At 38.1% G+C, this 72,089-nt stretch overlaps 2 protein-coding genes and 3 long non-coding RNA genes across 8 annotated transcripts; 2 read left to right on the top strand and 3 right to left on the bottom strand.

Annotated features, from left to right (window-relative positions):
• Positions 1 to 12,197: 12,197 nt before the first annotated feature.
• Positions 12,198 to 16,319, top strand: LOC133720138 (zinc finger CCCH domain-containing protein 30). 2 transcript variants are annotated; one of them, XM_062146312.1, is made up of 2 exons: positions 12,198 to 12,588; positions 13,505 to 16,319. In XM_062146312.1, exon 2 carries the CDS (start codon positions 13,528 to 13,530, stop codon positions 15,694 to 15,696), a length of 2,169 nt encoding a protein of 722 aa, XP_062002296.1. In that variant the 5' UTR covers positions 12,198 to 12,588; positions 13,505 to 13,527; the 3' UTR covers positions 15,697 to 16,319. The 2 variants fall into 2 exon arrangements, with proteins under 2 accessions (XP_062002296.1, XP_062002297.1); XM_062146313.1 differs by having other exon boundaries at positions 12,198 to 12,682.
• A 17,398-nt stretch (positions 16,320 to 33,717) lies between these two features.
• LOC133720323 (uncharacterized) lies at positions 33,718 to 37,347 on the bottom strand. Of its 3 annotated transcripts, none has more exons than XR_009851807.1 (4): positions 37,019 to 37,347; positions 36,832 to 36,907; positions 35,963 to 36,171; positions 33,718 to 35,789 (listed from the first exon to the last, which is right to left on the bottom strand). It is a non-coding gene; the product is annotated as an uncharacterized LOC133720323 (long non-coding RNA). The 3 variants fall into 3 exon arrangements; XR_009851809.1 differs by having other exon boundaries at positions 33,718 to 35,775; XR_009851808.1 differs by having other exon boundaries at positions 36,832 to 36,876.
• A 2,483-nt stretch (positions 37,348 to 39,830) lies between these two features.
• LOC133720500 (uncharacterized) lies at positions 39,831 to 40,705 on the top strand. The gene is made up of 4 exons (XR_009851897.1): positions 39,831 to 39,910; positions 40,030 to 40,071; positions 40,166 to 40,228; positions 40,413 to 40,705. It is a non-coding gene; the product is annotated as an uncharacterized LOC133720500 (long non-coding RNA).
• A 1,128-nt stretch (positions 40,706 to 41,833) lies between these two features.
• LOC133723828 (protein DETOXIFICATION 42-like) lies at positions 41,834 to 49,208 on the bottom strand. Its single transcript, XM_062150690.1, has 13 exons — positions 48,816 to 49,208; positions 48,492 to 48,613; positions 47,623 to 47,832; positions 47,310 to 47,488; positions 45,584 to 45,719; positions 44,865 to 44,961; positions 44,629 to 44,729; positions 44,283 to 44,446; positions 43,083 to 43,154; positions 42,889 to 43,005; positions 42,688 to 42,783; positions 42,417 to 42,538; positions 41,834 to 42,186 (listed from the first exon to the last, which is right to left on the bottom strand). The coding sequence occupies exons 1-13, from the start codon at positions 48,890 to 48,892 to the stop codon at positions 42,144 to 42,146; spliced, it is 1,536 nt and encodes a 511-aa protein (XP_062006674.1). The 5' UTR covers positions 48,893 to 49,208; the 3' UTR covers positions 41,834 to 42,143.
• Positions 49,209 to 66,848: 17,640 nt separating this feature from the next.
• On the bottom strand, positions 66,849 to 67,751 carry LOC133720429 (uncharacterized). Its single transcript, XR_009851847.1, has 3 exons — positions 67,553 to 67,751; positions 67,267 to 67,347; positions 66,849 to 67,175 (listed from the first exon to the last, which is right to left on the bottom strand). It is a non-coding gene; the product is annotated as an uncharacterized LOC133720429 (long non-coding RNA).
• Positions 67,752 to 72,089: the final 4,338 nt, after the last annotated feature.

Below are 72,089 nucleotides of genomic sequence, written 5' to 3'. Positions count from 1 at the left end.
TTGAATTAAAAATCGATTCGTTAAGGAATTAACTAAGCAAAATGTGAGGAATTAACTATTAAAATACCACATTAAAATGCTCCTATCAAGCTCCAAAGAAGTCTGTGTTCTAATTTCATAAATATATCTTGTCATAACTTGAGTTTGGTAAACATTCAAAAACCAAATAAATACTCCAGAAATAATATATCAACCAATATATACAACTCAAGGGAGAGTCTCTAGTGAGGACTTTAAAAATGAGAACTGCATGAGGATTTTGGTTAGATTAGTGGTCCAAGTTTTAGTTGAAATTTATTTATCAACACACAAGTCATAAAGCAATGGACTAAATACTGCTTACTGTACTTTCCAGAAAAAACAGTTCAATCCCTCACTTTCTAATTTCAATAGATTACTCATTGTTCTCTCAATTCTCACCCATGCCAATAGGTCCAATCAGTTAACTCTCTGTCCCAATGTGTTGTTAACTCGTGATGTGACAAATTCTTCCATGCCAAATTAGCTTGGTGCGATCCATTTTAAAAATAAAATTACTATATGGCCCCGATTTTCTCTCCTTTACATTTTGTAATTTTTTTTATTCTTCTCTTTTTTCTTTTGAGTGATTCTATTCATACATCCATTATTTGTATTTAGATCTCCAATGATATTTTTACCACTATTTTTCTAATTTTGCCCTTATTGGTTTCTCTCTACACCTCCTTGCTCCCTTTGTACCTCCACTACGATCTGCCGCATCAACTTCTTCAATCGAAGAGATTTTTCTCCCCACTCCAAATGATAGTTTCATTACTCAAGTTGAGAAACGACCTCAGGAGCATCAACAACATCATATGTTATTCAAACATGAAACAGAGCACTCTATGCTACATCTATTTGTTTATTTTATTTCAATTGTTTAGGACCATATCAGAGAACCCAGAAGCCTAATGTTTTTCAGTAGCTTCTGTGGCTCTTTTTCTTATCTCTTGCTGTTATTACCACCCCCAACTTGTTTAGAAGCAATTGTTGCCTACTGATCTCAAGTCCAATCCCTTTGTTGGCTTCAGGAACAACTGCAATCCTAATTATCAGAATTATATAAGGATACTATAGTAATGAGAATGAGAGAGAGAGAGAGAGAGAGAGAGAGAGAGAGAGAGAGAGAGAGAGAGAGAGAGAGAGAGAGAGAGAGAGAGAGAGAGAGAGAGAGAGAGAGAGAGAGAGAGAGAGAGGATTACCAACTAGAGTTTTATTTTTTTCAATTTTTTTTTCTAGCTTAATTGTATCAAGGGTGAAATAGGATTATGAAATGTTCAAAAATTGAATGAGGTCAAACTACCGATTTTGGAGGTATGAATAGAACCTCCCTTTTCTTTTGTAATTCCCTCTCTCAGACAAAAAAAAAAAAAAAAACGAAAAAAACTTTCTTCTCTTTTTTCTTTCTGTAACCCCTTTTTCATTAATTCCATGACCAGAACACACAAGAATGGAGCTCACTCTCTCACCCGTTCCCAAACCCTTTGCCATTCGAGAAGCGTCGAACTCTGGAATTAGGTTCCAGTTAAGAGGACGTCCGTTAGTGTTATTCCCGGGTTGTGACTGCTCTGTCACACCGCCGTTGGGCTGAGATATGTTCTCCGTTTCATGGTTTTGGACTCCTCCAGCATTTTGCTCCCTGCTTTTGTCGTCGTTTGGCCTCAGGATTGGATCATCCATCTCCATGACCAATTTGGATCGTTAAGTTCTAGATCTAAGAGGAAATTTTTAGTGGCGGTCCTTTAGATTCCTCTCTCAACGAGAGCACCAATTGTTGCAACACAATTTTGTCAAGGTTGTTGACAAGATCACATGCACAATAGAGAAACACTATCGAAACCCTTTGTGAGTGAGGACCGATGTGGTACTGACCAAAGGGGCTCCGATGGTCAAATCAGTGGATGTGTTTAGGGTTTGTATGAAGTATGAAGTAACTTGTGTAATCTAGAATTACTTACCAGAGTAGCTGAAAATGATGGACACACACACATACACACTGACCGTGTTTCGAAAAAAACCTAGGAGGCGTGTAACCCTTTAGAGTTTCGCCGTTAGTAGATGTTTAGGCGGGATCCTTACTTACGTGATTGAGCATATTTAATGGATAAGTCACCACATGCTCAAACTCGTTTATGGGCATTCAGTCCGGATTGAATGGACCCAATGGGAATGACGTGTTCTGCATGGGCTTTTGGGCCTTGGTCATTCCTTAGTTGATGAGGTGTTCGATTATTGGACTTGGTCCATATCCGTTGATGATTGTTTGCAGGCCTTGTTAGGTCCATAATTACTACCTAGTAATTATTTCCCTAATCTTGCAGTTTTGCTTAACCTTTATGTTTATTTATATATATTTATTATGTTTTCCTTATCATGCTAGGAAATAATGGAGAAACTTGGAAATGCACTAAAAAGTTGATCTTAGCCCATTTTCCTACTCCGTTTAGGAGAAACCGAGCTAGGCAAGGAAGGAGGAGCGGCAGACTAATCAAATGAACTCCAAATGAGTTGAAACTTTTCAGATCCATTCTAGACATCCTGAGGATCATTTCGTATGAAGAGTGTAAGAGCTAGTTCGTAGTGGAAGGCCTTCAAAAGTTCGGTCCAAGTTTCTGACTAAAAGATGAAAACTGTAAAACATGACCTGTACGGATTCCGACAGAATTTTCTGCCAAACCACGGCGAACTAAGCTCTGAAATTTTACCAGAATGATCTACACCCATGGAGGAACTTTAGTATGAAGAAACCAAAGGCCAATTCGGAAGTTTTGGTGGAGATCTAAGTGAAGGAAGAATGGAGAAGAAAGTGCTCAAATGGACGAAAAAGAAGTCAACAAAGGTTAACACCGGATTCCGGACATTTCCGGCCAAGTTGGTAGGCCAAGACCATGTGTGGGGGACAAGGAAAAGCTGACTTGGATTAGAGACTTTAGGTGGGAAGACTTTAGGTCTAGGTTATTTTGAAATTCAAAATTTGAAAGATGACAAGTGGTCTCATTCTTACACCTTACACCTGTCTCCCATTTATTACCTTGTTCCCTTACACAATAACCCTTTTACCCTTATTTTTCTCCTCCACCAAAATATCTATGGGCTTTCTAGGTCATTTCTATGTGGAGTTAATGACTAGATCCACATTTTGTGCTTACACATTTGTCAATCACATCTAGCCCTTCATTTCCTTTGATCTCCACCCTCCATTGATCACTTTTGGCCTATAAAAATACCCTCCCCTCATTTGGACGTTTTTCATGTCTTCCTTCATCCATTTCATCTCCTTTCTCTCTCCATTTCCTCTCCATTTTCCATAGTTCTTCATCATGTAGTTCATAGTTCTTAACTTTTGTGTAGAGAAAAGTGTATAGCTTCTTGGGTTTTGTTCTAAAACCGAAGAGTCTATACATCTTCGATCAATCACACTCTAGCTTCCATATATACAAGCCTTGTTCTTCATAGCTTCTAAGAGTTTTGTGGATTTGTATGACAATTTGGGTTTGAGAAAACTGAAATTTCCATACTTTGAAACATTTCTCACCATTTTTGCATCAAGGGGAGCTAGTTTGGTAACCAACCACTTTCTCCACTCTTCCTCTCTTTTGCTTGATGTTATTATGTTTATGGATTTGATGTATGTAACTATGGGTTGTGAGTAGAATAAGTTTGGAGCTAGGCCTTAGCCCTAACCAAACTCATGTATAAAACAATGTGATGCCATGTTTTTGATGAATATGCATGTTTTGAATTCTTTAGCTACTTTACTGTAATGCTTTATTACATGTGTTTTTGGATTTGTCACCTGGAAGCATGTTGTAGGGATTAATGAAATCGGAAACTTAAGCTTGATAATCTTTTGTAACCGAGAAGCATGTGTAGCTAATAGGATGGTGGTCTAGCTTATTCTTATGGGAAGAACTAGATTGCTTGGGTTTCTTACCTTAAAATTAATGCTTGGTTCCGTGAGTTTAAGAGTCAAGAGGCCTTAAGCTTGCGGCATCAAAGCCCTTTTATGTTTTAGCGAATGTAAATGGGACTAAGGTTGTGTGATCTAGCTTTACTCTAGTGACATGGTTAGGTTGCATGATTAGTTGGTATCTTGGTTTCTCTAGCGAAAACCGGGGGGAATTTATCAAAGCATGTTGTTATTTGAAAATAGGTTACATTATATGCATGAGAGAGGCTAGGTGCAAAACCTATGCTCCTATTTATCTCATTGATCAAAGTCTCTATTTTATTTTATTTTTATTAGCTTAATTTATTTTTGTGCAACTTAGTTTACTTTATAAAAATTAAAATCAACAAAGCCGTTCACTACCACAATTGTTAATACCATCCTCATGATCTTTAGCTTCCAAAGGGCTAAGGTTGTAAACTTGTAAAAATGTAGACTTGCATGTTTTTTCTAGGTTTCTTTTCACGGTGATCTAGTTAGGGTAGAGTTACTCAATCCCTTGGGTACGATACTCTCACTTTCCCTTTACTAAAACTTGACCTCCTATACTTGGGAGTAAGGCACATTATCCACCAAATTTGCATACATATTCACGCTCAAGGATGTCCCAACAGGCCTAAGCCCAAGTTTCTTGGGGACTTTCCAGAAGTGATTTCCATTTTTTCGTATTAGGTTTGGTTCCGGGTTTGATATGAATGTGATCAGTTCCCTTTTTAGGGTAGTTGGTCCTTTCGAAGCCTTGAGTCGTTTGACTCGGGCCATGTTATTTTATGGCTCCACAATTTCCATTGGCCAAGTCTTCCAGCAGGAGCACCACGTCGAAAAACGCTCCGACGCCATTGAACTCACTTCACGGTTTGCTTGCGAAGAAGCTTCAGAGGCTCCATTAGAGAGCAAGAAGTCGAAGAAAAGAAAGAAAGAAAAGCCCATTTTGGAAAAAGAGAAAAATAAATAATAATTGAAAAAAAAAATTAATAATTAAAAAAAGGAGGAAGTAAGGGGTATAGTAGAAATTTTCCCTTAAAATGGGTCTCACCAGCTGAGTTGGCATATAAGGATTTTCCATGTCAATGAGTTAACTAAACATTTGGACTGAGAGTTAATGGATTAGACCTATTGGGTGAGAATTAAGAGAACAATGAGTAATCTGTTAACATTTGTCCAGTCCCATCAATTTAATTAATTTTTCTTTATTCAAAGCAAAATAAAATAAAATCCCACTTTCACTTTTATTGTAAAGCTTGCATCATATTTGACACATTACAGAATTGTTTAGCTCAAATGATGTTTTACTCTTTATGCACATATGTTACCGTTGGAGATGTAAATTCTTAAGAAATTTCATACACTGAATATCCTTAATAAACTCTGAAACCTTTTCTTTTGGTTTTGCAAATTAAATCGTATAACATTGTTACAGCAACAAAAAAAAAATATTTTTATCTAGGTTGACGAACGAATGAACAATACACGAGGCAGTGAATGAAAAGGAAGCGGAAAGGCAGAGTGCGGCCCCAAGGGAAAGGGGGAATAACAAGGGAGTAGGGAAGCGTGAAAGAAATTGACAACCATGATTAGACGCAGTGGTAACTATGATGATATTGCTTCAGTTCTTGGTGATAATCATAATTTATGTTTATGAATTAATTTAGGATTATCGTTATTATAGGTCGTGTGGGATTGTTTATAAATTTAAATTTATTTTTGGTGATGTGAGATTAATAGTTATTATTGTCAATGTGCTAGGCCAGTTACCTATATGCAATTTACTATTTATCCCAATCGTTATTCGTCATCAATTTTACAATGCAGCAATCAAAAGCTATTTTAATGTCAATTACTATTCATGCCAATTGCAAATAAAATCTGAGCCGCCTCTGACACCAAATAAAAAGGAATAATCCCCACTTCATCGTTAGACCCACTGAAATTGGTTAGAAATTGAATTACTCAGGATTGGTCATCCAATTGCCAAACCTGGTGGTCTAATGAAATCGTCTGACCTATTTTACATTAGTGTATTCAATTTTTTTTTCTTCCTTAAGGTTGGATTAGACAAAGTTTATACAAACAAGCATGGTATTACGCGCTTCACGCGCTAGGTTTAGCTAAAAGTTTGTCGCCGTCTTCTCTGGCTCTCGTCCGGCTGCACTGCGGCGTTGGCGCAGGCCTCTGGCCTCGCCGGCGTGCGGCATGTGCGGTCGGACGGGATGAGGGGTCTGGGAATTGGTCTGATGATCGGAGTTTGGGGCGGCGAGGGTCCAAGTTATTTGGATTTCGGTTTATGGCGGTGACTGCATTGGGGGAAGGGGGTGCGAGGCAGAAGGCGGTGTCCGGCTGTGTGGCGTCGGTTGGGCTCTCGGATCTTGCAGCAGGGATGGGGGAGGACGACGGTCGGTTCGGGAAGGAAGACAGCGGGTGTCCGATTTCTGGTGCTTCTCGTCATCAGGGATCTGGGCACTCGAGTTTTGGGGGTATGGTGGTGGAGGATGTCAGTTGCTGGTTCTTTGTCGGCGGCGTTTGTTCGACGGCGGTCGGGGTCCGAGAGCAGCTGCGGAGCGACGGTCTGGGAGCTAGGAAGGCAGCGGTGGTGCTTCCTGTGCAGCAACGTGTTTGGGTTGGATCCACTATCTGGGCCCTCGTTGACCTACTTCGGTTGTGGGCCTGCCTTAGGCCGAGTGGTTGTTTTTGGGCAGAAGCAGTCGTGGGCTGGGAGTAAGAGTTGCTGCCTCTCTGGGCTTGTTCCGTGGTGGGCCTGGTCTGGGCCTGGGGTTCCACTCTGGATCCAAGATGGGATGTTTTTTATTTTATTGTTTAGGTTGTTTTGTTAGTTGGGTTTGGTTGGTTGATAGGTGGAGATCGTGGTGGACGGGGCGCCGCTGGTGGTGGTGCGATGGTGGATCGGGTTTGCCAGGGTGGCGGGTTTGGCTGTTACTATTGTTTTAGGGTTTGGTTTTATTTTTGTTGGTAATACGACACTACTAACGGTGTGGCAGAGACAATCTTCTCTGTCGCGGTCTCGGGGATCGTTCCTGTTCTGGAGTTGGGTCAGCAGCGGTGGCAAACAGTCTGGCTAGACCATCACCCTTGGCCTTCTAGTGGGTCCTTCCTATATGAGATCGGGTCGGAGGCGATGGCGTTTTGGAGCAGTGGAGGATGGATGGTGTCGACAATAGGGTGGTGATGGTGTTGGATTTCTTTAGTCCCAGGTTTGAAAGTCCGGCAATCCTTTTGGTCGAGTTTAGGTCACAACGAGTGTTGGCTTGGTCGATCAAAAGCTGGTCAGGAGGACTCTGGTTGGTGAGTTAGTGTCGACACAAGTGAGTTGTCTAGCTTTAGAGTTCTTACTGGCTGGACGAGAGGTGCGATGTCAAGGATTTACTGCTCCTGCGCTTTTTGTCTTTGTCATACAGTTGTAGTGCCAGTTTAGAGTCAGTATTTAGAGTTCCCAGTGGGAAGTCTAGTGGCCATTTCTGCGTAAGAGATGTCGCCCAAAACTCGTTGTAAGCAGTTCATTATTAATGAAGTTCTTATTTGATCAAAAAAAAAAAGGTTGGATTAGACAACCAATTACTCTACTGGTGCATTTGCTCTAATTTCCAACCATTGGATGTCTTGAAGCATAGAGTTATAGATAACTTAGCTAAGTAAAGCTTGAGTTTGAACTACGGTGCTGCTTATCTGGATTTTCCTCTTGAGTATTTGATTGAAATTATGCTCTGATTTTTTATTTTAGGATGATGCTAATTGAACCGAGCAAAAATCTAAATACACCAGTTCTCAAAATTTATTCCTCAATTTCCAGTTTTTTCTTGATTGTGGAAAACATACAAAAATAAAAAAAATGAAGAAGAACACACCCAAAAATTAAACTCAGCTCTTCTACCAGGCAAATTCCTCCCAGATTTCATCTTTGATTCTGGTACCTCTTCCACCACTCCCCATCTCTACTATTTTGTTTTCTCTATTGCTTTCAAATTACATCTTTGTTTTCTCTATTACCAACTAATTCATCCATACGGAAAACTCCATAGATGCACTTTCAGCTTACGCAATTTTGTTGATTGCATTAAATTTGGAGTCCTTGTCTTAAATCCGAACAAGTTTTGCATTATCAAAATAAACCTCAAAATCTAAAAAATATACATAACAGGTTCTTCAAGGCATCATTGAATTCAAATGAAATTCGATCTCCATCTTTATTTTAGATCCCATCATAATATATAGGTTACTGATTTGGTATGATAATATACAAATTATCTACAGTGTAAGTGATAATCTTTTTCTCTGTTTTGAGAGATCGCAGAAGATGGAGAACTTTTGTTGCATGTGTTTAAGTTGTAGTCTTTATTCGATTTTTTTTATATAATAATACATTTAAAATTTAAACGAATCATTTTTAGAATTAGGTATACTTAGATGTCACGCCTCGATTTTCAAGTACAATTAATAAACAATTTAGACGAACACAAATACTTCGGGCGTGATGGTTCAAACATCAACACTAAATACCTGGAATTTTTTTCGTTTTAAAACAAGTACAAGATGATGCGCTGAACCCACAATATCAATTCAGACTTGTTCTTTAAAGTCATATATTATATTATACCAAGTTTACAAATGAAACTGAAATTAATAACAATTCAATAGGTAAACAACCCCACCACACTCACTACACAGTGGAAGACTAACAAGCGCGCACAACAAATAAGTTTCTAAACTCATAACTGCAACGGTAAGGGACCACGTCTCCATCACGTTCACCCTAACCTACAGGATAGATCCCTACACCATTGAATAGTGCACTTGGTTGAAACAACAAACCCAGTAAGCTTATGAAAGCTCGTGTGAGTAAACTCAAAACAACAAAGAAGAAGCACATGCTTAAGTCATCTCAACCTAACGAAATCGATATGCAATTTTCACGACAAATAACATCAAGTTCATATCCTGTAATAACATGCTTTTGTAAGTTAACGCATGACTAAAACTTATTTGCTTTGTCTCTCAACTTAGCAACCAATTACAAAACTTCAACTAAAACAAATCAAATTCAAATAATGTTGTAAAACATTTAAAACCCCAATAATCCAAAATCGTCCTCCATTTATCTCAACCGAATAATTGTCATCTCTATGACCTATCACAATCATTGAAATCTCAACAACCCCTTCTTGAAAAATGTAATGCACTCATAATTTAAACCAAGTAAAAAGTAAAGTCAACATATGAATTAGTTCACGAGATCACATCAAAAGCACACAACCAAAATCATAGTAATCCCTGCATAGAAAATTAGTTCAGAAGACCACATTAAAATTAAATTAATACTATGACTTCTAATCCCTGCATATCGTTTAGTTCAGGAGATTATCACCAATTAATTCAGAAAACAATTATCTCTACATATAATTTAGTTCAGGAGATTACGAAGAAAACAAGCAATTCATTCATAGAAATAAACTAAAAATCAATAATCATTCATCTACTGATAATACAAATCACCATAACATCAATCACTCAACAATAATTCACATCCCGTATACAACAATCATCATACAATTTATCACCACTTTGGTACTACTGTATCGATTATCACCACCTTAGTATTACTGTAATGATTATCACCACCTTGGTCACCATGCACCTTGATTATCATAACTTGATATGTTAATTCACCAATCTCAAACAATATCAAAAAACCTTTTCAAAATATTATTTTCACACCTCACACCATCACCCAAAATCGTACATACTCCTTTCAAAACTCAAAACCGACAAAACCGTCTTTTCTTCCTAAATTCATTTGTTTCCCTCAAAATCATATTGTACAACAATAATGATCAAAACACAAAAAATATAATGCTTTTCATTTCACCAAACAATTCCAACTATATTTCACAATCTACTCAAACCGAAAATCATTTGTAACAAATTCTTGTTTTTACTTACCCATAAACCGTTGACGATCAAGTTCATATATTTCAAAACAAATATTTATTTGTAACGAATATGATTTTATAGCTACAATTAATTCTACTAAAACTATCACATAATAATTTATCACCCAAAACAACGTGAGATTTACTCAACTCAAAATCTCGCTGTGTCTTCACATATAACCAAGACAAACACAAAATCATCAAACCCCGCCAATCACCTAATCACATCAAGGTCGCAATCAATACAACACAAGGCACACAATCGTTTTAAAGTTCAAAACACACGAACTACAAACCAAAGACTACGTCAATCGAGACGAAACCCTATCGGAGACCACCTAAGGCCTTCGAACACTTCTAGGATCAAACCAAAAAGTCGGATCCTTACGGATCGAAAACCGAACGAACCGAAACTACCAACTCAACGAAAAAGTCGAGCAAACACAAAAGTAAACATACCTACATGTTCGAATCAACGAATGAAGGCTAACGGAGCAAAGAACTGCTCTTGAGGAGGTCGAACGCGCCGCCACAAGCGACTGCACGTGAGCCCCACGCGCCACCGGGCTGACTTCAAAACTAAGAAAATCAGCTCCGCCTATCTTGTAGATCACAACACAATGAACAACTTTCCTAATTGGCGCCTAGATCGAGATAGATCAAGCTCAAAGAATCTCAGCCGCTCATCTTCTAACTTTGATTTCTCCCTCCACACTTCGATTTGATTTTCAAGATTGCCATGGATGAAAAGAGGTGGAAGATAGCTTTAAAACCTGACCAATTTCATGTCCCGTCGTGGTCGGAGGAGGGAGATCGCTCCGGGTCGGCGTCACCTCCACTTCCGTCGTTCGAGCCGTCTCCGGTGTGAGTTGGTGAAAGCCGGTGGCTGGGGGAAGGAGAGAAGGAAAATCTGAGTCGGTTGGTGCCAGTTTCATCGCCGGAGAACACCGGAAGGCCGAGTTCCGGCCTGGTCAGGTCAACCTATTCGCTAGCTGGTCGAGGTTGGCAGAGAGAGAGAGAAACTTCCGAAAAAGTTTATGAAAATAGAAATTCTGATTTTTTTTGGGATTTTTCTCTATTTATACTAAATTTCTGAAAATGGAAAAAACTTCCGCAGATCATAACTTCTTCATACGGTCTCTGATTTATGCGTGCCGCATGTCCACGAACTCGTATTGACGCGCTCTACAACTTTCGTGAATGAAGTTTTTGGAGAAACTCAACGAATAAAAATTCAACATTTTGACCCCTTGAAAATAAAACGTTTTGAGAATTTATTAGCTTGAAACACTTTCACTTCACTCATGAAACAACTAATCGCACAACAACGGACATAATAAAATTTAGAAATCACTCGAAAATTAATAAATAATTTTTAGGGTATTACATTAGATTTTTATTGGGTTCATTTAACAACATCTATTTGGACCTATGACTCACCAAAAATAAAACAAGAAGTCCATATTTTTCTTGTTTATGTTTGTGTCGTTGGTGCTCCATGCTTTCCGAGTTTTTCCCCCTTTGTGATTGGACTCCACAATTAACCAGAATTGACTCGTGCCTTGCGTCCGTTCCCGTACGCTTGCCTCATTGGCGGACGCCACTTCTCATTCCACTCCATTTTAATCCACCTCGCGCACGCGCCCTCTATTTTTTAACCGGCTACTCCCGTAACCTTAATTCTCTTTACCCACCTGACCCCTCCTCCCCTCTCGCCTTTCCACCTCCCGAAACGGTTTCCCACGACACTCCAGAATTCACTGCACCCTCTGCGCTGTCTGCTCGCACCACCACCATGCGTTCACACGTGTCCCAGCTTTATTGGAACCAATCCGGACAAAACTGTCTCTCAACGAAATCATCAGGGGCATTTACGTAAAACTATTGTTCATCATTATCCCCTCCGCCCACTAGAATAACGCCACGCCACCGGGTTGCAGGAGCTATGTGTCAAACGGGACACACTCGAATATCTAAAGACGCTATTCGAACTTTCATGTGGGGTGAATTTAGGTTGAATTTCAATGGAATTTGACGGAAAAAGACAAAAGGTTAAATTATTACAAACAACGTTTCGGCTCCTCTATTTCCTATTCCCACCTTAACTACGTACACTTAACCAGTCACGCGCGTCCACGCATATATTCCTCGAAACTTAATTCACCGTAAATACCCCTGTCCTTTTCCGAAATTGGCGTACGCATCCAGTATGGGGGATGAGGTGGCGTGATAGGAATGGAAATAAAGAATTGCCATAAAAGGCCGAGACTTGGTGCGGTTTGGGTTTTCTTTAGTTTTTCCAACTTTTTCCCTTTTCCTGGTATTGGATAGGCGATTTTATCAAACTCCAGAAAAGGAATTGTTTAATTTTTGTTTTTTAAATTCTTTTTAATTTTTAATTAATTAATTAATTTTGAGTGAGAAAGAAAGCAGGGAATTGGAAATGGAAGAAAGAGCAGCAGCAGCAGCAGCAGCAGCAGAAGCAAAGCTCGCTCTCTCTTTTATTTAGGTTCTCTCTCTCTCTCTCTCGCTCTCTCACTCACTGTCTCGTTTTGCTCAGAAGAAGAGGAAGTTAGTCCAAACACTAGTTTGAGAAACCAGAAGGCGAACAAGCTCTAGATCTGCGTCGCCAATGGTGCTGATGTTCTCTATTTCTCAGCTGCAACAACACCACTGGTAAGATTCGCTTCGATCACTTAAGACGCTGCCTTCAGAGCTAAGGTTTACTTTGATCTTGGAAATCATGAGTGTCTGGCTGGCTGGAATTTGTGTACGTAATCTCTTATATTGTTTGATTGTCATCGGTTCTTGTTTGCTGCTATCGTTTTCTTCGAGTTATTACCGTTTTTTTTTTTTTTTTTTTTAAAATTTAAATTTTGGGATGTTGATTAGTGTAAATGGATTGGGAGAGGATCGTTGTAGCGATTGTTGATGGTGTGATATGTGAGGGGTCTCGCTGAGGGTTTCTGTTCTGATGTATTTGTTTTTTCAATTGAAAATGATAGTGAATAGTCTTTTTGAGTTTTGACTTTGGTCTTTGTGCTCCTAGATCTGTTTGCTTGTTCGGAGTCCCTTTCTATTTGTTTGTTGAGGATAAGATCACAAAGGATGCAACTTCATCTTGAAACCTTTGCCTCTGTTTTTGACTTCTGTGAATGATTGTATCGGAAGAAAATTGTGAGTCTTGAGCCAATACCTTGGTTTATCAAGCTGAGATGAGTGAGTTTTTTAGTTAGTTTTCAAAGCTTGTCAGTAGCCAAACAGAGGTTCATTTTTCCGGTTGTCTTCTTTTACATCATGTCTTACTTGTATCCGCATGAAACTGGTGTGAGGAACTACTGAAATAACAATTAATGATTTTGATGTCTTAAAAATCACAATCGACCAATGATATGTATAATTTTTAGGTGTATGCTTGGTTTCTTGGATATTTTTATGTCGTGAGTCTTGAAAAACATCTTGAAAATATTAATTATTTTAAAATATTTTTCTTGCAAAAGAGAGTGATTTCTCCTTGATACTTTGTTCAATAATGATAGCTTTGATGCTTGCTGATATTTTTGAATATCTTGTTTTTGATTTATATTTTCAGCTGGTCTCCCAGCAAATGAAAGAATGTGCTATGGATCAGAGCGGGTAAAACCCTGTTCATCTTCAGCAGCATCTCCCATCGTTGACGAACACTTTAACACAACAACCATGAATCACTTGACAGTTGAAACTGAAGATACTTTTGCCAGCTTACTTGAACTTGCAGCAAACAATGACATTGAGAGCTTCAGACGATCAATACAGCACAATCCTTCTGCCATCGATGAGATTGGCTTATGGTATTGTCGTCAGAAGGGCTCAAAGCAGATGGTTAATGAGCACAGAACCCCTTTAATGGTAGCCGCTACATATGGTAGTAATGATGTCTTAAAGCTGATTCTTTCTCTCTCTGATGCTGATGTAAATCAGACCTGTGGTAATGATAGAAGCACTGCTCTACACTGCGCTGCTTCAGGTGGTGCTGAGAATGCTGTCGATACTGTGAGGCTGCTTTTAGCTGCTGGTGCTGATCCTAATTTGATTGATGCAAATGGTCATCGTCCTGTTGATGTTATAGTTGTTCCTCCTAGGCTCCAGAATGTCAGATTAGCTCTTGAAGAACTCCTTATGATTAACGGTTCTGTTGGTGAACAAATTTTCTCAGTCTCAACAAGAGCCCTTTCTCCTCCTCTATCAACTTCTCCAGACAATGGGTCTCCATCAGCTTTAGATTTCACTTGTTCTCCGACAAAGTCGAAGTTCTATAATATTACTGTTTCTTCTGCATCAGAGAAGAAGGAATACCCTGTTGACCCCTCTCTCCCAGACATCAAGAACAGTATTTATTCAACTGATGAATTCCGTATGTATTCATTCAAGGTGAGGCCTTGTTCACGTGCCTACTCCCATGATTGGACTGAGTGCCCTTTTGTCCATCCTGGAGAAAATGCACGAAGAAGGGATCCAAGGAAGTTCCATTACAGCTGTGTTCCTTGCCCTGACTTCCGAAAAGGGGCTTGCAGGCGTGGAGATATGTGTGAATATGCTCATGGGGTTTTTGAGTGTTGGCTACACCCAGCTCAATATCGAACCCGACTCTGCAAGGATGGTACAAGTTGTGCGAGGAGAGTCTGCTTTTTTGCCCACACAGCAGAGGAACTCAGGCCATTGTATGTCTCTACTGGTTCTGCTGTTCCTTCTCCTCGCTCGACCACTTCCGGTGCTTCAGCCATGGATTTTGCTGCTGCAATGAGCCTCTTGCCTGGTTCTCCTTCATCACTCTCTGCCATGTCTCCTTCACCATTTACTCCACCCATGTCTCCCTCTGGCAATGGCATGTCACACTCTTCTGTAGCTTGGCCCCAACCTAATGTCCCGGCTCTGCATCTCCCAGGCAGCAATATTCAGTCTAGTCGCTTGAGATCTTCCCTTTGTGCAAGAGATATGGCAGCAGATGACTTTGATTTACTGCCAGAGTTTGATATGCAGCAACAGCAGCTCCTAAATGAATTATCTATGAGTAATTCACTGAACCGTTCTGGTCGGTTGAATACCTTAACACCCTCAAATCTGGATGATCTCTTTTCTGCTGAGAACTTATCTCCTCGCTACTCTGATCAAGCATTGGCATCAGCTGTTTTCTCCCCAACTCACAAGTCAGCTCTTCTCAATCAGTTTCAGCAGCAACAGAGCATGCTTTCACCAATCCATACAAACTTTTCGCCCAAAACTACTGTTGATCACCCTCTATTGCAGGCTCCCTTTGGAGCACCACCATCCTCTGGGAGGATGTCTCCCCGAAATGTGGAACCTATCTCACCAATGGGCTCTCGGGTTTCCATGCTAGGTCAACGGGAGAAGCAACAGTTTCGTAGCCTTAGTTCACGGGAGCTTGGCTCCAGCTCCACTTCCAATATTGGTTCCCCTGCAAATTCTTGGTCAAAATGGGGATCGTCTGATGGAAAACCAGATTGGGCAGTTACTTCAGATGAATTGGGAAAGCTACGCAGGTCATCTTCATTTGAGCTGGGGAACAATGGAGAGGAACCAGATCTTTCGTGGGTTCAGTCACTTGTTAGAGAATCTCCTACTGAAATCAAAGAAAAGCTAACAACACCCGTCTCAGGTGTTGCGGCCACTGGATCCTCCAATGACGGTTTAAGTGCAAACTCCCAAATGGAATCGGTTGATCATGCGGCAATGGGAGCTTGGATTGACCAACTACATCTTGATCTTGTGGCTCAGCAAAACTGATCGAACAGTATTCACTTGGCCCCAAGACAGTTAACATGAAGTTTTTGGTAAATAACATAATGCATTCTTTTTCCAGATTTTCTTGGTGGTTGATATGGGGAGGGAGTGGGGGGACATGGATGAAAGCCAATGCAGGAAGTCACATCATTTATTGTTACAGAAATTAGAAAGCGTAAGAATACCTCTCGGTTATACTAGAAACAGAATGAAAACCCAGTCTTGGTGTCATTTTGCTTCCAATATTCTCAAATTTAGGTTTATATAATCATCATTTTTTTGTATGATGAGCAACATGTTCTATGCATATGAAACTCATAATCTTATGGCTGTTTCATATTTTACCTTTTATTCATTGTCTACTCGGTAAAAATTAGGAGGGTCATATTCTATTATGTTCTTTTAAGATTTCTTCATACTCTGGGCTCGGACCTCTGGTCCATTTTTGGGGATTGGAAAGGATGTTGATTCTGATGTTTTCTAATGTAATTTTAGAATCTAGTAACGTGTAGTGTCAGTTACTGGGGATAAAGAGGAAGATGAAGAAATTATGATCCTTCCATAATGTATCATTCAATTTTACTGGGGATAAAGAGGTATTCTAATACTTATCTTCTTTTTTGTTACATATGATTCTTTTTGCCATCTTTTATTCCATTATGCTCATCTTCTTTTTTATCTCTTATTGGTACTCATTTTGGTAGTGGGTTATTTGGATAGCATCAAAGCAAGAACATGTGGATTCCAAAATATGGTGGTGGGATTTGAGATTGTGGAATGTGGATGTGGGATGTTGATGGAGTAAAAAAGAAGATAATATTTTGTACGGGAGTCTCCCAATCCTTGTGGAATATTATTAAGGTTGAGATTGTGGGTTAGAATAAACAATGCCTAGTTATAGGAGTTGCAGATCTCTATGGAGGAGCTTTATTCTGGAATTCACTAATTAGTCTTAAAAATTACGCCAAGAAAATAAATAAGATGTGAAATGATTAGGCCCTGACATTGTAAATTTTTTTTTTGGTCTGAACCTGACATTGTAAATTTGATCATTAGCAAAAGTTGTGGTTTGGCAGGGCGCCAGGTTACAATAGCTTGGGACAGGGGCCATAATTTGTGCCAAGCACCCCGTAAAATCAAGTCGGACACTTTTAGGTATTCACAAAGTTTAATCTATACTATTTTTTTGAATCAAACTCAAAACGGGTGTCAATAGTATTCATCTCATGTCAGAATAGCCATTACATACCCTTCTGCTGTCTTCAACTAGACAGATCAAGAAGGTGTGGTAGTACCCATAGTGGTACATAGAAATAGGTTCACTCATTATACATTAAATTCGTAGAGACTAGCGTAAATCCTCTTTCAGTACTACTCCAGAGGCACTATAGACACATCAAGTGCATAGATTCCTGAAAACTAAGAGAATTATTGAAAGTAAAAACTACTAACATAGTATCCCTAAAACAAAGAGAAATTGTATGGGCCAAGAAAACCCTAACCCAAAGCTTGTGCAGTCCAAGGGAGCCCAAGAGAAGGCCCACTCAAGGATCGGCAGGCCCAGCTTGGCCCAAGATGCAGTCTCCACCTCCACCGACCATCCTAGCGCCCCTTCGCCACCGTGACAGCATCGCCATAATTTCACCGCCCTGAGCCAAGACCGCCACAACCCAAATCAAGACGAAACTCCGGCCCCACGACCCAAATCACGATGACCTTGCCGCCACAAGCAACCCTACCACAAACCTGCTCCGTTTTCGGCGACTCCGATCCACATCACCTCCTATTTCGAGCCGCGCCGTCAATCCGAGCCACCATCAAAACGAGAACAACCACCTCCCAGAGAAGTCGCATCCACACCCGAAACCAAACACCTCCCGCCAGAAGCTTGAGCAACACCAAACACAAGGGAACACTTGTAGTTGTTGCAATCAATCCCCGTCCGACAGCAAAACCGCGTGGCGTCGTCGAGGCCAAGGCCAGCCGAGAAGCCAGGGCCGCCACCGGACGAGAATGGTTTCTCAAATGGCAGCCGCCGCCGAGGTTAGGGTTTTGCTCTCATTTAGATTTCAGTGGGGAGTTGTTTAATCTATACTATTATTAAGAGAAGAGAGTTTGTTAATGACCTTAGAAAATTAATAAATTTTGAGAATTAATTAAATCACAAGGACAATTATGACATTTACAAAATATATCTATACTATTATTAAGAGAAGAGACTTTGTTAGCCAAAACTGAAAATTTTGACAGATTTAACCCTGAAAAATTAAAAAACTTTGAGAATAAATTAAATCACAAGGATAAATAGGACAATTATAAAATAGATTTTTATTAAGAAAATTAAAAAGAAATGATTCCACAACCCCCACTTTTCTTTTCTACTATTTTCTCTCTGCAATAACTACCTATGAATCTATTTCTTCTGCAATAACTATCTACCTTTTTTTGTTTAAACGAAAATTTTTCATACACAAGCAGAGTATGTGATTGCAGACTAGTTTTTATTAAAAAAAAAAAAAAAAAAAAAAAAGAACCCACAACCCACTTTTATCTCCCATTATTTCTTCTCTGCAATAACTGTTTTCTTTTTTATTTTTATAAAAAAAAAATACTTGCACATGCAAAGCATGTGTAGAACAATACTAGTTTTCATTAAGATCATAAATTCGGTTACTAGTTGTTTGATGGCATATCCCGAATGTGTATTTCAATCTATTGTTGTGCTCATCTCTCCATGGCGTAGGGAAAGAGTGGGATAAACTAAGGGACACAAACATTGTGGTTTTATTCTAATTTTTGTATTTGGTCATGTTGACTAGGTCTTTGGTGCTGTCGTTGTTCACTATGTAGAGATAATAAAAAATGATGTTAAAAACTTAAAATGCATAGCACCCCCCTATACAAAAGATGATGAAAAAGAAAAATGATGATGCAAGTTTGGTGGAATTTAGCTCAAACATGAACCAAGATCTAAAAAAATATTGATGAAATGACTCTTGAGCTCAAAGATGAGCAAGACTTTAGTTATTAAAAATGAAGAAAAAGTTGAAAGAGACTTGAGGAAAAAAAGAACCCTAAAAAATACTTCTTTCCACTTTCGGTGTGTAGGTTTGATCGGGACGTTCCCTATCTTTTTGAGTTTTAAACAAGGCAACTTTGTGAAGGACTAGCTCACGGACAATTAGCCATACTAAAGTACTAGCACAATGTGGATTATACAACTCAAAAGTTTCCTTTTGACAAAAAAAAAAAAAAAAATGGTTGTCCACTTACTATTGTTATTATTATTTCTTTTAAGAAGTGAAATTCACACTTCCAATTTTACAATTCACACTTTATATTTCTTTTCTTAATAACTTAAATTTTTGTCTTCAGTAACTTAGTTTTGTCTTTTTATAAGAATTTCAATCAAAAAGAGAAAGAATGAGTGTAGATTGTAAAATGGGGAGTGTGGATTTCACTCAAGTTTTTTTTTTCTATCCGGAGCTAGATCAACACATTTTCAATATATAGCATATTCAATCATTTCTTTCCAAAATTTTCGATTTTGTTTTGGAGTAAAGTTATGGTACGTTAACATTTCTCTAACGATGACCTTAATTAAAATTCACATTTTGTTTTAGATTAACGTAATGAGAACTTTTTTCTAGTTACCTACTTTACTCTAACGATGACCTTATTTACTTTAATAAATACTTTTCTGCAGTTACCAGATGAGTCCTCAAAGTGATAAATATTACATTAAATAGAATATGTTCTTCTCCTAGATGCACTTTTAATCTCAAATTGTTAATGGGACAATTTGTTTTGAGGTTTGGTGTTCTAGCAGGGATCAATGCAGACATTGCAATCCTCTTTATATCAGACAAAATAGTTAAGTAGTTCCATCCATAAAAAAAGGGGGGTGAAATTTGCACACCCCTATTTACAAACCACACACCCTTTCATATTTTTGGATTAAAATTTGTTTAGTTCCTGTACTATAAGTCGGTCGTCGTTTCAGTCCCTGATATTTTCAATTAATCTAAAAAGTCCCTAATGTCACAATTTTACTCTAATCGGTACAGTCCGTTGAATTGGTCCGTTTGTAGGCTTATGTGGCAATAAAATGTTGGCCAACTCAGCGCCACGTAAGCTTTCCTAATAGCAAAATGTCCATCATGTCCATGGCCTCTATTACGGGTGTTAGACCCCAGACCCCAGACCCCTAATCCTCAGACCCCAGACCCCTAATCCTCAAACAACCCCAAAATTAAAATTCCCGTTCGTTGCTCCCAACCCCGTAATCCACAAACCCAGAAATCTGATTGCGTTCCAGTCGAAATTCAAAAACCCGAAGCTAGAAATTGAAATTTGGGTGCAATAGGGAAGAAGAATCGCAGCCCGATTTGAAATAGAGGCCGACATCTAAAGGTGGCGCCATGGTGGTGAACGACGGCGACGTCTGGGTTCCTTGAGTTGTAGGAGGCGAGAAGGATGACATCCCTGATTATGGTGAGTATCGAATGCGCCCGATTTGCCGCATTTGTTATCCGATTGAGTTAGGGTTTAGGTTTCTAAGGTTTGTTCGAAAAAGTTGGGGTTTTAAAGTTCTGGGTTTTCTGCTCTAAAATATCATTTTCGAGTGATTGGTTTGTGATTTTGATGATATGGGTTGATGGAATTGATTTATAGGGTTTCAAAAAAAAATTGGGCTTTGTAGTGGTATTTCGTGCTGGGTTGTTAGGGTTTAGATTTCTAGGGTTTGTTCGAAAAATTTGGGATTTTAAAGTTCTGGGTTTTCTGCTCTAAAATATCATTTTCGAGTGATTGGTTTGTGATTTTGATGATATGGGTTGATGGAATGGCTTTGTCAACCTTGATATATCGTGACGAGGAGATGAGTGTTCTGATTGTCTGAGCATATTGAGTGTTGATGTGATTCGGCTGTTTTAGGAATTGAGGAACAAGCACATTCAAGGAGAAAACCCGATTCAAAATATTTGTGTTATTTGCATTTGGGTGTTTTTGTTAGGTGGTATGTTGTATAAGTTGTGAGACATGGAAATTGGTGAAATTGGGTGAAAGCTATGCTGGTAAGCTGGGTTCTGGCCACATGTAAGCAATGGGGTGGTGATGAACTGATGAAGTGTATTCGATCATTTGGTGCGTGAGCATTTACAAAGATGAGCTTAGTGTTTGAAATGGATGCAAAAGAAGATGCTGAAGGACACGAAGAGGGGGGTTCGTCCCCTATTCAGGTTATATCTGAGGAGTCATGCACAGTGGCAGGAGAAGCCCCCAATAACTTGGCCTGTCCGAATATGCCGCCATTGGCACCGGGGAATGAGCATAGGCGGACCCAAAGTGATGTTTTGACCACCAAACACAGGCACAGTCATAGCTTTCAGAGATTGAAAAACCAAATGCAGAAGGCTTGGAGATGGGGGACCAATCATGATTCCCGGCTGGCTTTCAATCCTGAGGTTTTGGCAAACCAAAAACGCCAGTGGTATCAGCTTCACTCCAAATCAAAGGTGTTCTTTTCTACTATTTGCATTTAGCCTTTATCCATCATGCTGTTACTATAGATTCTTTAGTCATGTTTGAAAGGGGATGGCTGTGTGGCTGGCCTCTGTCACTGTTCAGTACATTGTTACTTATCCAGAAAGGAAAAACTGAAGAAAGAATCATACTATTTGAGGGATTCATGCTCTTGAGTTATAGCAAGCATAGGGTTTGTTCTTAGTCTATTGTGTCGTCGAGTTAGTTTTGTTTAAGTTATTTTCTTCTTCAGAGGAAACATCAGTTTCAACCTTTCCTTTTCAGATTTCATGTTCTTAGCTAAATTAATGTCAACCTTGAACTACTGATGAGGGATGTAATTAATGCTCTAATTTTGTTTTTGGTTAATTGGATCTTTTTCAGAGCTTGCTGCACAATGCATTATTTTCAATGAAAGTGAATGCTTTTTAGTTAATGGAATGCGTTTTGGTTAGATTACTGTTTGAATGAGGTTGAATGCTTTTCAGTTTATTCTATTTGATGAACTGTGATTCTTGTTGGTAGAGTTTCAATATATATGCTGTGTTTGTTGCTGCTGTAGTTGGGGATTTAGAGTGAAAAATTCATTGACTTTGGAGTTATTTTTGGTGAAGAATGAGGGAAAATGCAGGGGGGTATATTGGACAATTTACAGCTTACCTGGCATGCAAACTGCTGAGTTGGCGTGGCTTCGAGTGCCACATCAGCAAGTTAACGGTCCAAATTAACGGAATGTTAACGGAGTGTACCAATCAGAGGAAAATTGTGACGTTAGGGACTTTTCAGATTAATTGAAAATGTCAGGGACTGAAACGAAAAAAGGTCATAGTACAGGGACTAAACATAATTTAATCATTTTTAATAATATTTCAACTCACATTTTCCTACACTTCCTAAAATACCCTTTCAGATTTTTCTTTTTTTCGTTCTGGGTCTTCTCTCTCTCTCTTCCAAAACCACGACCAAACTCTCTCTCTCTCTCCCGTCAAAAACCACGACCAAACTCTTGACAGACAAAGAAGGAGGCGGAGCCGGATTGGTGACGTAAGGGTTAGACTCCAGCGGCATGGTGGTGGCGGCATTGTCTGCGGCGATCGGCGGCGCCCGAGCCTAGGGGTGTACTTCGGGACGGCGCTGACGCTTGACAGGACTGACTGCGATTCGGTCTTTTCTGAGGTAATGGAGAAGGAGGTCCAGGTTTCGGAGAAGGAGAGGTGGAGCGACGTCGTTTGGATCGAGCTTAGGGTAAGGAGCGTAGTCTTGGGAGTGAGTAGGAGGCTTTGTGTCGCCGGCTACCTGATGATGCTCACTCATATTCGTTAGATTGGTTTTGTCTTATTCAAAACGACGACGGAGATTCCGAGAAGGACGATTAGAGTGAATGGCCGATGAACCAGGTCACAGAGAGAGAGGACGCAAAAAAAAAAACAAAAAAAAAACTGACTTTGAGGGTATTTTAGGAAGTGCAAAAGGATGTTGAGTTGAAATATTATTAAAAAAAATAAAAGGGTGTGTGGTTTGTAATTAGGGGTGTGCAAATTTCACCCCCCTAAAAAAACTATTGCATAACTTCCATATTCTTAGCTGATTGGATTAATACTAATAACCATACTATTTGAAATTCAAATTCAAACAGATTTCAATATATAAACCTATTTTTTGATTACAAGTTTTGTATACAATGTACTGGTATTTATTTGAGGAAAAAATATCGTTTTAGTCACTCAACTTTCGCTTGATTGACACTTTGGTCACTGATGTTGTGATGCCCCGGAAATTCGTATTTATTTTCCGAGGATTTTCCGGAATTTAAATTGTGGTTATTGGACGGTTTTGTGGCTCTTGGATGGAGCGGAAGTGTTTCGGATGAATTTTTATTCGAAAAGTATGACTTTGGGGGGGGGGGGGGGGGGTTGCTAAGGTTGACTTTTGGTACGTTTAGATTCTCTGAAAACTTTCTTCGCGAAAGTTGTAGAGCGCGTCGATACGAGTTCGTGGACAAGTGGAACGCGAGAATCGGAGTTCGTATGAGAAAGTTATGAGCGTTTGAAAATTTGGAAAGTTCTATATATAGGGGTTTCCGTTTTAGGAAATTTCCATTTTTATTTTCGGAAGTTTCCAAAACCGGAAACTTAGAAACGCTCCGTTCTCTCTCATCACCCACGACTGACCCGACCCGAACTCGGAGATCCGACCAGACTTTTCCGGCGAACTGTGGCGGTCTCCGGCGACGAAACTTTCTAGATAGGATCACCTCCTCCGTGCGCTCCTCCCTGTGGTGTCCTCTAGCTCCGATTCTCGGTGGTGGCGGCGGTAGAAGGCGGTGCAGGTTGGTGTTTTTGGACCCGACCGGAAAACACAGCTCCGGCGACTGCACGGCTTCAAGCTTCCTTCCTTGGCTTCGTGGGGGTCGTCTGAGTCGATCTATGGGGTTTGTTTGGATCGATTTACGTGGAAATCGGTTCAACTCAGATTGGATTACTGTTCACGGCTTGTGAAGTAGTTTTCGACCCTTTATGCTTGTTTTCTGACTTCGAGCTAGTTATGAGAATTCACAAGCATGCTTAGATGAAGAACTTTGATGTTGGGAGTTTTGTAAAATATTGAGTTTTGGCCGGCGGCAGTGCGCCACTGCCTGTGGCGGCGTTCCGGCGGTGTTCCGGCCATGTATGGGATTGTTTCTGGTATTATATGTCTTCTACTCGTCGATACGAGCGTTTTGATATATAATACGCATATTTTGGAGTTCGTATGAAATTGTTATGATTTTTACGGTTTCATACCGGTTGATTTATTCGATCTGTGAGGATCCGAGCGTCCGATCGACTTGTGGTTGGGACGTATCGATCGTGGATGTATTCCGGAGACTTTGGGAGGTTTCGGATGTGGTTTCCCCTCGATTGGCGCCACTTTGGGGATTTTAGTTCAAAATAGGGGTTTCGAACTTAAATCGTTTGTGGAACGTTACTAAGTTGAAACCATATGTGATTACGTAATTAGGAAGTATTCTTGGACGGTTGTTTTGTGGTTTGGCTGCTTTGTTCTGTATTGAAGACGCAGCAGGAGTTTCGAGGTGAGTAATCTCACAAGGTTCAATTATGAACGGATTTAAATTGGTTGATTTTGATTAGCTTTCGAAATGAACTATAGATGGTATTAGTGGCATTTCTGAGTAGATGACTATGTGTGTACATATATATATATATATATATACGTGAAATATGTATGTTTTTGTGGGTTGTGGATTGATGAAAACAATATGCATGAATTGATGCGTTTTATTGTTTTGGGTTGTGGCTTTTCGGAAAACAAATGGTGGGAAATGATATTTCTATTGTTTTGAAAAGTGTTTGAGAAAGTGAGAGTCACAGGTTGTGATTTCTCATTTTGATTTGATTTAACGTTTTGATCCGACGACCGGTGGTCTGAGGATGTGAGAGTCACATGTTGTGATTTTTCCGTTTGATTTGATTTGACATTTGGGGTCCGGTGCGACTCGTTTAATGTTTTGATCTGAGGGTCAGGTTGGCCTAAGGATCCGGGGTTGCAGGTTGCATCCTTAGGCAATGTATATCGTAAGGTTGAACCTTGGCCGAGGTGACAGGTTACGATATATTCAGTTAGAGCTCTAGTCTGTCTGTCATGGTACCTCATGGATCTAAGTAGGTTACTTACGATTACTGGGTACGTATTTTGTCCAGGTTGGACTAAATGAATCATATGCTATTTGTTAGGTTAACGATAGGTATGATTGATGTGCTTATGTGTTTTGTCCAGGTTGGACCGATTTGATGTATTCTGTCCAGGTTGGACCGATTTGATGTGTTTTGTCCAGGTTGTACTGATTTGACGTGTTTTGTCCAGGTTGGACTAAAAGAATCATATGCTATTTGTTAGGTTAACAATAGGTATGATTGATGTGCGTATGTGTTTGTCCAGGTTTGACCATTTTGATGTGTTTTATCCAGGTTGGATCGATTTATCATATTTGAATTGTTAGGTTAACGATTTATATGATTTTACCATTGTGTGACTTTTGTGATTTCCTTTTGGGAAAAGAGTATTGTTTTGGGAAACATGGTATGTTTTCCTTATTCTCGAGTCGAAAGGTTTTCCTCGTGTTTGGCGTGAGTTGTGCGGGCTTTTATCCCGTGATTTGGTGTGAGTTGTTTTGAGTTACTCATACGGGCTTGCAAAAACTTACCGGGTTTGTTGTGTGACAACCCGGTGCACCATTCCAACGGTGTAGGGGTTAATCCTGTAGTGTAGGATAATCGGGGCTGAACCTGAGGTAGCTTGTTGACAGCAGAATAGGTGGGAAGCAAATTTAATTGGCTTTGCCATTGTTATGACTTCCGCTATATAGTAAACTCTGAGGAGCTTTTACGTTTTATCTTGTTGTTGACAATTTAATTCGTAAGCTTATGTAATATATGACTCTGTGGGTGGGTCAATATTGACACAGTGGGTTCAAGGCATCAATACGTATGTAGTTTAAAAGGAAAAAGTTTCCAGGTACTTGGTATTGATGGTTGAACGATCACGCATATGTAATTATGGGGTTATATATCGATTTTTATTTGTGTTAAAAATCAGGGGCGTGACACATGTTTATAAAATCTCACTTTAGTCACCCAACTTTAACTCCGACTATCACTTTAGTCCCCCAGTGAATTTTTTCGATAAAAAAAGTCACATGACACCTAACATGCCATTTTTTAAGGGTTATTTTCGTCCTATAATTTCAGAAAATTTCAACCTATATTCAAACCAAAAGTCTCACATCTCTTCAACATCTTAAAATAACCCTTGAAAAATGGCATGAGAGGCGTCATGTGACTTTTTTTATTGGAAAAATTCACCGGTGGACTAAAGAGATAGTCGGAGTTAAATTTGAGTGACTAAAGTGAGATTTTATAAACATGAGTGACCAAAGTGTCAATCAAGCGAAAGTTGAGTGACTAAAACTATATTTTTTCCTTTATTTGAACTCTAAACTTCTCAAAATATCAGCTTAAGTAGACAATGTTTGATGTCTAGTTCTAATGAGGTCTTACACATAGTTGCCAAATTATGTGTTAAAATATCTTTTAAATTATAGATGTAAAGTATATTAAATACTATAATTTCATATCTAAATGAAAAAAACTATTTTAATATGAAATTTAATAATGATTTTGCCGGTGAGCTGTACCCTGTTGCTAAGTTATAAATCCAATATTGTAAAGGTTATGGGTTCTCACTGGTATATGTAAGGGGAGGGTGGTCTAAGTTTTTTTTTTAATAACAAAAAGATTATTTTACCCTTAACATTTTCCTTAGGCCTGGGCTCGGTGCGGTTCGGGCCGGTTTGGGCCTGAAACCGCACCTGAACCGGATAATGCGGTACCTCCAAATTCCAAACCGCAACCGAGATTTCATTGTTTATACCGGATTTCCGGTTTCACCGTTTTACCGGTGCGGGCCTGTGCGGTTTCAGTCCAAACCGCAAGGGAAAAATCATGCATTCTAAAATGAGTAAAATCAATAAAATGGGAGTAGATAACCTGCAGACTTGAAAAAGAAGGGAAAAACACAACTAAACAATTTGTTAAACATTCAAACATTACGCAAACCATTCAAATCAACCAAATGCAGAAATTAAAATGGGGGTTCAGTAGCTTGTTAAAGTTAAACAATAAACATTACACTTGATCAAACCGTTCGAATGAACCAAATGCAGAAAAGAAAATAGCAGTCCAACACTTCAACAGTTCAACTAACTCCAAATTAACCACATCCAAAATAAAGAAACAAACAAGCTGTTGCAGTTGGGGTAGAGGTCCGAGTAGAAGATATGCCTTCCATAATCTGCAAATACCCAATTACAATTTCAGTATTTCACAACCAGAACACACATCAAAGATCAAACTACTAGATCAAACTGCAAATACAGTGAAAGTCTGAAAGATAAACTAAACAATGTTTAAACCCTGAGATCAGTCAGATCTATTCCATCATCAAAAACTCTGATAAACTATAGCCCGCAAACATCAAAGATCATTCCCATCTCACACCAATTTCACAATTTGGACACCCATCAAACGATAATCTAAGATTCTAAATGATTTGAACACCCATCAAAGAATGAACAGAGATAGAAAAAGAATGAACACCCATCATCTTGATTTAAACTGGACAAAAAAGAAAAAGAAGATAGAACAGAGATATGGAACTAATCATACCGGCGATGAGAGTCGGGCCGACCGGCCGACAACAGAAGAAGAGAGAGGTGAGAGACAACGGCGGCCGACGGTGAGAGTCGTTATGCGGTGAGGATGAGAGATCGGAGAGAGTTGGGGTCTAAGACTGAGTCACTGAGAGTGAGAGAGAGATGTGCGTGAGAGAGAAATGTGAAATGAGATTTCGAGTTATGCGGCCCTCAAGCATTAGGTTAGGTTTTTGACTTTTTCTCCAATCAGACCTCGAGGAATAATATAAAAAATAAATTATATATAAATATAAATATATAATCGGTTCGGGTGGTTTTATCCGGGCGGTTCGTGGACCGTAACCGAACCCGCACCGGACTTAATCAGATCGGTGCGGTGTGAAAGCAAAATGACGCCGTTTTACCATCGGTGCGGTTTCCGACCCGTTTGATTCGGTTCGGGTCGGGCGGTAACCGAATTCTCCTACAATTACGCCCACTCCTAATTTTCCTCACATGAGTTCCAAATGCCCGTCACATAGGCATTTTTAACATAATAATGAAGGAAAGTACTAAAGGGGCTAACTAGGGATAGTACACGTACCATTAGACTCTCTAAGGATTTGTGGGTATCAAAAAGTGCATTTGGTGATAATTCATTTACGTAGCACAATACTCCCGTTCTCTAAGCCCTAAGAGTGGGTGTAGCTTGAGTCCAAATGCATGGTACGACGGTGTGGCGTGTATTTTGATGACGAGAAATATTACTTTTTTTGTTTATTTCTAATCATAAGCCGATGCCCAAATGACTTAGATCCTAAGAAATATCTTTTACAATTGGCCCGACCGAAATATGTAACGAAGAGCAAGGTTTCAAATTTCTCTAAAACTGCCTAAATTTCTGTAATTTTGAAGTACCGAAACAAAATTCATATGCTATATCATTTCTGTCATGAGTTTCCCGAAATTTTCCCTACATTTCCACGAAATTTTTAATTTTCGAAATATCTACACACACAATATATATTTAAAAATTCACACTGAAATTTTGTATGAAATTTCTCTAAAATTTCTGTGAAATTTTTATGTCACCTACAATGAATTTTTTACTTCATACTTTCATAGAGAAAATATGAAATTTTGATTTTTTTTTCCAATCAAGTTGAATACAACAAAAAAACCTTTTTGCTTTTATCTGCTACAAAGTTGAATGCTCAAACCACAACATGATTTCCTTTTTGCTTCGTCTCAAATATTGTATGCTTCATACACTGAAACATCATATTAGGTAATTCCACAATATCCGTTATATGAATTGCATTTGGAAAGGGAACAACACGTATATATACAATATCCATGTGATGAAGTACGAAAATCATTTCCAAAATTCATGTACTTGGGAGCAGTATTGTATGATACTAAATGAAGACAGTTCAACCAGTTAGATCGAACCACATTGTAGTAACTTTTATATTCCTTTTGTTGTACTTGTTCATTTTCATTCACGTGGTTTTGGTTTTACGTGCCCCACCCCGCCCCATTGTGATTTTCTAATTATTAAAAAAAGTAAATTATATTTACATTATCAATATACAACACATTATCAATACACAGAAAAAAAAAACACTAGTTTAGCAACCTACTACAGTACTAGGTAATTACTCTTCCATATAAAATATTATAACTCTATTATAAATGTATAATTTTAGAGAGGTTACATTGTAAATAGGTTTTTTTTTTTAAGGGAAAGACGACAAACTATATTAAGTGAAACTGAGAAGTACATGGAGCGATGCAACAGCATCGAAAGAAAAACAATAAAGCATAACAAGATGCACAAACGCATCTATAAAGTAGGAAAATAATAAAGGATAGCAAGATGCACAGACGCATCTAAAATTAAAGGTAACCATGTGACTTGATGTCGGACGACATCGCTGCACTGCATATGTCACGAGAGCAGTGTAAATATATGAGTAACCGTAACCGTAACTGTAACCGGTGATATGATCACCTAGGAGAGGTGATTCGCTCACCAGGAGTTTGAAAGTAACCGAGGGTGTCAAAAACTCGAAAGTTAACAAACAAACTCCCAATAACCAGAACAAATACCAGATCAATATGAGCAGCTGTCTCGGATCTAAGATCCGGATTTGTAAGCGACCAGGATCCCAAATACGGATCCAAATCCGGCCCGAGACCAAAGTCAAGTCTGCCAGAGCAGCCTTGACAACAGCCCAAGCCCATTTGAATCTGATTAGGGCACCCAAGCTCATGGGCACCCCAGCACCATCTCTTCTCTGAGCACTCGAAAGCTTCCACCTCTGAGCACTGGAAAACCTCCGCACCCAAACCCCAGTGATCCGAGCGGCCGCGCTGTCTGAATCAATCCGGGGCTCCACCAAACCTTGATGGAAAAGACCATTCCGGGGAAGGCAGCTGCGCAATAGATCAGGGATGCCCCACCACATCGATTCGATCTGCGAATTCTGCCAGAGGCGGCCCGAGTGCAACCCCTCCAACCCTCGTCGAAGAAGAATCAACCATCGTTCCAACCTAGCACACCGGACGGGGTCAGCCTCACCTAGTACCGATTCGGTGACAACACCACCCGATCGATCTGGTCTAGGCATGCCCTGAACATCCAAGCACAAACCAACCCGACCCACCTCACCAAATTTGAGACGCGCCCGCTGAGGCCTTGACGAACCACCACCGTAAGCCGCCATCCGCGATGATAGATAGGCTATCATCCTCAACGCCGATCGAGCCGGCAAAGAGCAGGCCGCTTCCAACTCCACGCAGGGGACCGTCATTAGATCAAATGAGAAGGAGGGAAGACGAGAGTCCCCGCTCCAAAGGTCCGACACCACAAAAGGTGAAGGAATAGAACCCCATTGAAGGGGGAAGGTTCTGCAAAACCACGCCCAAGGGCGGCGGCCGCTCAACCCTAGCAGCGCACTACTAGGTCTCATTGAGAGGATAAAACTAATCTTCGTAAAAAGGAAGTTACTTTTGTAAATAGGTTTATTATAGGTTAGTCTAGTCTATGTAAAAGTTTCATTCAAAAATATCTTTTTATAAATGCAATTAATTTGACTTCTTTATTTTTAGGAAAAAAATATCGTTTTAGTCACTCAACTTTCGCTTGATTGACACTTTGGTCACTCATGTTTAAAAAATCTCACTTTAGTCACCCAACTTTAACTCCGACTATCACTTTAGTCCCCCAATGAATTTTTTCGATAAAAAAAGTCACATGACACCTAACATGCCATTTTTTAAGGGTTATTTTCGTCCTATAATTTCAGAAAATTTCAACATATATTCAAACCAAAGGTCTCACATCACTTCAACATCTTAAAATAACCCTTGAAAAATGGCATGAGAGGCGTCATGTGACTTTTTTTTATTGGAAAAATTCACCGGTGGACTAAAGTGATAGTCGGAGTTAAATTTGAGTGACTAAAGTGAGATTTTATAAACATGAGTGACCAAAGTGTCAATCAAGCGAAAGTTGAGTGACTAAAACTATATTTTTTCCTTATTTTTAACCGAAATTTCCACCGAAATCAAAACTTTGTCCGAAATTTCCTTAAATTTGAAATACCGAAATCGAAACCGAAACCTAAATTTAAAACCTTGACGAAGAGTAATTAATAAATGAGAAATTAGGCCCAAATTCATGCAAACAGAATTGAGACATGAGTCGTCTTTCCCAAGGTTTTAAATATCGGTATCTTCATATCTATCGGTACTTTGAAAAAGGGAGATATCGGAAATATCGGGGATACAGGGTACAAAAATATTGTTTTTGAAAAAAGTCAATTTATTAGAAATTTAGAACTACATATAAATACATATGAATGTCAACTTCATCTACATCCAAAAAGAGACTCTAGGCGGTTGAAAAGCAGCTCGTTGGTCTACGAAAATGCAATAATCAGACCAAGATATATGACCCATATAGTGTGAATTGTAGTGATGAACATGATAGTTATTGATCTCTTTAGAGCTGCCGACTGTTTCCCCTATAAGGGGATAATAAGGATGAACCCAACTGGATGATTGATCATATACTTCTCCATATTGATTATATCCATAAGCATCATAACCAAATTGATTGTTGCATTCATGAGATTCATTTGAGATCTCATTGCGCTCTGTGCCTAAACTGATAGGGTCAAAACTTAAGGCAATTGAAGAAACATCAGATGAGGTACTTTGATCATCAGTTGCACCTCTAGTCCTCCTCCCATATTGGGTCTTCTCTTGAGCACCATGACCAGCTGTTCTCACTCCGTGGTCTTCATCTTGGGTGGCATGATCAAAATTACCTTCACAGGTAAATTGGAATCCTCCATCCACAGAAGATTGTCCATATTCATATCTTTCACCTCCACCACTTGTTTCGCTTCCACCCTCTCCACCATCATCAGAACTATCTAGAGTTGCTGTACCACCCCACGCATCATCACTATCTGAATTATCTTCTGGGTTTTTAACAACTTCTTCAGATAATACTCTCTCTACGTTGATTCCAGCATTAGTTGCAGTTTCTACAACTTGTGGAAGAGGTCTTCCAGCTTCATCATCGAGGTGTGCAGGCATAATCCAATCATGAAGTGGATCAATGCCATTATCAAGCGGCTCGCTTGCAACATGAAGTAGATCTATATACATATTCACCTATTCCATTTGATAGTTACTTTAGCATTTGAACTTTTAGCTTCTTTATACTATTCAACTACAGACTATACACTCACAGACTACACAGTAGCTTCATTATTCCTCACTCTTTTTCAAGGTGCATAGCTAAAATTTAAGACTTCGTACTCTGCACTCTCTTCTCATCATGTCATCCATATATGGTTCCTTGACTTCCTTTTGCAATGTCATTTGGCCTCATTTGAATAATTGAACCTTTATGGCTTTATCTTCTTTCTATTATTCAACTACAGAGTTACAAACTACATACAGAGTTACAGACATAGTCATAGACTACATAGTACCAAATCTCTGCTCACACAGATTTGCATTTAGACTTTTAGAGAACTACTTCTCACCCAAAATCGCCTTGTGGGTATTTCTCAGGGGTAAAGATTCGCCTTGAGAGGATTTTTTTCCTCACCTAGATTCGCCTTGAGGGGATTTTCTACTCACCTAGATTCACCTTGAAGGGATTTCTCCTCACTCAGATAGTCAGATTTGCCTTTAGGAGATCTCTCTTCACACATATTTTCATTTAGAGAATTACTGAGTTTTTTTTTTATCTCAAATTTTACAGATATTTCTTCACTTTATCGGGGATATATCGCAAATATCTAATATATCGGGGATATTTGACGATGTCGGAGAAATTTCGCAGAAACGGTGAAAGATAAGATATTTACCCCCCTAGATATATCGGTCCGTCGAAAAAAGGAGATATCGGGGGATATATCGGAAATATCGCAGAGATTTAAAATCTTGGTCTTTCGGTCTTTCCATACTTGCTCGTCTTCAATGTGTGATAAAATTCAAAATTGCTTGTTGCTTGGTCCTGTATATTGAAGCAATCACTCTTATCGAGTTGAAGCATGCATGGGTTGTATTTTCATTATTGTGGACTTGGTTTAGTACTTGCTTTCTTCGCCGAGATATCAGGTGAGAAGGATAATTCTTGTTTATGAATTCAATTAAGATGCCTTACTTCGCCTTTTCTTCTGTCGTTTCTGGTGGTAAAATTGTTTCTATTTCTTTTTCGTCTTCGTAACTTGGATGGTTCATAGTCTTGTTAGGAGTGCTAGGAATTTGGCTAGGATTGTCAATAGGGAGAATGTTTTCCAAAAAAGAATTATCCATGTAGTTCGCTTTTAATAAAGAAAACAAAATAGAGAGTATGTTAGGTGGTAAATAGTGTAGGACCATAATGAGAGATGTATAGGTTTAGGAATAAACGATAATGAATGGAGTAAACTGTCTGCTGTAAAGTGAAGACCCAGATATGACGATTTCATCGAGACTAAGTAGAGGCGCGAATCTGGGAGCACTCGTCTTGGCTAAAATGAGTCTCGTTCTGAAGGCATTTTGAGTTCAATTTTTTGTTTTGTTTTATAGGTCCTCCCTAGTGTCAAATCCAGGCTCTGCCTCTTGGTGCCATCCCCTCCTCTATAAGCATCACAAGAGAATTTCATGTTTGCTTCCTGATGATGGTAAACCTGTGTTCGTGTTTTGCATATTCATCTTCTTGTGCAGAAATGTAATAAACACAATATTGACTTTTGAGCAGCCAAACAGCAATTAAGAAAGCAAACACAAGAAAACAAAGATTTATAGTGATTCACTCAATCAGTGTGATTGAGGTACATCAACTTTCGAAGATAAATTCCATTACAATCAATTGGAAAGAATACAATAGAGTTTATGATTGAACTCCTACACAAAACCCCAATACAACCAATTCCCGACTCCTAATAGAAACTAACCAATTACAAGACACCAACACGAACACCAACTCAAAGCTCTTAAGTTCCTTCAATTATGCTGCACTTTGTATATCAAAGGAAACAAAGAAGATGCTTCTATCTTTATCACCAATATGTATGCAGTAGCAGTTATATAATATGTGTGGTACATATATATATCCTAATTAACCTAGGCATGTGTAGTGCCATAAGACTACCCCCACAATTGTTTGGGCTGGGCATATCAACATGGGATTAGTCCATCATTCAAGTAAAGCCAACTATCAACACATCTTTCTGCTCTAATTCCTTGAACATCAACAATGCTCATGACTGAAATGTAGATACAGAAGCTTTCAATGCCACCATTTTCTCCTCCATTCATTTAGTTGTCTTCCAAGTAGCGCTAAGTTTAACGTTTTCAGCCTGACGTAGAATCTCTTCATCAAGAGTAACCAGGAGGTTGCAGTCTTGGTTCCACAAGATGCTTGACCCTCTTTAGAGATGCTACGCGGTCCCTTCTTAGCAACTTGGCTTCCTTGGTAACAATGGAAACATAGGATTTCAAGCTTCTCTTTTTCTTCTTCCATCATCTCTCTCTTCTTATGTTCAACAAGCACAACTAGAAAGATCTCCATATTAGATTTGGGATGTCCACTTATCACGATCTTGGTACCATGGTGATTCCTTTGGTCTATAGGCAAACTCAAATGTTGTTGGGGTGGTGGGAACATATGCATAGGTTGAAGATTAACATTCGTAGACATGGAGAAAAGTAATGTTTGCATTGTAGGTGTATGGGGGATTGGCGGAATAGGAAAGACCACACTTGCTAAGGCCGTGTTTAATTCAACTCGCCACAAGTTTGAAAGTAGCTGTTTTTTGGCAGATGTTAGATCAAATTCAATACCACATCGAGGCTTTACCCAACTACAAGAGATTCTTTTGTTTGATATCTTAAAGGACTCAAACTTGAAGGTGAGCAATGCTCATATAGGAGTCTATTTGATAAAGAAAAGGATGGAACACAAAAAACTTCTCTTAATCCTTGATGATGTGAGTGATTCGGAGCAATTAAATAACTCAGCTCCATAGTTTGATATTTTTGGTCCAGGAAGTAGAATTATTATAACAACAAGAGATAAATATTGACCAACTGCTCATTCAATTCATGAGGTCAAGATGTTAGATGAAGGTCAAATATTGAAGTTGTTTCATTTGAATGCATTCAATAGTGATGGACCTCCAACTAATTACATTAAGCTTGAATATCGGGCGGTACACTATGCACAAGGTCTTCCATTAGATTTGATACTCTTAAGTTGTCACTTAACTGGTAGAAGTATCAAATCTAATGGAAGACCTTGTGCATAGTACACCGTCCGATGTTCAAGCTTAATGTAATTGGTTGGAGGTTCACTGTTGTTGAATATGCATTCAAACTAAACAATACCAATGCTTGACCTTCATCTATCATCTTGACCTCATATATTAAATCAACTTGATGAGCAGATAGTCAATGTTCATCTCTTGTGTTATAATAATTCTACTGCCTGGACCAAAACTATCAAATTATGGAGCTAAGTTATCTAATATCTCCGAACTGCTCACAACATCAAGGATTAAGATAAGTTTTTTGTGTTTCATCATTTTTATTATCAAATTGACTCATATATTACAATCGCTCACCTTCAAGTTTGAGTCCCCTAAGATATCAAACAAATGAGTCTCTTGCAGTTGGGAGAGCCCTCGATGTGGCATTGAAGTTGATATAACATCTGTCAAAAAACAGCTAATTTTAAACTTAGGGCGACTTGAATTGAACATGGCCTTAGCAAATGTGATCTTTCCTATTCCTCCAATCCCTCGTATACCTACAATGCGAACATTACTTTTCTCCATATCTAAAAGTTTGTCGATATCCTGTACACAAGAGTCTATTCCAATTAGATACTTGGCTACCTCCAAATGATATGAATGAATTAATATTTAGGTAGATAGCTTCTCGACAATCTTTTTACTAACTGATACTAATACCTATCAATTTAAAAGTAATATGTTTAAAGTATGATATATATAGAACTGAGAGTTAGTGAGGCTAAAAACATACTCGCCATCGGAGAAAGGCCATCCAGATATATTAGCTGCTTCGGAAAGAGCTTCCTTCCATTGACCCATGCAACTCTTGTGTCTGCGTTCGAGTTTAGCAAATGCCTTGCGAAAAGCACCTCTTTAGTGTTGAATATCATCTCCGATATGCTGTTTAGCTTGTTCAGCCTTCACCAAAATATGTGTATCAGCCTTTTTCTTTTTTGATGTCTACATAAGAAATGTCATCAATTTGGGCAATATGGTCAGTCAAGGTTTCATCATCAGCATAAAGTTGAATAAATGAAAATGTATGGAATCCAATCGATTTGTTCCTTCTCTCTCGACTAAAGCCCACTAAGAACCTTTTGCTTTTGACTGACTTATGACTTACAATCTGTAATCTTAAATTATCTATGACTTTATTACGGTTTGGTTAGGTAAGGAGATGGCAAAATATTATAACGGAATATATATGAAAATCTATACAAACTTTCTGTTTAGGTTAAAAGTTACAGAACACAGCAACACAAAACAAATATGGAAGTCCTAGAATCCTAAAATCATTCATCCAATGATGAAAGACTGGATATAGAACCAAATTGGTTCTTTCTAAATAACTATTTGCTGTCAGTTGTGTATACCAATTCTTTGATTTGAACATAAACTCAATACTTCTTGTGTGACATGGTAGGAAAGATCAAGAGAAAGAACTGACCAATTAATTTTTGATTCCAGAATCAATACACCAATTAGCGAAGAGTTGAAATTTAGGAATGCCAAAATTGCAAAAATTCAACAAAGTGGCCTATTTTGATTGAGATGATAGCTTCCTTAATTTGATGTACTAGTCAATTTTACAACTGGGAAAGAGAAAAAAGAGGGTCTTACATTAATTTGTGATATCAGCTGGAAGATCTGGAAGATGAGATATGCCTATGTGTATCAAAAACATTTTTGTTAATGCCTGAAAGCCAAAAAGCCTGGGATTTTATGAATCTTTACCACAAGAGCTAGAGAAAGAAACTGGATAGCTTTCAGTAAGATCAACACTGATGGATCTTGGTGTAAGAAATACCTGTGAAGCAGATCTAGGAGTGATTATGAGAGATGGATGATCAAGCAAGATTTGCGGATCGGCGTTGATTGTAGGACTAGATCTAAGTCCCATCACTTCATCTGCTTTGAGGAGTGATTCACAGGTGCTGCTAATCAAGCAGATCTGGAGCTCTAATATTCACAGGTGCTTTCAACTGACCGAAAAAAAAAAAAAAAAAAACTGACTTATCTACTTTGCTTTGCTAATTCTTATCTCTCTTTTTAGGTCAAGGAAGCAGCAGCAGCAGCAGGTTTCTTTACGTCTCCTTCCCCCAACAACTTTTTCTTTTCTACTTCTTCAAGACAAGTGGCTTCAATGCTGGCAAACTATTAATGGTTGGTTACTCTTGTATGCACATGCATGCGCGGATCGTGAATGCTGGTTTTGGGCTTCAATTTGTTAAGTTTTCCGGATTTTTGGGCTTGCGCTGTTGGTTAAGGTGCCACATATTTTACTCTAAGGATCCGAGTTCGAAACTTGGTACTTTACCATTCTTTCTTTCTTTTCAGTGACGGTTGGATGGCTCTATTCCTCTTCATAGTTTTGCTAAGCTACAATATTCATTTTCGGTAACCTATTTGGCATTAGTTTTGGTTGGTTTCTTATCTGTGCACTTTCAATAAGGTATATGTCTAACATACTGTAGTTAAATGTTTTCAAGTTTTCAACTCCATTACTTGCCATTGCGCTAAATTCTTTATTACACTTCAATCAAGGAGAAAAAATTTCAGCGCACCCCATTTTGAATCCTGATTTGCCACTGCATGCACATGCACATTCATTACTTCTCTCAATGGCAAAGAAACCCAACGAGTGTTCAGGTTTGTTAGATTCCTTATATATAACACATATTCTCTCCTTATTTGAATATTTTCTAAAGTATTGCCTTGCTCCCACCTTGAGACGAGTCCAACGCACTTGACGGCATGTCATTTGGATTTTCTATGAATTAATTATGGATTATTTGTCTACTCGGCTATTTTGATGTTTCCTCCCACCTTGGCCATTTAAGCTCGATATGCTCTATAGGGGGAGACCTGGTGTCTAACTCTCAACCACCGCTAGTGCTACCCTTCATGGGGCACTAAGTGAGCTTCTCTTGGGCACCCGTTGGGGCCTAGAGGCCCGGCATATGTGGTCAGAAAGGGACGACATATGTTTCCATGAATCAGGATGTCTCGTGGACAATATCGGCTGAAAAGCCGATATTGCGGATCAGCGTCGAGGGCGAGGTTCATATAAGGGCAGTCCTGATGCCATCGGCGTTAGACAAACATGTGGGCTGACGGAAGATATGTCGGGACCCCATGGTGCTCATTGGCCAAAGAGTAAGCGACATGGACATGAGTTTGGGTTCGACCTTGCCCAAAGGAAAGTGGTACCAGCAAGCACAGGAGGGGCGACGCCGTGCTAGACTAAAGGAAGCTCGAGATGAGCATCGAGAGTGAGTTCCTCCCTAGAGCGACGTGCCAATATGTAAGACGGCACGCCCGCTTGAGGATTGGCCTACGGGCGAGAACAGGCCTTAGGGCCATGACAGTCATCAAGAAGAGAAAATCGTTAGTCTCGATAGAGGGGAAAGGTCACACGGTTAAGATGGCTTGTCAGTAAAACACTCAAGGCTTGAGTATGAGGCCAGGTGTTGCCCATGAGCCGAGTGAGTTGTGTAAGTGGTGCCCATGAGGCGAATGAGTTGTGCATGCTACTAAGGAATGACCCAACGAGAGAATGTGAAGGCCAACTAGGTCTCAACGCACTGTCATGCTACTTGTTATCGACGTGTGGGATGTATGCGGGTCAACAAAGGGCTGGCACAAGCCAGGATGACACGGAAGCCTATTGGTTGGACGAGTGTCTTGGAAGACAACCATGATACAAGGAAGTGATTGGTTAATCACAAGGTGTGAGATTCATGTGTGAGTAGCTTTCGTTGGTAAACTCCAACAAGTAAGGGGACGATGTCAGAAATGGTCAAGTTGACAAGAGAAGCACACAGAGGAAAAGGAAAATGAGAGTATCAAGGAAGAAAATAAGATAGGCTGGCCTCGGTTCAGAGGAACCTTGACCCCTCACGAGCTAATTCCGCTGCGTATAAAGTCGGCTCGTGACACTCTGCAATAGGAAAAGAATAGATATTCGCATTATTCACACTATACAATAATCAAGAGATCCATAGTAATTTCAACAACTCTGTAGGCTCAAGTAATTTCAATATCACAAGTAGAACCACATTGTCATAAAACAAAAACTAGCTGGTTTTGGAAATTGCATTCAATGTAATTGCCTGAAAGAATACTCTTTCTTTTTTGTTTTATATATCGAAGACCCTCTTTGCTTTGCCTTGTTTCTAGAATAGGGGCGGAAGACCTCTCCGTATCACACTTTAACTTCAATTGGGTTTGGTGGCTGAATGGTTGTTATGCACTGCGCTTTATAATATTTGGGGTCTTATACCATTATACTAGAGTCCCCATAATAGTGGACTGTACTTTTAAAATCCCATTTGTTAGTTCACTGTAGGTCTCATCATTTAGCCCGCAGATCAAGTGGGCCGATGGAGGCCCGCAAGCCCGATGGGTAAAAGCCCGGCCCGCATAAAAGCCCGTCTTGGTGGATAGAGGGTCGGGCTTAGTTTAGGGGTTTAAAACCTGGCCCAGCCCGCCAAAGGCCTGTAAAAGCCCGCCAGGCCCAGCCTGTAAAAGCTCGTAAGGCCCGACCCGAAAAAGCCCGTAAATTAGTATACACATATATATATAATTATATATACCGTTTCCTACCGTAAATCTCACGACTCACATCGCTCCTCTCAACAACCTCGCAAACCCGTATCTGAGAGCAAAGACTTGAAACTTAGCAAAGATTTAGCTGTGGGTAAGTCCTCTTTGTTCATTGTCCATCTTCTATGTTTTAGTTATCACTGATATTTGTGTTTGTTTGATTCGAATTGACTGGGTTTATTGATATTTCTCTCTTTGTTTCGAAATTTGGAGAAATGGACTCGACGATGCCCATTTGCTTGTAAACCAACTCTAGTGAGTGACTATATATGTTCTTCTCAAATATTAGTTGAAAAGGAACGATCTTGGTTTTGTTTGTATAAAAAATTGTGTGGAAATTTGGTTGCAGAGAAAGTGATGCGACTGCTGTAAATTTTGAAAGACATTGTTTTTATGCCCACGTAAGTTCAATGTGAGTGAACTCCCGTTCCTCTACCATTTTAGTATCTTTAATTCTTTAGCGTTATAAAGTTGACTTTTTGAATCAATTGCTTTGAGAGACTGTTTTAGGTGGGAGAATGGTAGAAAGATGGCATCTTCAATTAGTTATGTGTTTAATTAGTTCTTGACTTTTAATTTTGGGTTTCTCATTGCAGGTGGCAGATTTGAACTCTCCAAATGCTTTTAATTTGTGAATTGTCATTGTTCGAGACTTTGAGTAGATATAACTTATAGAAGTTGTATTTATCACCCAAGACCCAAGTGCTTGGTACGTGTATCCATATGCCTATATTTCTTGGTATCAAAACTCATAGAAGTTGTATTAATAGTCTGCTTTTTTTCCAACTTCTAAGTTCTAAGTTGTAATTGGGAATGATTTTGGACTTTTGATATAGTCCCTCATTCCCTACACTTTGTATTTTCCGTCTTTTTATTTCAATAAATTGAACCGGGCGTGGGGATGAGCCCCCCAACTAGGTTGGGTTCCAAACCCCTTTTTTGAATCAAAGAGGTATTTCATTAAAGCTGCTCAATTGAGCCTATTACAATCATAGTTTAGAACATCACGTAAAAACTCTGGCGCATGATGCAGCCATACAGAAGCATGCTCCAATTCAAAACCTATGGCAGCAAGCCGATGTGCAACTCCATTGCAGCTTCGGGGAGTAAAACTGGACGCCAGACTCCTGCGGCCGGTGACATGATTCCAGCGGCCAGTGACCGGTTCCAGATTTCCGCAGCCGGTCACTGGATTCCGGGGCCGGCGAAGTCTCTCTCTAAGTGACAAAGGGAGAGAGGGCAAAATTGTCCCAAAAATAAACAAAAAACAATAAAAAATAACTTAATTGGGTATTGAGGCAAAAAAATATGTAATTTGTTGGGTAAGTGGGCAACCCTATAAGATGTTTGGGTAAATAGGGTTAGTGTAGCTCAAATTTGAGTAAATGAACATTTTCCCTAGTTTCTCTCTATAGACAACTGTTGCAGTTATTTTAGTACTCTTTGGATGTAGATAGATGGTTGTTTGGTTTGGTCGGCGATGTAGAAGAAATGACAATTTCCAATGGGAGGAGAAAGCAGCTGAAGGAGTGCATTCTAGAGTCGTGATACCAGGTTCATCGTAGGAATTCAAGGGTTGTCTATGGTGGAGATCGATTTATTTCAAAGTGAAGGCTCAAGAGTGACTAGTTGAAGCCAAAGTCCGTTTATTAGAATCTGATGCAAAGCTGTTCATTGATTAGAAGCGGGGGTAGAAATCATAAATGACATAAAGAAGTGAATATGATGCAATGATGCATCAAACGTCTTTCTTTCTTTTATTTCTTTTCTTTAATAAAAGTAATATGAATGAACGGATATGAACTTTAAAATGAAATGGAATCTTCACAAAAAGAAATAGATTAATCATCTTTCCAATAATATAAAAGATGCCAAGATTTTATGCTAATAGAGAGTACAACTCAAACCCATTGTGGCTCCCTTTCCTTTTAAAAAGTGGTTATGCTTCCAGCAAAGGAGATAACGAGCAGAACTGGGAAACTGATTTTCCAAGTCTCCAATTTGGCAAAAAGAAATGAAGCTAGGCTTAAAAAGAACATAGACATCAATAAATTGAAAGGTACACTGAGTTGGCCTGTATTCGGATGGGGACTTCTGAATTCCTATCTAGAATTACATATACCGACTTCAAAATCTGTCACTGTTTTCCATGAGTAAACTATAGGCTATAACAGTTGGTTCCTACTTTCCAGTTCACATTCTAACCCTTTAAACATAGGCTACATTTCAGCAACTTGAGTAAGCAATGAAAGATGGTGTTCCCTTTTTTTCATTACCTATGTACAGTAGGATGTACCATCTTATGCAGAAGCATATTTAGGCTTCAATTACTCCCTCAGAAAGCTCCATGGTCCAGTTCCAGTCCCTATCCTGTAATGCAAGTTCAAGATCAATGTGGAAGCAACTTCTGATATAGATTCACGATAATATGTTAGGGCAATCCTTGCGAAACAAGTTGGTTGTTACATGGTTTCTTGCATTCGTTTTATATCCAACTAAAGATCAAACAAACACAGAAAGCATACTTTCCTATTTGTACTTCAGGAAATCAGTTCCTTTAGATTAGAGAAAGTACAGATTTTTTTAATTACAGAACTTACCTCCAAAATCCAACCACTGTGCGCAAACTCATGAAGATTGTTAAAGCAACCCAGATACCAACAAAGCCATGGCTTGATGATAATAGAAACAGGCACAATATGCTCACTAAAGCCACCAACACCTGGAGTCAACAGAGAATAATGAGAATGCTTGATGATAAATCAAACAGGCACAATATGCTCACTAAAGCCACCAACACCTGGAGTCGAGAGAGTTCAACTACTAGTATACAAGTGAAAAATAGACAGCAACATGGATTTCTACACTTGCCATTGAGTAGGCAGAATATGCAAAATCTGATGCTCCATAATTTACTCCATCAAAAACAAATGCCAGAGCATTAACGGGCTGAGTCAATGCAATAAACTAGCCAGAAAGGAAGAATCGTCAGCTCTCAAAGTGTCTGTAAAGTAACAGAACAAAAAAAACAAAATTTATTTTGTTTCTTGCTTGAATGGAGGAGAGGGATACCGGAATGCCTAAACTTATAAGGTGCAAAACATTGATATCATCGGTAAATAATCTTGACGCGAACTTTAGTACAACTGTAAGGATGACTGAGAGCACTATCCCTAGAACCAAAGCCATCTGCAAAATCAAATAATTAGCAGTTCAAAACAGAACAAGAAGAGGGAGTAACTTAATATGTTCAAAATTTAAGCCACCTGCAATACACGTGAAGCTGTGGCAACGACCTTGCTGTGATCCTTCCTCGCAAATGCACTTGCAAGGATTGCCTGAAAGTTTGGATACAATTACATCTACACCATGGAAAGAATCAAAATGGAAACATATAAAATAATTCAAGTGAATAGTGTCACAGATGATAAGCGGTAGAATTACAGAAGATGAAGACACTATTGTAGAGCATTTATGGTAAGACATAAGAAAGGCTAAGAGAGTCGCAAAAAGAAATTTGAGAATTAACATCATAAGCATGCAATACTGAAGCAATTGTGAGTTTTCCTTTTGATCCTGTCAGACTTCTGGAAGGTTTTTAAAGTCACTGCTAATTAAATGGAAGTTTTATCTACAATAAAACACCTGGGAGACAAAAATGAAAATCAAGAACAGCCGAGGCACAAAAAGAGATCTGGTCTTAGTGCAGAGGAAATCTGGGCGCATCTTAGCAGATAATAAGAACAAACTCCAGCTTCACAAGAGAATCTAAAGAAACCAAAATGAGAAGATAAAAAAATTTTTAAAAAAAAAATTTCTGCAATCCTGATGCAAAAACATCGATATATTTATTGATTAAAGTCTCAAACATTCTCTTGCTGAATGCAACCTATATGCAAGAAAACAAACTTTGATACTTTTAATTTCTTAGGATATGACTCAATAGGGTACTAGACATTCATTGTCTGTGAGATCTTTAGTTTTGGTTCCTGATAACCAGTTTCTCTAGTAGCTCCATAAGTTCCTCAGTTATTGAGAAAGCCTTACACCTAAGAGTGTTATGCTGAACACTTTAAGTAGATGTATCCTTGGTTTATATCAACTATAAGTAGCCCTGATATTCAAAAATGTTCATTCTGCCTAATTGTAGGTTTGTAGAAAAGAAAAAAAAACAAAGACAAGACATCAGTACTATTTTGTAGAACAAGAAGTCTGATCTCTGAGACTGCATTTTTAAGGGAGAAATCTGTTTTGATCGAATGAGCACATGGTCATGGCCAAACACAGCTCATAGATTTTTAATTTTACTATATTAATTTCAAATTTCTTATTAAAATAGCTTTACCACAGTAGTAAAGGAAATAATTTATGTTCGACTGGATTATGTAACTATACAAAATTTTGGGATGTCGGCAATGTAAATCACCATCACATAATGTATGCTTTATTCAAAATCATTTACTTACTTGTCCAGCCACAGCTAACCCATCCGCAAGCAAAGAGGCTGCAAGCCAAATCTGCAAGCAAACTTGAAATGCTGCCATTGATGTTGATCCCTGCCTTGCAGCTAATGATGCTGCCAGGGTGACACAGAATGTTGCAGCTATAACTCTCACCAATAACATACCCCCTGATCCAAGATGAAAAGAAAAAGATATGGAACAGTCAGGAAATAATTTTTTTCCAGCGTTTCTAGTTGAATGTGATTTTAAAGGCTAGAAGTTGAGAGAAGTAAATAATCTGCAAAGCAGATTGATGAAGCTTGGTTGCAGATTATTTACTTGCAAAGAAAAAGAAAATAGAAGCCTTTACCATTTTTCAGAAACTGGCCAATTCGTAGATCTTTGATGCCTGGGGTTAGGAGATCAACTTGTTTGTTTAATCTCCATAACAGTATCAGGGAGATTAAATACCTACAATAATCACAGAACAAGTAAAACAGCAATAAGGCAGCAGAGAGCAATATTTGCATTGACATGGAAAAGAAGTCTTGGCAACAGTGTACAGACTTCTAATATTGAATCATTATTAGCCATAGGTAAGCTTACTGAGAGATAACATGGGCAATGGCTGCACCGGTAATGCCCATATGGAGTACAAACATTAATATTGGGTCCAAAATGATGTTTACTGTATCTCCCACAACTGCAGTTAAAGAAGCAAATATGAATGGCTTCAGTATGTATAACTAACCCAGTAAAGATGCAGTAAACAGGTGCTCTATTTTCTTATCCTTAGATACAGGTGCTCTATATTCTCTAGAACTAGTTTAAGAATTACCCCAGCAGTATTAAAAGAGGAAAACATGATGAATCTAGGATTTCACATATGAAACTGATAGCAATGAGGGAGCTTGAAAAAGTACACCAGAAACCAGACTTCACTTAAAGGAGAAAGTGAAGACAAGACAAACATGGAGAATGTCTAGGGTAATTTTTTATGCATCAAAGTGAGACTAGGATCAGATTGATATGATGAGAGGATGGAGACAAGAAAAATTGAAGGCACAAATGATGTCCTAGATGGAAGATTTATACTTCCCAATTTTTTGATTATGAATTACTCTCATCTGATTCTTTGCATTGTAATCTGAGAGGCCTCAAGAGGATTTTTTAAGAGCAGAGAATTTTATTATTGAAGACAAATTCTTGGAATGGATCATGCTTGTTTCAATAGGTAATGAACAGACTGTTTTAGTGTGTCATGCTCATCTGTTCACTTGCCACATATTACAGTTAAAATTCTTGAGAGAGAGAGAGAGGATTACTTGTAGCATATAAAGGAGTTTTCGTATCCTTAAAACCACGGAAAACCCCTTGCATGGCCAAAGAGAGAAGAACTGCAGGAGCACCAAGGGCCCTTAGTGTCAGGTATTGTCTCGCTGGTCTTAACATGGGAGAATTCTGCAATAGAAAATGAATAGATATTCTCAGTATTCACTACACAGTTATTTCTAGAACAGTAATTTTGAATATCAGAAGTAGAACAAAATTACTATGAATTTCAATGAGAACATTAGATTTCTGCAAGCAATTTGAGGTGTAAAATATTCCTACAAATTAAATAACTCCAGCTAATAAATTATGCCCATGTTAAAAAATTGCAGCGGTTAGGGCTCAGAATGCCCGATACTTCATATTTCCAATAAACATGACTTAGTACTCATTAAACTCCCAGAAAGTGATTTGACTAACCTAGTCATGCTAAACAAATCGTATCTATCCATGTAAGCATCGGAAACTTTGTAAATGAATAGAATTGAGAATGCAGTCATCTTTCATTTTCAGTATGACTCAAAATTCCTATTAGATACAACCAGCAAAAGAATGGTAGAATGTTTGGAATCCATATTATGCAAGGAGACACTGCTTTTGCTAATTCGAATTGAAAGGTGATATCAAATAGCTCTATATCCAGCAACATACATCACATGAATAGAGAAGGAAAATAACCTACATAGTTAAGTAGGATCCCAAATATGAGATATCTTCCGCATCTCAATGGCATAGAAAATTTTAATGGTGCCAAAGTAAAAGAAAATTTTCTAAAATTTTCTATACTGCTATCCCTGACATAACGCCACATTCAATCAAGTAACTAGTACAGCTTGGAATTCCCTTGTTCAATGACTACAAATGCAGCAATAATTGCAATTTTTCCAGAAAAGATGGTTGAACTTACAGCTTAGGTAATATAGTTCGTCCCAAAAACTAAGGCCATAACTTGCTGAGCCTCTTGAGGTGGTAAATAAACGCGGCATATGTGAGATGAAAATGATCCTCAGTTTCTTTTAAGATGTATGTATCATTGTTTTGTGAAGACATGAGACAGAGAGCAGTATACTGATTCTATAACTTTGCTTTGTTACTCTATTTTTTTTTTTTTTTCCATTTCTGAAAAGAAACAGACTTTATCGATCATAAAAGCATGATACAACAAAATTGGACAAGAGGTCCACGACAGACAAAAGCCACAATAGAAACCAGAAAGCTACATCACATGAAATAAGATAGCTGCAGCAACCACACTAATTATGTCTGAAACCTTAGACTACGGTTGTGTTCCAATGTAGCACAATCGAAGAAAGGCTGTAGTTTATGAGATCTACAAAAACAGATGCCCATTACATTGCTCTGAAAGTTTGTTCTTTTCCTACCCTAACTTATGCAGTTTCCATATTAGGATACATTACCCATTGGAAAGACATTTTCATTGATAGGAAATAACATATTTCTGCACATTTCGGCTACACAGAAAAGACAATTTACTTACAAAATGAAGTTCAAAACAATGATGTGTAGTTTAGACCTTGTACATTTATGATGCAGGAAATGGAGAAAAAATGAAAAGAGGCATGAAATCAGTTGAAGTTGCCAACTACAAAGATATGAGATCAAGTTGACCAGCATTGGTCATTCCATAACAAAGAATGCAACCATCAAGAAACGCGGAACAGAATATCTAAAATCTCCAACAGTTCAAAATGAACTTACAGAATCTACCCCCATGTAATTTAGGATGGGGTTTGCAGCAAAAATTAGGAATAGAGTTTGAATAACCCCCAGGACGCTGCCAATAACCAATGCTGATGAAGCAGACGGAATACGCCTTCTGACATGCTCAAGTTTGACCATTTCTGTACTATCATTGGTAATGGATGATGGTGTAGAGTCTGGTTTACAAATTGAGGCAAAAAAATAAGGAAAGTGACAGCATAATTCTTATGGAGGAGCTCCTATAAGCAATAAAGTGATCCACATAGTTAGTTTATTCCAAAATTAAGAAGGGGAAAAGGAGACAATGTACCAACAAGTGGTTTGAGTACTTCCATTTCCTTGTTGACAGAAGTAGCATTTTCAAATTCTTCATATACTTGTTCCTTAGTACTTAATGGTTCCGTAGTATCTTCTTCAGCAACAAAAGAGGTTGTAATACTGACAAGTGGGAAAATTGCTATTTTTGATACTTGATTGAAAACAGCAATAGAAATTCCCACAGCTGCGAGCTCCACTGGACCTATACAAAGTCATGGATTATTACGATTAATCAAATTTTGGTCCATATTATACATTGCTTCAGAATTTATTAAGAGCTAAATTCTTGATAACTAGGATCAAGTTTTATGATAAAGGAAAGTGTATTGGAACTTCTTGTACGGAACATCTACATATATGATAGCATAAATCACGCACACACATAAAATTGATAAACTAGTCCATACAGTTCATTGCAAAGCTAAGTTTCAATAGCCTGCAATTCAATAACTAAACCAGTAGATAAGTTTTTTCTCAAGGGCTTAAACTAGTTCATATCCTAAAACTTCAATGTATTAACTTTATAGCAATCCTATAAACAAGCTGGATAAGAAAGCTTTCTCTTTTCGATTGTCTGTAGCAACAGCGGAAACTTCCCTTCTAAGGCGACTCTCTGTACAATCTTATGAGCATTATGCACATGTGTAAAGTGTTTCAATTTATAAAGAAAAAAGTTTCAAAATGAGCAGGAAGCCATCATACTAAAGATCTTGCTTGCAGACTGAAAAATTTCAGTTCACATCCCAAGCAAAAGGATTGGCTACAACAAAATGGAGAATTTGCTGAGAAAGATTGGAACTGCATTTATGAAACATCTGAACATATAATTCCCCAAAAAATTTAGACATCGCCATCACATACCTATATGGCCAACAAATGCTGTGTCAATTAGAGAAGCAGCAGGATCTGCTACTAACGCTAGTAGCGTAGGAAGTGCAATATGTATTATCTCCACGCCTAGCTCATCAGCTTTGAAAACATTCCTGGAAATTATATTGAAATTTGTGGTAAGAAACTATATATAATAAATTTCCCATTAAAATTCTAACACAGAGAACCAACAACAAAGAAAACAAAAGTACATTCATTCAGGTCTGAACCATAGGCTATAGAGTTTAAGTTATAAACAATCATAGTGACAAGAGAGGAAAACTAAAAGAGCCCACCTCACATAAAAGAAGTTACCTTGTGTCTTTGAAGAACACAAGGAGGGGCATCTTGCCCATATTCTTGCAACAATTGAGGAGGGTATATATAGCCATGATTAGAATAAGGCCTTCCTCACGGAGCTTTGAAAGAGAACAGGCTCAATATTTAAAACAATCAAAACGCAATAGAGTCCTCAATCTTGATCATCACAGATTCAAGAGCAAGAAATAAAACACAATTTCAAGAACTCCCAACGTTATGAAAAGGCCAAACAACAATTACAAACGAAAAACGAAAGCAGAAAGACGCCAAAAGAATTGGTTAACACTTGGTATCTAGAAATTGAAGTTTCTTTTCTAAATCAAAGAAATGAGGAACCAAATGATACAAAGGAATGGAGTATGCTTAATGGGGAAGAATCAAAACGATATTTGCATTCAAAGAAGAAAAGAATTGGAGTTTTGAACTAACCTGATTACACCATATAAGCAGAAACCGCATGAACCTCCCTCAGTTGGTTAAACCCAGGAACAACAACCAAATAAATGAAACTATGTTATATATTATAATAACACGACCACAACCTCGGACAAGTGGACAGCGATGGACTATAATAATCCATGTACATAACATAAGCTTCTCAAAAAAACATGTACATAACATAACCAGCTATTTCACATAGGTGATAGGCCCAACGAAAAGCACAAAAGCATAAGAGATACGAAAGACCCAAATGATTCGACTTCCGGGTATAAGAGACGATTCATACAAGGTTGAATTAGTGATTAGTCTGATTTAAGTGAAGTTGCAGTTCGAAAACACGCAACGTCTCCTTTCCGTTTATATTCCGGTAGTTTAAACATAGATTCTACGGTTTATTTTTATTGTCTATCTATATATAGGAAGAAAAATTATCATTTTGGTCACTTAATTATGACTCGATTGACACCTTGATCACTATACTTTTAAAAACTTCACTTTAGTCACTCAACTTAAACACTGTTTATCACTTTGGTCATTGCTGTAATGCTGTCAACTTCATTGTTAAATTTTTATAAATAATTCATATTTTGAAGGCATTTTAGTCAAATTGAGTACCGAAGTCCTCTTTTTGCCTTTTTATTTTCATATATTTTGGCAAAAAAAAAATAAATCCTGAACTTTTCTCAAAGATTATTTTACTATTCTCGAAGACAAATTACGCTTGATCCTTCTATCTTCTTTAATAAATATAGCCAAATTTTAATATTTTTTAGTAATTGGTATATCCTTAGTTTTAACGATGTGTAATTGAGTATTTAACGGCAGTTACTAAGTGAAAAATAAATCTAAACTTGAGTAACTAAAGTGATATTTTTAAAAATAGAGTGACCAAAGTGTCAATTGAGTTATAGTTGAATGACCAAAATAATAATTTTTCCTAAATACAAAGCCAAAACATGGTTTTTGTTAAATTTTTGAAAACGTAAAGAGGTCACTTAGTGACAGACGGGTACAGGCCGACAGGTACACATTTGGGAACTACTCCCTTCAAAAGCCAAGTTCTTGTCAGTTAGAGTTTGTTTCAGATTTAATTGATGGGACTACTTCCAAGTGGAAGATGAAGCTTTTATATGACATTTTCTTCCCTTAGGTTGCAGAACAGATTGCTTGTATCCTATTGAGGGGTAGAAGACCTCAAGATTGTCTAATTTGGAAGCTCGAAAAGAAAGGTTGTTACACTGTTAAGAGTGGGTACATACATAGTTGCTAGAGACTTGGTCATGGGCAATTTTCTTTCTTCATCCTCACAAGGCGACCCTTTTGCCGAGCTATGGAGAGCCTTATGGAATGCAAAAATTCCAGGTACGGTTTCAATTTTTGCATAGAGAGCTTGTCATTCTCCTAACTTGGTCAAAGTTAACCACCATAGGTTATACAGGTGAACTACATTGTTTATTATGTTCTCATCCCTTGTTAAACTCTAGGTCATGTTCTATGTGAATGCCCAATTACTAGAGATATTCTTGTTGCATTCCCTTCCTTCATCCAGGTATGTACCAGCTTCACCTTCCTTCGTTTCAAGGAATGGCTACTTGATCAAACTAGATCAATGTCTGCTAGTTGTTTTGATAGACTCTTGATTATCTTATGGAAGAATAGAAATGATAAGTTGTGGAACAATGAGGAAAAGTCCAAATCTAATTTGGTGTCTGCTATCATGGCCTGTTATGAAGAATCCACCATATAAAAATGAAAATTAAGGTCAACTTCATTCATTCCCAATTAGTTTTGGTTGTAAAATTCATATTACTTTATCAAGTGGAAGTTTTCGGATTGTGGTGATTAGTAGGTTTGAGAGTGTGGAGTTGGGTTTCAGTTGGAGAGGTGTTTTGGGAAGTAAGTGAAGCATTTAGAGAGGTTTGGTGTTGTTTCTTTCCTTGGTTTTGGGGTTTTTGAGTGGTTTACTATCGAACACATAAGTAGTTGTGTTGTGGATTGCGACAGTTTTTGCGTTCTACATGTCGTCACCCATTGTTCTAAGTAATTTTCTTTTGGAAAGGTGGACTTCGAAGCACAAAAACAAAAACAAAATTCTGGGCTATCATCACCAAGTGAAAGCTTGAATTCTTGTTTTGAATCTTTTGGTGGTTTTTCTATGGGATCCAGAAGACATATGTCGACCTCATTTCCCACCACAACAGCATCACCATTTTCAAGGATTTTGTCCCAATCTGCTAACATCTGCCACTTTTCCAGAAACTTTTTCCCAACTGTAACGACCGCTACTACTACCAATACCAACTTTAGATGAACTTTTGGTTTTATGGGAGCTTGAACATCCATTGGAAGTTGCATACAAGTGTGTTAGAGCCACAACAAGATCCTTAACTTGATCAGATCTCTTCTTCACCTCCCTAGCATCAAAATTCAGGATGGTTTTGCAAACTCTTTCAAAGTTTTTTAGTTTATACCTTGGATCTAGCACTAATGCAATAAAAAATAGCTGGTTAATATCATCAATGGATGCAAGGTATTTCTTATACTTGGCCCTCATCTTCTTTGCATTGCAAATAAAACCTTTTCTGCCTCACCTCCATCAGACCTAAATGGTTGGTTAAGCAATTCTTCAATCTCAGCATGGATGCCAACTACGTCATGGAATGCTTTTGGGAAAGTTGGGTTGTTTGTAGCACTCACTCTCAAGCTTGTTTCATAGAAAACTCAAAGAAACTTCCCAAAAACACCTGCCTTTTCCCAATCTAATTATGTTGGAGGCCTTACCCTCTTCCTAGGCACTTTCAACCTTGTTTTCACCTCCCTATAATCACCATCTTAACCTAGTTCATCCTCAGATACCTCATATTCACCAACATAAGTCGAATACTTGGAATCCTCATCATTAGCCATCATATTAAATGCTTTTTTGAGCTTCAATGCAGTGTCCAACATAATATAGGTGAAATTTCACCTTGTTGGCACATCCAAGACACATATGCTTTTGCAGTCAACCTGTTATTTTTCAACACAGGCCTTGAATACATCTAATCTAGCTAGCAAATGAACTCCTTATATATCTCACTATATTGTTAATGGAAGCCACCGACTTATCCATCAAGTTAACTCCAAACCTCATAATTATGTTAACTATGTGAACTAAACACCTTGACATGTAAATACTTTCCTCCAAAAATCTGTGTTTTATCCCAATTGTTCATCTTTTTCCTAATGTAGTCAATGGTTACCTTATTTGCCAAAGCATTATCGACAAAAATAGTCAGAACCCTCTCTATGTTCCAGTTTCCCAAACAAGACTCAAGTATTTTCCCTATTGTAATTCCTTGGTGGTTTGGAATTACACAGAAATTTAGGATCCTCTTATGCATGTTCCGCTCATAATCGATGAAATGGGCAGTTAAGACCATGTAATTTATATTCTGCACCGATGACCATGTATTGGTGGTCAGACACAAAAAATGATTTCCTAATTCCCTCTTCAACTCTTCCTTCTTGGAAGCATACACTCTCAATAAATTCTTCACTATCATCTTCCTACATGGAAGTTTCCACTTCGGAACAACTGCACTACAAAAGTATTTGAAACCTAGTCTTTCTATGGCACTAAAAGGGAGTGCATTGATCACTATCATCACAGTAGCAGCTTCAGTGCATCCTTCCTTACTCCAATGCCTAACTACTACATTAGGATCCTCCAGCCCAGCACTAGCCAAAATAGTCTGCCCTTTTGCTAAATTACCTCTCCCCGAATATCCCTTACATAACTGCTCTATGTGTTTCATTAATGAGCTAGTATCATTATTACTTGAACTAGCTAGCTACAAGATGAGTATGACAATATATACATTGTGCTTTGGTGATGTGCCCAACAACCTCCTCCTTTCCATCTACAATCTCAATAATGGGGTGCTCTTCCTTCTTGAAATTCTCCCACACCCAAGATCGTTGCCTTGAAGATATTGTATCGTTGGTCCTCTTCTCAGCCCCTTTTCTCTTTATAACAGCTTGCTTCCAAGCCTTGGTGTTGGGGCATTCTGAAGTTTCGGCTTGTTCTTCTTCAACAACAGGACTGCTTTGGACAATCTCATTTCCAGCAGCAGGACTTGAATGAGTTGTATCCGAATTCATGGTTTGAAAATTTTGAATTTTCAAAGTGGTATAAGCTAGGTTAGTGATTTCAGAGAATAAGAATAGGGTTTTTTTTAGCGAGGAATGATAATCGAATGGATGTTGGATTGAGAAATTGAATCGGGAGTGAATCCTTAATTTGGGAACGACAGATGATGAACTGGGTTTCAGAGAATAACTGAATAAGAATAGGGTTTTTTCTTTGTTTATCGAGACTAAAAGAGAAAAAATGAATCGAGTTAGGGGTTTGGCTTATATAGCTGCATTCCTATCGGTCTAACAGTTCTAAATTGTTAGCAAAACTAGGAACTAAAACTAAACCGAAAAATCTTGTATGATTTCGTTCCTCTTAAAATGCACTTTTGATTTTGGTATCGGACCGAACCAGCAAATTCTGTGATGTTCGGGGCGGTTTTGACAGTTCTCGGGTCTATAATCCCCGACCCACTGAAAAGGTGATCGATTCCTCTTCGAAATAGTGACTGATGGCAAACATATGAAATTATGATGTAGTATTATTATTATTGGAGAATGCATTTGTAATGTTTGGATTTTGCATATTGAACAGGTTTTGAAACATTAATTACTATCATATGATAAGCACTGATCTTTCATCTAACCTTATCATTTTCTTATGTATATATTCTGTTCAATGTGTTTATGTTAATCGTTTTGACAATTTGGTTGAAATAATGGTTGACAAGGGCCATATCTCTTTCAATTTTTCTATCTATGTTTCTTTGTATATTATGGGTTAAGAATATACAAGCGTGTTTTTTTTTGGCATAAAAAATAGTTCAATTTTAAGGGTAAACGATATTTTTGTGGGAAAGTGTGGAGGGAAAATTGCATACTTGCTGCTTTTGGAGGGAACAAAGAAGAAAAAGTAGGGAAATGCTTCACACTGATGATTAAGGGGGCTTCAGAGTCTTTGTCACCTAAATTATGAGTCATGTGCCCCTCAAATGGGTGAAATTGACGATCAAGTAATGGAAAGAAGACAGAGGTATCTAGTTGATCGCATTTGAAAACTTCAGGAATCATTTTGACCACTTTGAAAACTCGAGTATCATTTTGTCCGGTTCACAAGAGTTTTGGCTCCTATGGTGGAAGAAACCCTTTCTGGAAATAGATTGAGTTCATGTGTTTATTTTAGTGAATAGGTTAAAACCTGGAATGTAGATTTTTATAGGTTAGGATAAATGAGTATTGTTATTATATAAATGATCTTGTCATTGAAGTTGATTATTAACTTTTAATAAAGTGTTCTTTTCTTTTTTTGAATCGAAGGAGGTCAGTCAAATTTATATTTCAGCAAGCAGTACCAGAAACGACACACTCGAAACGGGCCGACAGAAAGAGCCGTCCTTTAGGACATACAAAGGGCCTATTCTAAGAAAATAGAGCCTCGCACTCCTGGGTACACCCACCTTTTAAAGACAATCAAGCACCTTTATTCTAACAAAACCTAGATACTCATAAGTAAGTAAAATAAATGTGACAACCGAGCAACTAGATCTTGCGACCCAAGGGAAAATTAAACATTGCTAGCTGAGGATGCTGCACTTGCATCCCCTACAGTTCCACCATCTGCATGTAGCTCTTCCATTATTTCAGTCTCAGGATCCTTGCATGGCTCCTTCTCCACAAAAGCTTGAAGTAATCCAATCCAAAAGTCAATAGAGAGACCCACATCCATAGTAGCCCAGTTGGGAAAAACCCTAGCAAATAACAATGCACAGCCGCCACCAAACTTCTTGCTGCACCTTGCCTCCGCCAGCAGCCACATTCCGGTAGGCGGGTCTTCACTTCCACCACCGGTGCTCAATAGCAGGATGCAATCCTGAACTCGAGTCCAATGGAATCCAGTCTAGACTGTGCAGCAATGGAGGCTGCCAGATCCCCGTAGCTACCATTGTTGAAACCATGTCCATCGACTTGCCCGCTCCCGTCGTCAATCTTGCGTCGCCCACTCCCGCCGGCGACCCAGCAGCCAACCTTAGCGTCTTCGTCTTCGACACAAGCATCAAAAGACAGAAACCATGGCCGTCTCCCGAGATTGATAGTGTCGACGACGACATGAATACCAGAGGGCAGAAATCCCCTCCATCTCCAAGGATTGATTCGGCAATCCGCCGTACCTCCATCACCCAAAATATCCAGACCCAAATACAAATCCAAACCCGGATCCATCAAACCTCCAGCGAAGCTGCAAAGCAGAAGGAAAAGCAAAAAAACACGACCACCAGCGTGCCCCAGATCAACATACGACGCACCAGAGAAGAGGAAAATTGAGGCAGCAGCCATAGATTTGGAAATTTTATCCCAGACAAGAGGCCAACGAGCAAACCCTAGCAGAGCGGCTAGGTCAGAAATAATAGAGCCAAATGTAAGTGTTCTTTTCTTTGTTCTACTCTTAGTTTTGTTATCCATGTTTTCATGGTAGAGATTAATTAATATATATTTTTTTAGAATGATATTTACGATGTGCAAGGCTTGCCATAAATTTATCATTTACATCGTGCAACACGTGCCCTAAATAATCATTTACGGCGTGCAACACGTGCTTGCAAATATATGTCGTAAATGAGAGCAGTCTATAAAGACGTACTTTTGTACGCCGTAAAAGTTTCATTTACGGCGCACTTTGCACTTCGTAAAAGACCTATCATTGTATGAAAATTGTATCAGGAATATATTTATTATTTATTACCGTTCTATTACAATTGCGTTACAATTGTATTATCATTTGTGACAAGCAACATATATATATATATATATATATATATATATATATATATATATATATATACAGTTCTTTTTGGCTAAGGACGTCCTTACCTTAGCCTTAGGAATGGATTTTCAGTTTTTGACCACTTTTCGATCACATCTTAACTGTTCAGTTCTTAAGTTCTAATGTATAGATCATCTTTGCAAAATTTTAGCCAAATTGATGATTGTTAAGGCATTGAAAACTGCAATTTACAGTAATGAATACGAACAGCTCCGATTCGACAGATTCGATTCGTTCATTGGTTTAATCGAGTTCGATACATTAACAATCATCAATTTGGCTGAAAATTTGCAGAAGTGATCTATACATTAGGACCTAAAAACTAAACGGTGAATATGTAATCGAAAAGTGGTCAAAAACTAAAAATCCGTTCTTAAGCTAAGGTAAGGACGTCCTTAGCCAAGAAGGTATTCAGTTTCTCAAAAAGCGGACCATTATATTACAAAGGAAAAAGAGGGACTAAACCAAAACTTTTCTCAACGAGAAAAACAATAATAATGGACACTGAAAATCAACAGAGCATAATGACATACATCAAGCATGTTCACCTGGTCAGTAACTGACCAAAAAAATCATGTTTAACCACCCTTGGATGTACATCCAATGGTAAAAAAATATTAATCTAAAAATGAGTTATTTTGTTTTCTACCGTTCCATTTACAGCCAAATGTGATTGAGCATACTTTCTTTAGTCAATTACTAGTCAAGTGGACACCACTGTGAAATACATAGCTTTAAAAGACTAAGGGAAAAATGCACAGACAATGTCTGAAGACACTGAGGACTGTCAAAATGATACCTGAACTTTCAAACGTATCAATGTGATACCTGGACTTATATTTTCTTATCAATGTAGTACCTACGTCAACTTTCCGTCACGGCTCCGTCAGTTTGTGTCACGTGCGATGCATGTGAGGCCGAAAATGAGGGCAAAATGACTAATGAGCCCTCAAATTGCTTTTTTGTCTTGGCCATGATTTAATTAAATAATATAATTAATTTAAATGAATTTCATAATTAAGAAAGAAAAATAAAGGAAGAATTAAATAAATTTCTTCTTCTTCTCTCTCGTTCATCATCAATTTACCCATAATCGATTCGACCTCCGAGTTCACTCCCAATTCTCTGGCCTCTGTTCGGCGGACTGGTGACGTTTGAATCATCTCGGTGGCGCAAAGCGGGGCTTTGTTCCCTTTGGTTCAAACGGCGAGCTGTGACGGCGGGCTGAGGCTCGAAAGTTTCAACTGTGCATGGTGGTTTCCGGTCGGATTTTTCGACTTCGACCACGACTTCTGGCGAGACTGGTAGTAGTAGCTTCGTCTCGGTGAGGTGAAGGATTATATGGTGTTTTCTTTTCAGATCGTCAACTTTGGAGAGAGAATCGAAGCTTGGAAGCTTCAGAGCTGCTGGTGGGTTTTCTGCAATTTCCGGCGAATTTGATCGCAATCGGCAAAGACTGAGGTAAGAGGTCTAATCTACTCTTCAAGTTCTATACGATTATGTGTTCATTTTCGAGTTTCGGTTAAGTGTTGGAGGAATTGGTATTTGGGGTCCATCGGCCACCAGTGAGAGAGAGATGAGTAGAAGCTTGAAAAGGCTATTCTCACTCAAAACGCAAAAGCTTGGAAGAAGTTTGCAAGCCCACCAAGTGTGTGCTACAATGTTGAAGAGAGCATTGAAAGCCTCAAGAACGTTGAAGCAATAGAGCTTTCTCCAAGACGCACATGGAAATGCTTCTCCTTTGAAGAAATTTCAGATGCCACTAATGGTTTGAGCTCGGTTTTGTCTGTTTCAAATATGAACTTGAAAAGGTTCTCTCTTTCTGGGTTTTTGTTGGGTGATTGAAATTCATATTTTGTGTTGAGGCAGAGGCCATTGTGCTAGATTCTTCATTACTGGCTTGGAGGTGTACCAGCGGCGGTGGGAGGAGAACACAGCAGGCTTGGAATCTTCCATTTCTCTTCCAAAATGGGTTTGTCGAGTCCAAGAAGATGACCAATGTTCATTGACCATGAATGGGCTCAAGAACATGAACAATTGCTGAGATTTTTTTTGTTTTTGCGTTTTTGATGGTTTTAAGAAGATGAACATCAAATTGAAGTTTTAATGTTACCAAAAAAAAAGATTTGAAGTTTTAATCGAGTTTTGGGGCTGATGTGAGTAAAAAGTCCTTTTTGCCCTCATTTTCGGCCTCACATGCATCGCACGTGACTCGAACTGACGGAAAGTTGACGTAGGTACTATGTTGATAAGAAAATATAAGTCCAGGTATCACATTGATACGTTTGAAAGTTCAGGTATCATTTTGATAATCCTCAGTGTCTTTAGACATTGTCTGTGCATTTTTCCCAAAAACTAAACCTTGAAATTGATACAAAGTGAAGAGTTGCTAGTCTAAAAAATGCTTAAGGACACCAATAGGTAAATCCAGTGACATTACACTTTCTCAAGCCTTCATTAATAACGCAGCACCAAGAGAGAAAAATAAAAAATAAAAAACAACAGTAACCTCTTATTTTGTTGTGCCATTAGATTGTCACAATCTACCAAGACCATTGGAATCTCAAAAAGCCCTGGACAAAAGTAACAGATGAGCGATATCAGAATATGTGGGCGTCCAAATCCATTTCAGGATTTGAAGACAGATTGAAGTGAGGTTGCTGACTAGTGACTAAAGCATACAAATATGTGAATTAATGAGCATGTATAAATAGCAAATGTTATAAGCATGCATAGATGTGCGTATAGATATACATATGTCAAGCTTTGGTCAGTCATTTTAAAAAAAAATATCACTTTAAGCTATCATTAACCACGACCCATTCTTCGTTATCGAAATTGGTAACTCACAATAGTACGAGGCTTCATCTCGTTCAGAATCCTCCTAATTTTGTACCATTATAGCCGCTACTATCAAAGGTCTATTGGAGATGCAGTAGCACCATCTCCACGTGCTCACTTTGGTTATCTTTGGCGTCATCATCTTCGTGACGAATCTCAACACCACCACCGGCCGATCTACAGGAAGCTTCTCTTAGTTAAATCCATGCGTTCATTTGCGAGCTATGAGTTGCAGATTTGACAACGCCGAACTCAGCTAGGTTGAGAAGATTAGGTTTCGGACGTAATTGGCCTACATTCGCAACCAAAGGTGAAAATAGCAAAAGTGCAATAAAAGAACTTAAAAAGGGGCCTCAAAATAAATTAGAGAAAAAAAAAAAGAGCTTAAAGGATTAATAGACTTTAAATTAAGTGGTTTTAATGCATTTTTTTTCTTTATCAACACTGTGGATACCTGGGTTCAAATCTCACTGACATCATGCTATGGGGACAATTTTTAGGTTCACCCTTAGGGTGAAATTATTCACTCCTCCATTATCGATTAACATACATTTACTTAATAAATTTATAATCGAACGGTCCATATCTTAAATTAGCATTTAAAGATCATCTCTGTAAAAAATCAATCGAATCGGAGATCGTTTAATTATCTAATTGAATCAAACAAATGGATGGTTCCTACAACACTTACTACTATTATGATGAACCGTCTATGCATTTCATAGAAATGAATAACTTAAAGGTCTTCAATTTGATTTATTTTTTACAGAGCTAATCTTTGTATTACGTTATACAATATGAATGGTTGGATTAGAAAATTATAAAGTTATTATGCGTTAATCGCAAAACAAAGTGAATATGCTCATTTACCTAGGCCTCGTCAACGGGCCGAGCCGGGCCGGGCTTTATTGTAAATTGAAGTATCCAAGCCCGTCCATATAAAGCGGGCCTTGCGGGCTTTTTTGGGCCGGACCGGGCCCGGCCTTGCGGGCTTTTTTTATAAATAAATCTTTAAAGACACTAATTTTTTATAAATCTATATTTATATATCATACACTCTGATAGCTAAATTTAAAGCTATTGATTTTCCTTATTCTCCTGCAAATATGTCGATTGTAGTGTAAGGAAATAAGGGTCTCCCGCAGAGGATTAAGTTAACTAAAAGCTTCAACAAAAGTCACAAAACGTGACTGCAGTTCCTACTGAACAGCAGTCGACAAACAAACTAAAAACCTAACCAAAACAACCCATAAAAACACAAAAAATTACAGAGACGTACTAGACACACAAGGCGTCCGGCCAGCACACAAAATTTGGTGAATTTTGGAGTTGATTTACTATATTAAATAAATACTTCAAAACAGAGGACAGAAAGAAAACGAAACTGAGACAGGTTTGAGATTGGTTGATATCCTTCCTTTTGCTCTTATTTCTTTCCTTGCTTCGGAAAACCTAATAAACATAAAAACAACTAAATTAACCAGAAAATAAGATAAACTAACAAAGTAAATATGGGAATTAACAACATTATAATCGCATAATTATGTTCCTATCACACTCCAAAGAGCAACCTCTATTAATTCAAAAAAACTGGGAAAACCTACCGTTGGATGTGATTATTACAATAAATTATGAGTGTGGTTAAAAATTTAGTCAATTTCACCATAGTTTCGAACCCGATCGAATTGGTCAACCGTAGTCACTTGTATGTTTTCTTGATTGATCGATGGCGTGACGACCGCGAAACGTGATTATTTTTTTACATCACGTTTGTAAATATTTTATCGATGGATGTGCGTGGACATAAGATAAAAATTTTAATTTTAATTACAAATACGTTGGCCTATACCAATTTGCCTCATAAAGTTGTATGACTTATACATTGCATTTAAATTGTTGAGGTCCATTCTAAAGCAACCATGAAGTGAAAGATGAATACGGAGAAACCAACCGCTCGATAGAGAGATTGTAATATTTTATGATGGTTGTAAAAAATCCAGCCAATTTAGTTCTCGTTTCGAATTCGATCAACTAGGTCAAACTTAGTTACTCTTATAAACCTATATTTATATATCATACACTCCAAAGAGCAACCTCTATAAATTCAAATAAAATGAAAAAAACAACCGGTGGATGTGATTATTACAATAAATTATGAGTGTGGTAAAAAATTTAGCCAATTTCACCATATTTTCGAATCCGATCAAATTGGTCAACCGTTGTCACTTGTATATCTTCTTGGTTGACCGATGACATGACGACCGCGAAACGTGCTTATTTTTTCACATCACGTATGTAAATATTCAGTCAATGGATGTGCGTGGACATAAGATAAAAAATTTAATTTTAATTACAAATACGTTGGCCTATACCAATTTGCCTCATAAAGTTGTATGACTTGTACATTGTATTTAAATTGTTGAGGTCCATTCTAAAGCAACCATGAAGTGGAAGATGAATATGGAGAAACCAACCGCTCGATGGAGAGATTGTAATGTTTTATGGTGGTTGTAGAAAATCCAGCCAATTTGGTTCTCGTTTCGAATTCGATCAACTAAGTCAAACTTAGTTACTCTTATAAACCTATATTTATTATCATACACTCCAAAGAGCAACCTCTATAAATTCAAATAAAATGAAAAAACCGACCGGTGGATGTGATTATTACAATAAATTATGAGTGTGGTAAAAAATTTAGCCAATTTCACCATATTTTCGAATCCGATCGAATTGATCAACCGTTGTCACTCGTATGTCTTCTTGGTTGACCAATGACATGACGACCGCGAAACGTGCTTATTTTTTCACATCACGTATGTAAATATTCAGTCAATGGATGTGCGTGGACATAAGATAAAAATTTCAATTTTAATTACAAATACGTTGGCCTATACCAATTTTCCTCCTAAAGTTGTATAACTTGTACATTGCATTTAAATTGTTGAGGTTCATTCTAAAGCAACCATGAAGTGGAAAATGAATTCGGAGAAACCAACCGCTCGATGGAGAGATTGTAATGTTTTATGGTGGTTGTAGAAAATCTAGCCAATTTGGTTCTCATTTCGAATTCGATCAACTAGGTCAAAGTTAGTTACTCTTATAAACCTATATTTATATATCATACATTCCAAATGGCAACCTCTATCAATTCAAATAAAATGGAAAAACCGACCGTTGGATGAGATTATTATAATAAATTATGAGTGTGGTAAAAAATTTAGCTAATTTCACCATATTTTCGAATCCGATCGAATCGGTCAACCGTAGTCATGACATGTAGAATATATATGCACATATTCTATATAGAAGTATGAGAACTTTCAATTTCACCATAAGCCAAATTACAACAAATTCACACTCACACAAAGACACACACACACACACACACACACATATATATAACATATACATTAATACATATATATATATATATATCACACACACATATATAAACATGTCTAAAAGTCCTAGATCTTCAATAATGATGATGTGGCACACTGAAGATTTCCAAATATATGTGCTGGGCCTTCTAGACATGAACTTGTAAAAGATGTTGCAGATTCCCGTCCAAGCTGGACTGCCTTCACTTAAATTGCCATAACTCCTTCTAGAAAAGTCGGAATCACAAACCGTAAAATTCCTCAGAAACTAGACACATGGGGCTTTCCGTTCATATAGGGTACAGCTCCTAATTCCATCCGAGAAGTTCCCAGTAATTCAGCGAAGTTAGGTTCTAGACATGAACTTGTAAAAGATGTTGCAGATTCCCGTCCAAGCTGAACTGCCTTCACTTAAATTGCCATAACTCCTTCTAGAAAAGTCAGAATCGCAAACCGTAAAATTCCTCAGAAACTACACACATGGGGCTTTCCGTGAATATATGGTACAGCTCCTAATTCCATCCGAACAGTTCCCAGTAATTCAGCGAAGTTAGGTTCTAGACATGAACTTGTAAAAGATGTTGCAGATTCCCGTCCAAGCTGAACTGCCTTCACTTAAATTGCCATAACTCCTTCTAGAAAAGTCGGAATCGCAAACCGTAAACTTCCTCAGAAACTAGACACATAGGGCTTTCCGTATATATAGGGTACAGCTCCTAATTCCATCCTAGCAGTTCCCAGTAATTCAGCGAAGTTAGGTGTTCTGCACAACAGTTTCTGTGTTAGTTAGCTCAACTTAGCTTCTTTTCTTCTTTCTTTGAAACACACCTACAAAGACACTAAACTAACGTAAATGAACCATAAATAAGGAGAACTAAACATATATACCAAGAGAAAGAGCCAAAGAGGCATAGAAATATAAGAAAATATGAGCACATCAACATATATATATATATATATATATAATGGAAAATTCTACAAAATGTTAACGTATGACATGCATACAATTGCCTTAAAAGTGGTAATTTGAGTCCTCAAAATAGTAATATTACTCCTCAAAGTGGTAACATGAGTCCTTAAAGTGGTAAATTTTCTTAGTTACCACATGAGTCCTCAAAATAGTAATATTAGTCCTCAAAGTGGTAACATGAGTCCTTAAAGTGGTAAATTTTCTTAGTTTACCATATGAGTCCTCAGAATAGTAATATTAGTCCTCAAAGTGGTAACATGAGTCCTTAAAGTGGTAAAAATAGTTGATGTATGAGAAATGTTAACATACCATAGCTTTACCCATATATAATATAATAGTTTACGGGCTTTTACGGGCCGGGCCTAGCGGGCTTTAGGCGGGCCGGGCCAGGTTTTTGCGGGCTTTTTGGCGGGCCTCCATCAGCCCACCGAGGCGGGCTTTTTGACGGGCCGGGCCAGTCTTTTGGCCCTGCGGGCCGGCGGGCCTCCATCGGCCCACTTGATCCGCGGGCTTTTTGATGAGGCCTACATTTACCTAAGGGGTGAATCTAAGAATTGTCCATGCTATGGGTGGAGTGGGAGTTAGGTAGGGGTGAAAATAGCAAAAATTGTTATTGTGATTTGACTTTTTTTTAATCCTTTGTAATTAATTTGATTTTCAAAGTATTTAATATATACAAGGCATTTTAATAAAAAATATTGTTATGGTTGAAACATTATTCACTTCACTTAACGGGAGAGACCTTAATGAGAATCTTTAAAATGAGGGCTTCATGAAAACTTTCTAATAAATGATTGTGAGACCCACTTTTCGATTATATTTCGACAAATTAACCGTTAGATGTTCAGATATGCTTAAGTAGACCCACTTCTAAAAATTTTCAACAAAATTGCTAATTGTTAAGATACAAAACTAGATCAAATCAATAGACGAATCAAATCTATCAAACCTGGACCTTTCATGTTTATAAATGATAAATCACGATTATGCATGCCTTAATGATTTTTCAAATTGGTTAAAAATTTACAGAAATGATCTACTCTTGAATTTTAAACATCTAACGGTCTATTTGTCCAAGTGTGATCGAAAAGTGGGTCTCACAACCATTAGAAAGTCTTCATGAAATCGTCATTTTAATGGTCATCATTAGAGCCCAACCCTTAACTTAAATATAGTATAAATTACAAGCGCATAAATAGAAAATTGAAATCTATCATAACTTCAATCATTTGAGGAGGTGGAGATTTGAACTTCTAAACTTCTTTAACTTTATTTGAACTTCTAAACTTCATATGGTATCTGAACTATCGTCTATTGCATTTTTTTGGTACCTTAACTTTTAAAACTACTCTGATGGTACCTGAACTAAAGCACCGTTTCCCCATATGGTACTTCCATCCATTATGCCGTTAAGTTTGCTTACGTGGTGCCAACGTGTCCATATTGCCGTTAGGGAAAAATCCTCATATGGTACCTGGACTATCGTCTATTGCATTTTTTGGTACCTTAACTTTTAAAACTACCATAATGGTACCTAAACTAAAGCACAGTTTCTCTATTTTTCAAAAACGATATATTTTTTCCTATATCCCTGATATATCCCCGACATTTTCGATATCTCACTTTTTTCAAAGTTCCGATAGATATGTAGATATAGATATTTTAATCTTTGGTTGTGAATTATCAATTATATTTCAGCTACATGAAACTATTTTTGAATTTTTTTAATAGGGAGTACATTCATCTCAAAAAAAAAAAAAGGTAGTAGAAAAATGGGGGCATAGAATTGATTGTCTTCCCCTATCAATTAGAACATAGCAAGGTCAGATCTTTAGGCTTACTGAAATTTAAAGAGAAAATATATGTATTTTGGAGGATGATATATTTTCTCCTATATCCTTGATATATCCCCGACATTTCCGATATCTTCATTTTTTCAATGTTCCGATAGATATGTAGATACAGATATTTTAATCATTTTTTGAGTAAAAGAGGTCATCCCATTATGTAATTCAGCAAGTAGTACAAAAACGATCCACCCCTATGGGGTCGACAGAAAGAACCGTTCCGTAGAAACTACTACAAAGCCACCCCTAACTAAAAGAGCAAACAAACTAGTAATCTCCTTTTTTTTTTTTTGAGAATAAAACTAGTAATCTCCTAGCACACCCACCTTTTAGAATTAAGCCCAAAACAAAGAAAAGCATAGCCCCGAAGATGATTAAAAAACCCCAATGGGGACGACGAGGTCTCTCTTTTCTTTGCGATCTCTCCCGCTCAATGCAAGAAAAAAATAGGCCCATCATTCACAAACGAATGAAGGCCCAAAACTAAATTAAAATTTAAAGACAAAACAAACGCTCTGGCCCAAAACAGAACCCTAGCAGTCCAACACCAGGCCCAAATAAAACACCTAAAGCAAACCCTAGATGAGACTGCAGTCAAGCCGCCGCCGTCATACACCACTCGCCGGAGTTTGACCCCTGCACGACCACCATCACTGATAGCCTCCTCCTGAAGACCACCACCCATACCAGCAAGAAACCCGGACAGAAACGGATCCCATTCAAGCAGAAGAGGACGAACCCCACCACCATACTCAACGCCCAATGCCAGCCCGTCATCCACCTCTGCCGGCAAAGAAGAATCGAGAGCACAACCGATTCCGTTGTCCTCCAACAGAAACGATCGATCCCAGCCATGCCAGAAAGCGCTACCATCAGCTGGAAAACTCAGCCTCTTGTAAGCCAAATTCCAGATCCGATCAGATCCATCAGCTCTCCAAGCGCCACCATTCGTTTCACCCACGAGCACACCACTATAGATCCGATCAAACACCAGATCACCCTCACTTCTGCCATCAGAAGCTTGAGAGAGAGATTTAGGCAGATTTTGACGGAGGAGCCCGTCTCCACCACCACAGTTTGGACCATAGGAGGCAAAGCCATCCTTCAAGATCGAAAGTACACTGCCTCCACCAGCAAAGAGAGGAAGCGGAGGAGAAAGCTCTCTTTCGAGAGGCAGAAACATGATTTTTAGACCAAGTAGAAGGAAGTTTTATTTACTTGCTTAAGACAGATATTTTAATCATTGGTTGTGAATTATCAATTATATTTCAGCTACGTGAAATTATTTTTGAATTTGTTACGGCAGAATGAATGGAAGTACCATATAGGGAAACTGTGCTTTAGTTCAAATACCATTATGGTAGTTTTAAAAGTTAAGGTACCAAAAAATGCAATAGATGATAGTCCAGGTACGATATGAGGATTTTTCCCTAACTTGTAATATGGACACGTTGGCACCACGTAAGCAAACTTAACGGTAGAATGGATGGAAGTACCATATTGGGAAATGATGCTTTAGTTCAGGTACCATCAGGGTAGTTTTAAAAGTTAAGGTACCAAAAAATTCAATAGACGATAGTCCAGGTACCATATGAGGATTTATCCCTAAAATGTATGCATCTAAATATAGTAACTTACATTAATAGAAATAACCATTAATTTGAAAACTCCTCCTAACAGAAACACTTATGATCAATTGATCTACAACTTTTGGGGCACACCTACTCAATCTATTTTTGCCCACTTCGGAACCAAACCAAATTAGCTTTAAGTTCATCCAAGTCTCTGCAGATTGGAATATCCTCAATATATAGTTAATTCATTGCCATCTTGGATATTGAAATCCTCACTTTGTTTCATCTCCACGTTGACTCTTTTGTTACTGGATTCTTCCTTTGGTAAAGTCGATGCTGCCTTTCTCTTTTCAGATTTCACAGCCTTAAAAGAGGGGAAAAAACAAACAAGAACAAAAATTAATTCCAAAAGTGAATGAGCTTGAATTTTATAGTTTTAAATCATTTGAACTCACCGTTGGATCTTCATAGAGGATAAAACCTACCACCTCTATAACGGATCGCAAAACTTTGTTGAACTTCTCGTGATAGAAATACTACAAGATACATTTCAGTTTTAGAAATTATGCATGGAATCTTTATTTTCCAGATTTGAAAATTATTAAACTTGAGCATTATCATGGAAGAGAAAAAAGAAAAAAAAAAAAAACAGGGCTTTCGGAATCATATATAATTTCTTCAGTAGATCTAAACTTCAGCATCTCCAAATAAGAAACAAATAGTATTCAAATTAGTAATTACCGAGTCGAGGGCACGTCCAGTTTGTCTTTGCCTAACCTCGATATTCCATCCCTTGAGCCTTTCAAAGAATGAAAATTTACGGATACACCCACTTGTAGCAGTAACTTCCCTCTCAGGGGGCACCAACTGTAGCCATCAAAAAATAAATATGAATGATGGAACGGGGGCACCAACTGTAGCATGCTCATATATACATGCACGCGGCCACGTACAATTAAAAAAGAAAAAAACATGCATGCATCCACGTTTTTCTTTCTTAATTGTACATAGTTGCGTGCATGTAACTTCCCTTTCAAACATGCATGCTCATATATACATGCAAACAGCCACGTACAATTAAGAAAAAAAAAAACATGAAGACAAATGGAACAACAACATGAACAATACACATAACTTTATAGCAATTCTTAGATATATTTAATCGAAACGATCATAACCAAACTCTTAGAGTGATGCTGACCTTTTCCACGTCAATCTGATGAAGAGGAAAATCTGCTGGAAGTTGGAATGAAAAGGAAGTTTCCCCAACAGGAAACATTATAACTCTTGCTTGTCTCACTTCGTGTTTTTCCTCCAACTGAAAATGCAAAATAAATATACGTGTGAGATAATGAGTACATTGCTAGAAATTTCACACACGCACACACACACACACGCACATGCACACATATATCCTTCTAGTAAGGATTTTTTTTCTTTGGTTATTTTAATGTATTAGACATACTATTTAATCACATATTGACATATTAACCGTTTACTTTTTAGGTCTCTATGAGTAGATCATTTTTTCAAGTTTTCAATCAAATTGATAATCGGTAAGGTACCAAACTAGATCAAATCAATGGACGAACCAAATATGTCCAACCTAAACCATAATGTTCATAATGGTAAATCACGATTATGAACAGCTTAACGATAATCAATTTTTAAATACCTAAAAATTTAATGGTCAATTTTTTCAAAATGTGATCGAAATATTGATTCCACAAATAATTCTTAAAATAAAATATAAAAATGAATCCCTCAGTGGAATGATGTATATATGTACACACATATAGATGGAGAGATAGGATTTAAGATAATCAACCCACCATTTTTACTATCTTCTCGCCTTCATCATCTGCGGGAAGATAAGAAATAGGAACCGCATTCTTTGATTCCTGTGGGAGATCTGCTCCTGATTCAAATATCTTCTTGGACTCGGATGTGGCATTCTGCGTAGAAAGAATGAAATTTTCTGATGTGAATAACCAGTCAACCACATCAATTACTAACTACCAAGCTACATGTACCGGTACCACATAAAGTTAGAACCATGAAAAGACGTACCGCCACCAATCTTTTTATCGTTTGGTGAAGTTGCAAATGTAACTCATCTGCACCAGAGAGTACAGTAGCCATTTTATTTGTTTGTGTGAGAGAGAGAGTGTGTGTGTTTTTAGCAAATTAAAGCAGGAGGAACAAAGCAGTGAAAGAATCAAAGGAGAACTCTGGATTTTTATAGGGAAATACAAATTTAAACCTTGCTTCCTGAGAGAGAGAAGTCATGTACATGAACCAAACAGGTGCATGCAAAAACATTCACTTCCTTGCCAAATAAGAATGATGGTGTCACGAATGTGTAAGAAATCAAACTAGATATTTAAATTACAGTTTGAAAAGGTGGATCCATATTTATGTCCGAAATCCAATAATGAAAAGGTTCCCTTATTAGACCATATTCGCTTCATCTTGCTAACTCAAGCTAATCTGGTTATCTCTGGTAGTTCCACCAACCCTCGAAAGCTTCTAGAACCTTTAGATACATAATTATCTTTACATCTCATGCATGATTGGCATTTTGAATTTTGTCAACAAACCCCAAAATTACATTGCTATATGTATCGAGGAGAACTAACTACAATTAATTCTGCGTTGGGATATTTAAGTGGTATTGTCAAGAGATGTTTTGCTATTAGAGTATTTTTAACAATACTAGTTATTTTTTAGTCAAATTTAAGCCAAAGTAGATAAAAAGTCATTTTGGCTAGCTACTTTAGAAATACGTCTGCATTAGTGCTCTCTTAACTAATTTTGAATTTGTATTATTTTTTAAATGAAGATTAAATAGTTTAAATGTACTTATAAATTACATAAAATAACTTAAAATGAATGTAGTTAGTTCTCCTCCTCGATACATATAGCAATGTAAAAATCAGAAACCCCAAAATGTATCTGTGAGAACTTCTGAAGAAGAAAAAAATTTTACCTCCACCAACACCATGCATTAGCATACAGAGTACACACCCCAAACGATATAGCGCTCATGCTCGCATTATAGAAACATTGCACGTGTTCACATATATAATTATACATATTGCCTTATTCATCTAATCACCATGAAAACATATTTCTAAGTTTAATATAAATGTTTGGATGAAGACTAAGTGAATGACTAAAAACTGGTTACTACCCTGTAGTTTAGGTCCAAATTAATTCAGTCCCTAGACTTTCAATTTCATCAAAAATACCCCTATACTATAATTTCTCATTCAATAGGTCATTCTCTCATGTGTCCGTGAAAAAGAGTCGTTAAACCGCTGACGTGGCATGCCAATTCAGCTCTAGTGGGGCCCACTTAGCAGGAAAAATTCCCAAATTAACACTGACTCTCTTCTAACCCTGATTACAGCCACAATCCCTAAATTACCATCCCCCGGATTTCCAACCTATCTTCTAACCCAGATTTCCAAAGATGATTTACACTTTGCAGTTTCTTGGTTAGGTATCATGACGAATGAGGAGGAGGAGGAGAAACTTATGTGCACCAAAGCAACTTCTGAGCCTGTACTCCCCCAAAACGGCGAAGCAGCAGCGAGGACGATTGACTCCAATTCAATTCTGATGATGACGTGGCCTCTCATAGGGGCTTCTCCGCCGTCGCTCCAGCTCGTTTCTCAGTGAATTAGGTATTATTCCTCAAAAGCCCATAAAGCTCACCGTCAAGAGCATACTCAAGAATCAAGAAGATGCGCTCATCATCATGGAACCAACCATAGAGACGAAGAAATGAAGAATTTTGGGGTGTCTCAGACTGGTCTGAATCTCCATCTTTCTCCTCGGCTGGTGGTGAACGTTTTTACTTCTCTATCTTCTTCTTGAACAACACCTTCAATGTGACGACGCATTTGCTATGCAAAAATTTTCCCCAAATTATTCAAGACCCTAACTTCTTGTCAATTGAAAATTTCCCAAATTGGATTTGGATTCAATAGCTTGACTTCTCGGACAACGTAGACCCACCCGAATTTGTCATTGCCCAGCCACTTTCCAACCTCGAAGTCCTTTGGGGACCAATCTCCTCTTTTTTTGGGGTTTCTGATTTTTGGGTATGCATAAGTTTTGGCCTGTTGAACTATGCTGTTGTTGATTTATTCGAGCTCTGGATTATGGGTTGTGGTTCTGTTGAGACCAAAAGATTTACATTGGTCCATTTTTAGTTGAAGCTAGATTACGTAGCCTTCAATTAAATCAATTATTATGGATAGACAGAATAAGAAAGGTGTAGAAAAAGCTTAATAAATCATAGCATTCCATCCTTAAAGCTTTTCAAGAGAAGCGAGACCAGGACCCACGTTGTAGTAGAAAAAGCTTCATAAATTACAAGTATATAATTATAATTATCACTTGAAATTACTGAGCTTTCTCTTTCATGATGCAGATGTACCAATCATTGTTGTGTGAAGTCTCTACGTAAACAAATCATCAAATGAAGAGGAAATGACAGAATAAGAAAGGTGGTTAGCTAGTGTTCTTATCCACACCAAACTTAATTATCAACTTTGACAGATTACGACAAGACGTACGTGGGACACTGGGACGTGAAACATGCATGCACCATTTGAATTTCAAATTCATTTGACCGGTCATGCCATATAGATGCTCTAGGGATAAAAGGATCACCTTGGTTTACTAACATTCAAATTTAAATAAGAGTTTAAACATGATCCGATCACCACCAACTTTGCTATAGAAATTAAACAATAGTGAGGCCGTGAAGGAGGAGGATAGGCGAAAGACTAGAGAGCAAAAAAAAAAAAAAACAATAGGCGAAAGCTATGCAACATTAAAGAGAAAAAGCCAGCAACATTAAGGCACCCAAAAGAGAGGAAAGCAGAAAGGAGAGAGTTCACACAACGCCAAAGCTCCACAGTGAAAGACAATGTGAAGGAATTTAGAAAAGCGAAACATTTCTGATTGACAAACAATAAGGGGCACCAGTGGGAACATCTCTACTGACAAACCATTTCAATAGATTCCATGCTTAAAGCTTTCGATCCAAGAGAAGCCAAACGAGGAACCACGTTGTAGTAGAAAAAGCTTCATAAATCACAAGTATATAATTATAGTTATTACCTGAAATTACTGAGCTTTCTCTTTCATGGTGCAGTTGTTACCAAGTGTCATCTTTAACGTCGCCACAAATACAACAATCTATGAGCATGAACAAAATCTCTCTGAAGTGTCTGTTGTTGCTCTCACCCTCATAATCTCCTGC

This window comes from Rosa rugosa, chromosome 7 (assembly GCF_958449725.1).
Source record: "Rosa rugosa chromosome 7, drRosRugo1.1, whole genome shotgun sequence".
Classification (NCBI taxonomy): Eukaryota; Viridiplantae; Streptophyta; class Magnoliopsida; order Rosales; family Rosaceae; genus Rosa; species Rosa rugosa.
Note: the sequence above shows the minus strand (reverse complement) of the source record. Positions and strands in the feature narration are given on the sequence as shown.

Bases quoted from the DNA above. Each gene is read 5' to 3' on its own strand.
- LOC133720138 (XM_062146312.1), top strand. From the start codon at position 13,528: ATGTGCTATGGATCAGAGCGGGTAAAACCCTGTTCATCTTCAGCAGCA.
- LOC133723828 (XM_062150690.1), bottom strand. From the start codon at position 48,892: ATGGCTATATATACCCTCCTCAATTGTTGCAAGAATATGGGCAAGATG. The intron at 48,614-48,815 runs GTAACTTCTTTT...TATAATTTCCAG, and splicing joins GTGTTCTTCAAAGACACAAG to GAATGTTTTCAAAGCTGATG. The intron at 45,720-47,309 runs GTAAGTTCATTT...TTTCTATTGCAG, and splicing joins ATTACATGGGGGTAGATTCT to AATTCTCCCATGTTAAGACC.